This window comes from Dermochelys coriacea, chromosome 2 (assembly GCF_009764565.3).
Source record: "Dermochelys coriacea isolate rDerCor1 chromosome 2, rDerCor1.pri.v4, whole genome shotgun sequence".
Classification (NCBI taxonomy): Eukaryota; Metazoa; Chordata; order Testudines; family Dermochelyidae; genus Dermochelys; species Dermochelys coriacea.
The window spans coordinates 209,876,668-209,948,756 of NC_050069.1; the positions used below are offsets into that span (position 1 = coordinate 209,876,668).

The following is a 72,089-nucleotide window of genomic DNA, read 5'->3' on the forward strand; positions in this document are numbered from 1 at the left end:
TCCACAACCACAAGGGCTAGAAATTTCCTTTTTTGTTGTTGTTTAAATGAAAGCTGAGATTCCCACACACTCACATGGCTCCAGGAACTGGGTTATTAGAAAAACACCAACTATAACAAGACTCACAATGAAATCACAAATGTTCATAAATGCATATATTCATAGACTCTAACGCCAGAAGGGCCATAGTGATTTTCTAGTCTGACCTCCTGTATTAACACAGGCCATAGGATTTCTCCAAAATAATTCCTATGTGAACTAGAGCATAGCTTCTAGAAAAACATTAAATCTTCATTTAAAAGTTTCCAGTAATAGAGATCCTTGGTAACTTGTTCCAGTGGTTAGTCACCCTCACTGTTAAAAATGTACACTTTATTTCCAGTCTGAATTTATCTGGGTTCAACTTCCAGATATTCAGGGTGATGATAATCTATGATTTAAAAACAGATAATAAAAGGATTTTTAATTTAAATTGGATTGTTTTTATTTAAATTGGATTTTTAATTTTAGATTAAATGCAGGTTTATTTTTAAAATAAATCTATTTGAAATTATGGCAACCTAAGTAAAGGCCTAAATTTGTAATCTATTAAAACATTTAAATTAAATTTAAAAAATATTAAGCAGTATATATTATCTGCCAAGTTTTAAAGGAAGTCAAATCATTGAACTGGTGAAAGTCACTGGCTAAACACCTGCAACCAGAGTTTGTTGAATGGCTAAACGAACTTTTGACAGCAGTCGTCTCTTCTGCAGGTGCTGAGAGAATTATTTTCTTCATTTCAGTTTTATTCAACTAGTTCAGTTAAATGACCAGTTCATTCAAAGTTAAGAAACCAATTGGGATTTGAAAAAAGCAGGAAAGCTTGTTTTCTTCTTCCAATCTATGAATCAAAATTAGGTGAAAGAGGATGAGATCTACTAGTTCTATAATCTTGAAGGACATGGTGACCAGAAACAATCAGTCCAATTCACTAACAACACGTACTTCCTCAGTTTAACAAATAAATTAGTTTTAAATGTAAAACATGTTTTGATAAACCTTTATAATTTGATAAGCCTTTATAACTTTTCTCTTCTGTATCCAGCACATTTAGGGGTTTTGCATGGGCTTCTTCTCTCCTTCCTTTTCCATTCCTTCCCTTTCCCCAGCTTAGGTGCTTCCGGGCAATGATGAGCTCAGTAGCTGAGCTGCAGGGGGAAGCATTGGTTTCCTCTGAGGCTCCACTGCCCGTGCTCCTTCTGCTGCAATGCTTCTAGAGCAAACTAAGGCCTCCTCCTGCACCTCAGCAGCATCAGGAAGCTGCCAGCCTGCTTTTTAGTTAAGCACCACTATGTGGAAGGAGGGGAAGGCAGAAGAAGGAGAAACGTGGAGGGAGCCCTGGGGAAGGGGAAGTGGAGAAAGGAGAACTGTTAAGGGAGAAAGGGTAAGGGTTACACAGTTTTCAACTGCCCCCTTTTCCCATCATCCCAGATACTCTGCAGGCAGCTGTTGATAGTCCTGTGGCCACAGAGTTTTGTTTTCAGCAAATGAGTTGAAAATAGATTCTGGGCCATAGAGTCCTGCTGGCCATGCAGCCAGACTCAGAGGAGAAGGGATCCACGTCGCCCAGGTGGCTGAAAAGTGGTAAAGGATTAATATACTCTAAATAGTCAAGAAAGAGGGATGGTTAATAATCTTTGCTCATAGCCTTCTGCTAGGAACTGTTCTGCCCAGGGAAAGTTATTGCTGTATAAAACTCCCACAACTGGACTTTCAAAAGGCTTTTTCACATTAAATATAATATTAAAGATCCTGATTTTAATAGGACACAGCAGAGCATACATAAGCAGGCTACTGGTGCACTTCTTCAAGGGCTATGAGGTGCACACCTGTCACTGGGTAATACACTCCCTGTTTTCCACCGAATGCATCCGATGAAGTGAGCTGTAGCTCACGAAAGCTTATGCTCAAATAAATTTGTTAGTCTCTAAGGTGCCACAAGTACTCCTTTTCTTTTTGCGAATACAGACTAACACGGCTGCTACTCTGAAACACACTCTGTTGTGGCTTGTTGCTCTATTCCAAGCTTTTCCTACTAAAGACCATTCATTGGCAGGCTAAATGAATCTCTGGTTTACATTTCTTCTCACACCTCCAGTGTTTACCTCATTTGTTTCCACAGGCGCTGGAACAATTTGTATAGTGGAGGTGCTGAGAGCCCTTGAACCAAACTGTAAACCCTGTGTATGATGGAAACCACTTCAAGCCAGAGGGTGCGCATCACCCCTAGTTCCAGCACCTATGTTTATTTCTGTGGAATTTCTTCCCCCTCAATTTACACAAGTTAAAGCACATGAGTTCCCAGGAGATAAGAGGATGTCTCATGTCCCATGTTTCCTTGGGTTAATCTTTTAGGAGCACATATTGTGATGCTCTCTGACTTTTTATTAGCTCCGAAGTGCGTTTATTCCTTACCTCTACCTTAGTATACAGCTCGCCCCTCGAGGGTGAGCAGGAGTTAAAGATGGATAGTTGCCTGCAGCATTAGCCTATTGTGTTGTGTTAAAGCACTGAGTGGTTTTCCAGTCCTCTCTCTACAGTGTTTGCTCTGAGCTGTAGTGTAGCTAGCTACCTGCAGCTCCCAGTTATCAGGCCTGTTCACTTACTCTTGAACTCCAAATGGGGGAGGTTTGTAATTCTCACTAAGGCGATTAAGCCTAATGGAGCTGAACTTGCAGATACTAGAGAAGCCTCCCTGTGGATTTATGCTGCTGTGAAGTTCTGCCAAAAAGAAGGCTATATCCTATGCTAAATCCAGTAACTAGAATTACCTAAGTATTTGCTTTCTAAGTGGCTCTTTACCACGGTACCCAGTGGTCCCTTACAAGATGCTACTGCTTTTTGCACCTCATCCCTTCCTACAGCATTCAGCTCTTCACCTTACACTATGCCAACACCATACAGGAAGCCACCTCTAAGCCCCTTTTTAAAAACTTACCTTACACATTTGACACTCCAATACTTCCAAATGCCAAAAGCCTGCTCTGCATCATCAGACCAGTTCTGCTGTTGGGAAGCATCGTTAAAAAGGAAACTTTATTGAAAGAGACAATAGCAACATCACTGAAACAGAGACAAATACAATATTTCTAAACAGTTGACAACTCACAGATAAATCATTTCCTAAGGGTCAGAATCTCTCTTCCAGTCATCCCAGTAATTCAATGGGCAGGTTCTCAGTTGTGCCTCTTAGGGTATATCTGCACTTCAAGCTGGGTGTGTGTGTGTGAGAGAACCCAAACCCAAGGAGACATGCCCGGGCTAGCTCTATTTTTAGAGCATTAGCTGCAGTGGTGAGCTGGAGCCAGTTCGCACCAGTTCACTAGAACCGGTTGTTAAATTTAGAAGCCCTTTTAGAACCAGTTGTTCTGCAAGGGACAACCGGTTCTAAAAGGGCTTCTAAATTTAACCGGCCAAAAGTGGCGCCTTAGGCACTGACTTCACTGGTGCTCCAGCCCTGGAGTGCCCAAGGGGAAAATTTGGTGGGTGCAAAGCACCCACCGGCAGCTCCCCGGCCCACCCCTGGCCCCAGCTCACCTCCACTCCACCTCCGCCTCCTCCCCTGTACGCGCTGCCCCGCTCTGTTTCTCCGCGCCCCCAGGCTTCCCGTGAATCAGCTGTTGGCGTGGGAAGCCAGGGCAGGCTGAGAAGCAAGCGGTGGCTTCCAGTTCAGGCCCAGGGAGGCGGAGCAGAGGCGAGCTGGGGCGGGGGGTGGGGCGCGAGGAGGGCCACCCGCACCGCAGCAGGTAACCTGGGGGAGGCGCAGGGGAACCGCTCCCCGCCCCAGCTCACCTCCATCACCCTTGGCCTGAGTGTGAAGCCGCGGCCTGCTTCTCAGTCCTCCCCTGCTTCCTGCCGAACAGCTGATTCGCGGGAAGCCGGGGAACGGGGGGGGCGTGGAGAAGCAGAGTGGGGCAGTGCATTCAGGGAAGGAGGTGGAGGCAGAGCGGAGGTGAGCTGGGGCCGGGCGCGGGGTGGGGAGCTGCCGGTGGGTGCTCCAGCCCCGGAGGACCCAGGGAGGCAGCGCCTAAGGCACCACTTTTGATGCGATCAGAGGGGGAGCGGCCGTTCCCCCTGCTCCCCCAGCTACACTCCCCCAACCCTAGGAGCCAGTGGGACCTGTCTGATGCTTCCTGGGAGCTGCCGCAGGTAAGCGCCTCTGGGACTCCCCACCTCGCCCCCCGGCAGGAGCCTTTGGCTGTTAGGGGTGGGGTGGGTACCCACTACGGTGGCCCACGAGACCCTCCTGCCCAGTTCTGGGGGCAGTCAGGGGACAGGGGATGGGGGTGGAGGGGGCAGGGGTCCTTGGGGGGGCATCAAGGAATGCGGGGGGGTTGGATGGGGCAGGAGTTGGCAACGACCTCCTCGTGGGGTGAGGAGGGAACCAGTTGTTAAGATTTTGGCAGCTCATCACTGATTAGCTGGATCAAAGTGTAGCTACAACAGCGCAAGTGGTGGGAGGGGCTAGCCTCCTCAAGTACATACCTGTCCAAGACACTAGACATGTGCTCCGGCAGTTAGCCCCTCCCTCCACTCACCCCACCGTGACTACACACTATTTTCAGCATACTAACTCAATCAGAGCTAGCGCGGGTACAGCTCCTCAAGCTGGGAATCACACACATAGCTCAAAGTGTAGGCATGGCAGAGACCTTGCAGCCCTAAGCAATGGCATAGCTGAGGTGACTTTTAAGACACCTTTGTGCCCTCTTGATTCTGGGCTCTTCCCGGGGCTGGAGAGGCCCCCAGCATAATTCTGACAGCCCAGGCAACCTGCCTAAGTTACGGCTGTCTCCCAGAGCTGCCCTATGGGCCACAGCCCTGCCCAGAGTCTGTGCAGCTGTATGTGCTGCAGCCCTAGCCCTGACACAATCCTCCTGCCTCCAGCTCTGCCACCATCATGTCCCCGACACCAGGGATTATGATGGGGTCCTTGAAAGGCAACCTTACAGCCGTCTTCTGCAGTGCAGGCACCAAGGGAATTCTTTCCCAGCCAGATATGGGGCTTTTAGGGACCATTTATGCCACTCTGGCCATTTTATGTGATGTAAAGGAGCCAGAGCAGGGATGAGGATCACCCAGTGAGAAAACCAGGAGTAAGATACTGTTCAGCACGAGTAAGGGTGACAGAATTGGGCTATAAAGAAGCATGTATGCTGATATAGAAGACAGTTATCCATCTCTTTATCTATCTAAGACTTCGGTTCTCAACTATCCATGGAGCAATTGCTTGTGGTCTGTGAAGAGCTGACTGGTCAATTTACATGAATTCTCTTTCTTATTTTCATCTGCTAAATTACATCACAAGAAGATAAAAATACATAAAAATCCTTCCTAATATTAATTTCCATGCAAGCAATTGCTTTAGTTGCCACAGGGATGTTATGTATTCATTAACAGGAATCGAGGTGGTTTATGCAACTGCAAATTGGAGGGAAAGTGTCCCCAAGAAAATCTCTGTTAAGATATTAACCATACTATGAAAAAATAAGAGAACCTCTGATATAACCTTTTAAATTTTAAATTTATTTTCAAACATACCTCCATGAGTCAGGGCTTTTATTTTTTGCACAATGATGCTTTTAGTTGCTCAGATTCAGTGGTGCAGACATTTGTCCATGTGCATTGATCCATGGACTCCCATTTTATCTGTAAAAAGCTCTGAAGTTTGAAGCTGGGTCCCAGATTAAGTTATCTAAAACAGAAAATAAATTTTAGGCTCTAAGGAAAAAGAGAGAATCTATTTTAATTAAATGCCTAGGGTTTTCCTCTAAAACCCAGAAGAAAATGTGGGATACCTGATCAAAAAGAAATGCTTTTAAAGTATAATAGCACATTGTACCAAATTATTTCCTCCACACAGAATGAGGCTGAAACTTTTTTTATTGGGGTGGTTAATTTGGGGGAATTAAAAAGAAGCTTTTTATAAATCAGAACTATTAAATTAAATGAAAAACTATTCCTTCTCATTTAAATATAGCTCATTATGAATAATAATGCCTGTCTCATTGTACAGAAAATGCATTTCAGTTCATGCACGGCACTGTGACAATTACTATGAACACTGAATCACAAACATTCTGAGATCAGTGTAGCTGTAGCAGACAGAGGCACCTCCATTTGTATGTGAAGGAACGTACTTCTGGCTAAGACAGATAAGACAGTCAATTTAAGATGGGGTTTTAAGCAGCTCTAAATACGATTCATCTTTTAAATGTAGATTTATATTAAGCTCAAGATGCAGCAAACTCATAGCTTACACGTCAAAGTCATAGCAATTTTCTATCATTTCTCATTTTGCTTTGGAGGCAGCAAATGATGGTAAGTGAAAATCAAAATGCTTACATAGTTACACATTAAAAGGAAGTTATCATTTCTGATCTAATATCTAGGTTTGGCACAATTTGCTCTCTGAATGAAAGGGGCTCATCTTGTCAAGAGGGCTTTTAGCATCTGGTCTATTAATATTCAGTTGGTGATGTTTATTTTCTGTTTTAAATTGTGATTCAATTTTCACAACACAGTGGGGGGGGGAAATGGGTAATTGTGGATTCCCTCCTCTGAAAAAACAATCTGAGACACTAACTCTGAGGTAGGATTTATCAGAATTGCAAAAGGTGGTGGGGGAAAAAGGTGAAATCCCTGACTGAGTCTACCATGGTGATGCTTAAAAGCAATCTTTTTTTGTTAGGAATGTTTTTTAGGAAAATTTCAACATCTGGTTACAATCATAATGCAGAGATGATCATCATGGTAAAATACATATATGGATGATATCAAGTTACAATAACATTACATGTTATAACTGCATAATCTCAAAGTTACATTCCCCCCTTTTCCACATAAGGCAATCCAAACTAAACACAGCAATTAAAAAGATGTTTTTTAAATGGGAAGAACCACTTGTAAGGAGGAACACTTGCCACTTGAACAAAAAGACAACAACAAAATGTGTTTTGAGGTCTCTTAGACAGCCAGAAAGTCACACTAGAGAACACACTCAACAAATTTCATTACAGTCTCCTAATTAATACTAAGATATCCCTATGCCAAATAGGCTTTCCAATCACATAAACTGAGAGCGGCTGCCACAGTATATCCTAATTATGAGGTTTGAAGATCTGGTGAAAAACACTGATTACCTCAAGCATATTGTTATTCCAATGCATAATATTTGGCACCATAGGCTGTTTCCACAGTTAAAGTTTTCAGCAGAGATCATTGCTCTCACCAATGCCACTTTAGGGTATGTCTACACTGCAATTAAAAACAAACAGCTAGCCTGTGCCAGCTGATTTAGGCTTCCAGGGCTAGGGCTAAAAGGCTGTTTAATTGCAGTGTAGATGTTCAGGCTCAGGCTGGAGCCCAAGCTTCGGAACCCTGAGAGGTAGTAGGCCCAGATTTTCAAAGGTATGTAGTAGCCTAGAGAAGCAGACAGGTACCTTGTGACGTTTTCAAAAGTACCTAAGTAGAGATGATTGAATTTTTTTTTAATGACTTTCTGGTAAAAATGTCCCTTTCACAAAACCAAAAGCCCAGGCCCACAAATTTTCCCCATGCCAACCTTCACCTAGGCTCACAAGCCAGAACAATCCAGATTTTAGCCCAAACCTAGAATGGGACCCAACCCCACTGTGACACTACATCCCATATTCATCATGGTAATATTGATATGATATGAGTATGGCATAATTATGATGCATTTTGTACAAGATGGGTCACGTAAGATGTTATTGGAAAAGTTATGATTTGCTGAATATGATTATCCTATTTGTATGCATGTATCATTTGTGTATCTGAAGTTATAAATATCGACTATGTATCTGTATTTCAAATGTGGTTACACCTGGGTGACACCCACTAGGCAAAATGCTTCCAGGCTAGACAGCTGGTTGCGAAGGGCCTATTCAGGGTAATGGGCCATTCAGAAAAACAGTAGGCCTTAAGACAAGCTTATCCCCCACCTGGTGAGTCTTCCTGAGAATGCGCCAGACAGCCTATAAGTAATGGCTGTTATAATTCAGCAGGGCATGCAAGGACATATGACCAGAGCACATAACACTGATCTCCATTTTGAGTAGCTGTATTTTTCCACAAACTGGGCTGGGAACATTTTTGAAACAAAAGGTTCCGGCCCTATGGAAAACCTAAATAAAACAGGGAGTGCCGTCATCTGTAGTTCTTCACTCCCCCACAACTCAAAACCTTAGAGAAGCTCTGAAAGAAAAGGACTTGGAATGGGGGTGGGGAGCCCAAGCTGCAAAGCAAGTGCAGCTTGTGCCTTGAGAATCTGCAAGCCTGCTTGTATCATCAGTCAGGGTAAGAAATTGCTAATTCATATTCAATCTTTCTAGTATTTTAGGCTTAGATTGCAATTTTATTTATTTAAGAGGTAATCTGCTTCAAGCTGTTTGCTATCACTTATAATCACTTAAAATTTATCTTGTTGTAGTTAATAAACTTGGTTTTGTTTTATCTAAATCAGTGTACCTTTGAGCACAAAAGTGAAAGTAAGTCGAGTGACTTACCGGTATGCTGGGGCCAGCTCTGGCCCCTGGAAGGGGTGGGGCTGAGGGGGTCAGAGCCAGCCCCAGTCCACCCTGTAAGGTAAGTGTCCGCTCCCTTCCCCCCACCCCCACTGGGATAGCAGCAGCAGCCCAGGGCTCCGGGGGCTATTTAAAGGGCCCAGGGCCTCCCCTGCTTCTACTGCCCTGGTCCTTTAATTAGCTGCCGGAGCCCTGGGGAAGCGGCAGGGCTCTAGCACTATTTAAAGGACCTCCCTTCCCCCCACCCCCACTGGGATAGCAGCAGCAGCCCAGGGCTCCGGGGGCTATTTAAAGGGCCCAGGGCCTCCCCTGCTTCTACTGCCCTGGTCCTTTAATTAGCTGCCGGAGCCCTGGGGAAGCGGCAGGGCTCTAGCACTATTTAAAGGACCCGGGTGGTAGAAGCAGGGGAGCCGCAAGCCCTTTAAATAGCCCCCAGAGCCCTGTGATAGTGGGGGCTCTGGGTTCTATTTAAAGGGCCAGGACTCCAACTGCCTCTGCTGCCCTGGTCCTTTAAATAGCCCCTGGAGCCCTTGAGTAGCAGGGGAGTAGTAGAAGCAGGGGAGCCCCGTGCCCTTTAAATAGCTGCCGGAGCCCCGCCACCGCTACCCCAGGGCTCCAGCAGTGAGTCTCTGGAGGCAATTTAAAGGGCCTGGGGCTCCAGCCACTGCTGGGAATGCCAGGCCCTTTAAATTGCTCCCTGGGGAAGCCGGGCTGCCCCATTACGGTGCACCGGCTCTTGCTGGTATGCCATACCAGGGCGTACCGGCTTGCTTTCACCTCTGCCTTTGAGCGAAGTGTCGGGGGGGGAAAATCTCAGCTTGGTTAACACATGCGTATTGTGCATATCCTTCCCACATTGAGGGGAAGATGAATTTTATGAGCTTACATTCTACAGATCCTTGTGCAGTGCAAGATGCTACAATTTTGGGTTTATACCCAGCAAGGGTCCAGGGTGGCGGAGCTAGGAAATTGGCTGTTGTTGCCTGCCTGTCTTTGAGTAAGGCACTCTGGTACCTCAGTTTGGGTGTGTGGCGCCACCTGCTGTCATGTTGAATGACCACAGGACCTGAAGAGGCTGTGAGTCACCAACAGAGCAGTGGAGGAAAAGCCAGGCCAGCTGGGAGGTTAAAGGGGTGCAGTGGTTCCCATGGCTCCCAAACTGCACCCCAGGGGTGACAACCTGTCACACCCACCCTCACCTCTAGCCCTCAAAATGGTCCATATAGTAACATGATCGAATGAACTGTCACCAAAACTAACCCTAGTTTGATTTCACAACTCAGCCGCAACATTTACCTGAGTCCAACTCCACTAGCTGGTGCCAAACCTAATCCTAACCCCAGGTCACAAACTGGCACCAATACTATCTGTAACTTGAACCTCTGATCTACTATTAAACCTAACCCTTGAGCCTTGACTACGGTGAGTACTGGATTCAGCCTGTGGGCTCAAGCTCAGGCTGGCATAGGGTAAATTCAGTCTCGTGCTCAGATAGAAGCTGGTGTGAGTTCATAGACTCAGTTTAGGCTAAGGAATGGGCATGTGGTGGAACTGGATGTGAATCAGGTTAGGAATGGATACAGCTGCAAGTTTGGGCCAGGTATGGTATGGAGCAATTTCTTGGGCTGGTGTAGAGGTGATGGTTGTTGCACACTCCCAGGCTAGGGTTTGTTCCCGGAGTGGCTTGGGGGTTCTAGCTAGGAGCTGGCCTAGATGAGAAGCAACAACCTGCATCTGAAATAGTTTTAGCGACTGCATGTATGAGCAGGAAATACAAGATATATAATACTTGCCTCCATTTGGAACTTCATATTTTTAATTTCTTATATCAAAAATTATATAAAGCTTATGCAGGGAGTGTGCTGTGACCACTGCTTACCGCACTGATCATGACCATTTCATTGTTACCTTGTGCTTCCTCCACCACCATCTGGTTTTCTTAGATTGCAATGCTCTTCGGTACAAGGACCATCTTTTTGTTCTGTATTTCTACAGAGCTGAGCACAATAGACCCCTCTTCCATGACTGGGGGATACCATATATATATATATATATATATATATATATATATATATATATATATATATATATAAAAAAAATTAAATATTAGTCATGCAGCCCAGCAATAAAATACAGCTGACTAATATGTATTGCACTACTTTTTTGCATAAGCAAGTTCTATTCTATAACATTTTCACATACATTGTGTTCTGAACCAGTAGAACGTAAGGAATATTTATCATTTACATTAGTAACTTGTATTAATATATCTGTGCATTATTTATTAATACATAAAACATATTAAAACTGAGCAACCAGACTTGACATAGTTTGAATTATGGTGTAATAATTCAGAGTTTGTGAATTGCCATGTGTAATCCAGTCATTAGTTTCTGAACCCAAAGGCCTCAAAGGAGTATCACAAATCCAGGTGACATCCCTACATGATAGATTTTGCTGTTAGATTTCTAATTTAGATGAAAGCCATGTAAAAATTCATGTAGCAGACAGCTACCTGTTGGTATTCTATCTAATCAGCTTTACACACAACATATTCCAGCTACTGTAAAATTGACATCATTTTGGTTTACAAAATGGTCTTGAGATCAACATGTTTCAGATAAAAGAAAAGGAGTACTTGTGGCACCTTAGAGACTAACAAATTTATTTGAGCATAAGCTTTTGTGAGCTACAGATCACTTCATCAGATGCTCATGAAAGCTTATGCTCAAATAAATTTGTTAGTCCCTAAGGTGCCACAAGTACTCCTTTTTCTTTTTGCAGATACAGACTAACACAGCTGCTACTCTGAAAAATGTTTCAGATAATTGCATATGACTATTTTCAGAGTTTGGACTAAACCACTCACTTTGTGCCAAATCATGTCTCCTTTCGCGGATTTGCCATTGTACACATGGAAGGCATATATCAGAGATATGGACTGTGGCAGAATAATAGCCCTTATTACAGTGCTTAAATTGTTCCTATTTCTGGATATACATGTGCAGAACTGAAGACAGATTTGTCAAAGAGAATGAAATTGTAGAATTTGCACTGGGTTTAATTTTTAGAAATCACAGAAATTTAAAAAGACTTCCAGCATATCTCTGGAATACTATGATATTCAAGAACCAGTAAAAGTTATAATTTTGTCAAATGATTTAGTTATTCACAGATGAGAATTAATATATTTGCATCTCCTTTCTATCAGTAATTCCCATGTTAGAATTCATCGAGATGGATGCATTCAACAGTTCTGTTAAACATCCAAACTGATAGAAAGCCCAAAGAAGATTGATTTAAAAAAAGCAAACCAGTGCATTCTCAACAGAGGTATAATGGACAAATGTAATGTTTGAGATGTACTAAATCCCATAAATAGTTCCTAAGAGATAATAAATAGGTATTCCTAAAATCATAAGATTGTTGTATGCCACTGAGAGGATATCACTTTTACTATATATTTAGGTTTCAGAGTAGCAGCCATGTTAGTCTGTATTTGCAAAAAGAAAAGGAGTACTTGTGGCACCTTAGAGACTAACAAATTTATTTGAGCATAAGCTTTCATGAGCATCCGATGAAGTGAGCTGTAGCTCACAAAAGCTTATGCTCAAATAAATTTGTTAGTCTCTAAGGTGCTACAAGTACTCCTTTTCTTTTTACTATATATTTAGACACTGAGGGGCTAATTACTGCTTTAACCCTTTTAATACTTACACATCATAGCATTAAAACAAAGACCTTGATCAAATAAAATCAGCGCTTTCAACAATCTGCCCCACATAGCAGCAGCCCATAATCCAACCCATTTAGAACATAACATTGTCTGTGAAAATGGGGATATATAGGAACCCACCTTTCCTTTTGTTTGATGCCCCACATCACCTGTACCTCTGTTCACCAAGTGGTAGCTACAGCCCTTGATAAAATGCTGAGCAAATCAGAAAATTCAGAATTTATGGGAGATAAAACCAGGGATTTTCGCAGATGTTGTCACTTTTTAGTGGGTGTGTGGTTCTCTTTCTTCTCCCAGTTGTATCACTTCCTGGCCACCTAGAGGAATGAAGACGTATCCTGGCTGCTCTGGTCCATTTGTTTATGTTACCTGTGCTGTCTCACATGTATTAGGCATATGGCGAGAGCTCCTGTAACCAATTCTCCACAGGGCAAGAAGATCTTCATTCAAACTGATAGACTCCACCAGAACTTCACGTGGAGCCTCATAGAGATGGATGAAGCTAAAATCACAGGTTGAGCAACATAAATGTAATGGAGCCACTCATGGCTCTTTAGTGAGCCAATATAAACCAACTAATATCCCTTCCTAGTAAAAGAAAGAAGGAACTACTGAAGTTTTTATTAGTAATCTAAAAAAAGAGAGACAACAGATTTGCAGGATGATACCAGTACATCAAATTCTAGATATTTGGTTAATTTGGTTCCAATATTGGTCAATTGCCATCTTTTTTTTTTTTTGTTTTAATTGGGAGTTACAGTCTGAGGTCAAAAGTGGTTTAGAGGATAAGCTTACCTATATAGTTCAAATTGTTACCACCATAAATTTTCCCTTACATTTTAATATCTTTTTTGTTATCGTTGTTACAGTTTTGTTTCACTGGTATCAAGTCAGTTTGGGTATGGAACAGTATGCAAATTTTGCAGATGGTTTGCCATTAAGAGAGCAGTTGCTTGCAACAGAAAAGCCAATTCCAATTGCAATATTTAGTAATAATTTTAATACTGTTTAAGATGCCTACTTTTTTGCTAATGACTTGGTATTACAAATACATTTCCATTTCCAAATAAAATAATTTAAAAACCATTTTTTTCTCCTACATACCAAAATTTTAGCTAAAGATTACATAATCTCCTCTGTAATCACTGATGCTATTGCAAACACCTAAAACAGTACATGCAGTACATTCCCTGCAGCGTCATCTTTACTTATGTGATAGATGGGGCTAAGGTCCAAGGCAACAGTAAATGTGGGGCAACGTGCACTGGTCAACAGGGAGATACACCAAGGATATTTCATGAAATCTTTCCATTTTCATTTCAATTTGGCATAGATGTTTCATACAGCTCCCTAAATATGCTCTGATTAATGCAACACAGTGTCCAAAGCATTCTCTGTTGCTGATGTTTTGACCATTAGCCAAATGTAGTGCCAGTACCGCAGGCAGTCTTCAGTGGCTGTAGGCATCTTCTTTTTGGTTTTATTTTCTTCCCTTATAGGGATTGTGCCAAAAAAGTGATGGGTGAGTGTAACATCCTAAAACAAGGATTATAATTGGCTACCTGTTTTTAAAAAATAGGAGTAGTAAATGTTCAAGTTATTAAAGCCAGAATTAAAATCTATCAGGCTACATAACCTTAATCAGGGATTGTACAACAGTGTTTAAGATTTCTTTGTACAGTCATTACAAGCAAGAAACGCAGCAATGTAAGCGAGATCATTCACATCAACTCAGGGCTTTCTTATTTAATATCATTAACTTCCATTATGCAAATGCAAGACTTGTAACTGAAAGGCAATAATTTAATTGTAACAAAATAATTGATCGAGCTGCCTATTACATAAACACTGTTGATAACATAGATCAATGACATATTTCAAAATGAAAACAAATTTGAAATGATTAAGCCCATATTTACAGTAGTCAGTGAGACAGATATGTGACGACCCAAGATGCAATGCAGAAGAGAATCGGACCCACTAAAGGATTTAGGAGGGTGACTTCATCCAACCCTACCAGTAAATGAGGATCCTATAGTGACCCCATATAACTGAGGGGAAAGCAGGTGTGAACTGTGGTCCCAGAATGAAACAATGGAGGAAAACCTAAGGATCTTAGAAAATAAGCCCTTAGAAGGGGCCAGGCATGATTGTTTCAGGAGCTGCCACTTTATTGTGATGCAGGCACATTCTATCCCCACCTGACAGGAATGTCTATGGGATGAGCTCCCTTAACTCCGTCACAACCAACACTACTAACACAGCAGCAGCAGGACTGGGTCTAGCAGCTGCTGTTCCACAGCAGCTCTGGGCCACCCCGATTGTAACAAAGATGTGACTCATTAGAGAGCCTATTTTTTTTTAATTTCCTGTCCCTTGTCACATGACTGAGGTCAGTCCCCACTGATTCCTGTAGCTGCTGTTTCCTCCCACCCCTTTAAACCAAGTGTAAATAAAACATAGCAGCCAAAATCATCCCACATTAATAAAACACACAAATAGAGATGTGTAGGAGGGAGGCCAATGGAGATGACTCAACAGATTAGACAGAGTGGTGGCTTTTGGACATCACAAATTTAAAAAGAGAAATCAAGTATTACACTATAGCCAGACAGTCCAGTTCTGTAGCGGATGTCCACAATGCCTATTGTCCATATATACTAGATACGGAATTCATCATGTCCACAGACAACTGTGTCCTGCAGTGGCTTCTTAAGAATCACAAGCTCAAAGAATGCCTGTGGAGATGGATTCACAAACTGTTTGAATATACATTTTGACTATAAACCTGGTCCCAGCCCTTCAAGGTCTCCAAGATGCTGGGAGAACATGGGGGTTGAACGTGGCAGAAGACCAAGGTCCAGAACCTTGGAGCTGGGTCACCAAAACTCTCAGTGCAGGTGGGGTTGAGTACGGTGGAAAACATTGAGTTCATCCACCTAGGCTGCAAGCAGAATTCAAATGGTCTCGAGACCTGCTTGTCAAAGAATATCCAGATTGCCAATACTTCCTGCATGAAGACCATTTCTCTCTTATGGATACAAAAATCTTTTTGTTTTGGGACAAAATTCAGGATCTATCATACCTGTGTGGTGCCTGTATTGCTATATGGTCAGAAACCTGGACTCTCTTTCTTACAGGCTGATTTGGAGTGGCTAGATGCATTACCTTTGTGCTGTCAGTACCAAATTTTGATTATAAAGTGTTTTGACTTTGTACAAAATGTCACACTCTTTCAAGGATCTGGCCATCCTTCCAGTCACTCATTGCATTCAACAGCAGTGCTGCATGCTCTTCAGTCATGTTGCCAGGATGGACAAAAGCACACCGTGCTCACAACTCTCCATCCATGTGTGAAGGAGTACTCACACTGACTCTACATGGTGCCACCTCCAGGGCCACCCCAGATATACATGGAATTACAGGATTAAGTCAGATCTGGGAACTTCAGTACGTAATACCTGGCACAATGCCATCAACTCTGGCTGTTGCAACATTCCTTAGTGGACAGTGCATGGTTGATACATAAACCTAGAAAGCAAAATGTGTAGACCTTGCTGGCACATTCTAAAAGGTATCTGGTTCACACTGATGTACTCCCGTTTCAAAGAGAATGATGTTAATGCACACTAGGTACTGTTTAGAGCATGCCAGCAAGGTCTAAACACATGGCAGTTAGAGCACAACACATTAGAGCACTCTCAGAAATCACACACCTCTAGTCTGCACTGTGATGCCATGTAGACCAGTCCTTAGTATGTGGCAGGCTAGTGCTGGGTAGCTCTACACCCCAGTTTGCTGTGAACTAAGTGTTCATGTAGCTAAGTCCTAAGTCAGCGAAGACCAATAAGACTGGGATAGAGACATCTTTTGTCATTGTTGCATAAAGCACCAGCCAGCTTCCCACTATCCATTACTCTCCCTAGGAGATTATTTTTGGCTTTTACAAACCCATGATTCCCTATGACTTGATGATCAGGCAGCAAGAACCAGCAAGGCCCCCTGCATCTACACAGGTGGATGATGCAGCAGAATCTTATATCACTGACATGATGATGGATCCCAAAGGGAGAGGACTAGATGAGCTGGAAGCTAGCGTGCCAGGCTCAGGATGCAAGAAAAAAGGAAAAGGAGTACCCGTGGCACCTTAGAGACTAACAAATTTATTAGAGCATAAGCTTTCGTGAGCTACAGCTCACTTCATCGGATGCATTTGGTGGAAAAAGCAGGAGAGATTTATATACACACACACACACACACACACACACACACACACAGAGAGAGAGAACATGAAACAATGGGTTTATCATACACACTGTAAGGAGAGTGATCACTTAAGATAAGCCATCACCAGCAGCAGGGGGGGGAAAGGAGGAAAACCTTTCATGGTGACAAGCAAGGTAGGCTAATTCCAGCAGTTAACAAGAATATCAGAGGAACAGTGGGGGGTGGGGTGGGAGGGAGAAATACCATGGGGAAATAGTTTTACTTTGTGTAATGACTCATCCATTCCCAGTCTCTATTCAAGCCTAAGTTAATTGTATCCAGTTTGCAAATTAATTCCAATTCAGCAGTCTCTCGTTGGAGTCTGTTTTTGAAGCTTTTTTGTTGAAGTATAGCCACTCTTAGGTCTGTGATCGAGTGACCAGAGAGATTGAAGTGTTCTCCAACTGGTTTTTGAATGTTATAATTCTTGACGTCTGATTTGTGTCCATTCATTCTTTTACGTAGAGACTGTCCAGTTTGGCCAATGTACATGGCAGAGGGGCATTGCTGGCACATGATGGCATATATCACATTGGTAGATGCGCAGGTGAACGAGCCTCTGATAGTGTGGCTGATGTGATTAGGCCCTATGATGGCATCCCCTGAATAGATATGTGGACAGAGTTGGCAACGGGCTTTGTTGCAAGGATAGGTTCCTGGGTTAGTGGTTCTGTTGTGTGGTTGCTGGTGAGTATTTGCTTCAGATTGGGGGGCTGTCTGTAAGCAAGGTCTGGTCTGTCTCCCAAGATCTGTGAGAGTGATGGGTCGTCCTTCAGGATAGGTTGTAGATCCTTGATGATGCGTTGGAGAGGTTTTAGTTGGGGGCTGAAGGTGATGGCTAGTGGCGTTCTGTTGTTTTCTTTGTTGGGCCTGTCCTGTAGTAGGTGACTTCTGGGTACTCTTCTGGCTCTGTCAATCTGTTTCTTCACTTCAGCAGGTGGGTATTGTAGTTGTAGGAATGCATGATAGAGATCTTGTAGGTGTTTGTCTCTGTCTGAGGGGTTGGAGCAAATGCGGTTATATCGCAGCGCTTGGCTGTAGACAATGGATCGAGTGGTATGATCTGGATGAAAGCTAGAGGCATGTAGGTAGGAATAGCGGTCAGTAGGTTTCCGATATAGGGTGGTGTTTATGTGACCATCGCTTATTAGCACCGTAGTGTCCAGGAAGTGGATCTCTTGTGTGGACTGGTCCAGGCTGAGGTTGATGGTGGGATGGAAATTGTTGAAATCATGGTGGAATTCCTCAAGAGCTTCTTTTCCATGGGTCCAGATGATGAAGATGTCATCAATGTAGCGCAAGTAGAGTAGGGGCATTAGGGGACGAGAGCTGAGGAAGCGTTGTTCTAAGTCAGCCATAAAAATGTTGGCATACTGTGGGGCCATGCGGGTACCCATCGCAGTGCCGCTGATTTGAAGGTATACATTGTCACCAAATGTGAAATAGTTATGGGTCAGGACAAAGTCACAAAGTTCAGCCACCGGATTTGTCTGTGGATGAAGTGTCCCACAGCACAATTCAGACAGCCCAGGAAGCTGCTCTCAATTATGGTAGCTCTATGTGGGCTGCCTTGGAGCAGCTGCACAACTCAGAGTTCCCCAGAAAGGTCATAGAGGCCTCTCACCTGCACGCTCCCAAACCGCTTCCTATGCCAGGTGAGGCACTCTTATGCTGCCACAGCATGTATTGAGGCCTGGAAGGCAGGAGGATCAAACCCTGTATGTAAGGGGAATTAGGATTATTTTCTCTGCTTCCTAGCTCCCCCTAACACATTCTCCCAGCCCTGTTTCCTATGATTCCAGTGGGGGTGAGTCTTATGGGATTAGGGTGAAATAAACATCAGACTTTTCCCATACCCTACTTGAAGTAGAATCAGACTTCCAAATTCAGGGGTGGGCACAACGTCTGGAGGAAGGGCTTTCAGATAGCACGAAGTTGGAAGAGGCACCAGGAAGTCTCTCTGTATGCAGATGGCTAGGAAAGGTAAATGCCAGATGGAGCAGGTCTGCAAAAAATTGCTTTAATGAAGAGCCCATTTAGCTTAATAAGAATGGAGCCCTTTCATGTTATTTCCTAGCACATGGTATATGAAAGGAGAGAGGGTAAGGCAGAGGTGGACTTGAGTTGGGTGATGCCCTCCTATATAAATGAACGTGGGCGGGAATAGCTCCCTTTTATGGACACCCAGCCAGCCAGTTAGCTATAAAGTCCCTCTTGGTGGCTGCTTGCTTTATCTGTAAAGTGTTAAAAAGTCCCCAGGTAAACACCTGACCAAAAGACCCAATGGGAAGGCTAGAACTTTTTAAGCTGGGAAGCAAACTTTCCCTTTGTCTCTCTGTTGTTCTCTGTGGGCTGAAGAGATGGGGGCAGCTGGAATGCTGTGTAAAGCTTGAACCAAGTATGAAAATGCATCGTTTATACCTAGAAGGCTTCATTGGGATAGGGAATGTTTAGATAGACGTGATTAGGGTTATTTCTTTTATTTTCTGTAAGGCTTGTAAACTCCCCAGATGCTTTTGTTTGCTTGTAATCTTTAAGCTGAACCCCCAAGACAGCTATTTTGGGTGCTTAATTTTTGGAATTGCTTTTTTAAAATCTAGCAAAAGCCTAAATTCCAGATGTAGTTTCTTTTTTTATTTTTAATAAAATTTACCTTTTTTAAGAAACTGATGGGTTTTGTGTCTTAAAAGGTCTGTGCATATGTTTTTCAATTAGCTGGTGGCAACAGCTGGGTTTCCCTTTTTGTTTTTTTTTTTTTCCTCAGCTTCCCCAAGGGAGGGGAGGAAAAGCTGAGGGGCCTCAGGGAAAACTTCCCAAGTGAGTTTTTCCAGTATTTGCAAGAGGCAGGTTTTCACTTGGGTAGTGGCAGCGTTTATCAAGCCAAGGTCAGAGAAAAGCTGTAACCTTGGGAGTTTAATACAAGCCTGGAGTGGCCAAAATTTTTTTTTTAATCCTTGTGGGCCCCCACCTTCTGCACTCAAAGTGCCAGAATGGGGAATCAGCCTTGACACCTCCCATCTAGAAGAAAGATAAGAGAGCAGCACTGCCAATCCCAGAAGCTCAAAAATCTTGAGTCAGACCCCCTAAAACTCAAGACTGGTCCCCAAATTGTGAGGGTTTTTTTTAAAACATTGTTGTGCTTTTTTTGGTCTGTCCGTTGCTCCCCAGGCCCATCCCCAGTATGTCTCTGTGACAAGTAGTGTTGCCAAATCTTCCAAATTGATAGACAAAGGTGAATTTGGTCCCAGCTCTCGCTGGCTGCCTGATGGTGCAGAACTTCCAGCTTCTTCCCAGACGCCAAATTCTAGTTCATTAATTCTGTCTCCTCCTCATCCCCACATCAGTTTTGCCCCCAAATCAATTCTGCCCTCATCCCTTAATTATGCACCCTCACATCCATTATGCAACCCCCAGTCCCCTCATCTGCCTGTCTCCCCAGCTCACCTCTGCTCTTCCCGCAGCTCCAGAGGTCAGGGGTGGGTGGTTCTCCTCTGTCCTGGGGTGGCAAGGGTGGAGAAGCGAGGAGCAGAAAGCAGACTGAGCCATTTGCACAGGAGGGGAAGGAGCAGAGCTGCTCTTAGCTGTTGGACTCTTTTTGCTTCTGCCTTCCCTCCTGGGAGAATGATGTAGGCTACTCCCCCTCCCACCCAAAAACTCCTCCCTACTGATGAGGGGAAAGAGAGCTCAGCCTGCCTCCTACAGCAGCTCTGATTGGCTGCTCTACCTCAAGGAAGGGTGCCAATCAAAGCGAGTTGGTGGGAGGGCTGTTGCCCCAGGTAGGACTGAGATTTGAGAGAGTGCTGGAGTCATCACCATTAGCAGACTGGCTGCAGCACTGGTCAAAATCATGTTGCAACACAGAGAGGGTCAGAATTAGGGAGAAGGGGAGCTGCCTTTTTGGGGTGAAAGACTGGAGTGGGTGGAGGAATGAATTAATTATTGCACAGGAGACTCCTGGAGTCTGCAGAGAATGGGGTGGTGCGGGGGGGGGGTTGGGTTTTTAGTAGACTGTGTGTGTATAGTTTTCCTTTTACAGATAGGATCTACAGGATATATATGATCTACCTTATTTTGGAAACCCTCTCTTTGGATCAATCGGAGTTGGGCAGACGTATATTTTGGAGATTTTGCCTGTAGTAAGGGTAGACGTGCAATATAATAACTGGCCTGTCACTTGTATGGTTGTCTCTGCCGGGGTAGACAGAAGTTCACTGTGAAGGAGACAGAAGTGAAGCAAGGGAAGCTATTGAGATTCAATAAGGTAGGTAGGTTAGCCAACTAAGGCTAAGAAGGGGGCCCCAGCAGTTTCTGGTTGTTCCCTGGCCTGATCATGGATGCTGCATCATCCCCTCAAGCTGCCTCCACCCTCCCATCCTCCTGTGCATGCATAAATTTCTGCATAAATGCTCCCTATTTGTGCTGCTTCTGGTTCACCCCGTGTTTCTTATGAATCTAGAACTCTCAGTGAAAACAATACAATATTGCCAACTCTCATGATTTTATTGTGAGTTTCTCATTTTCTTAAAGCCTCAAACTTCTGGAGTCATGAAGCTCAGCTTTTTTTATAGAAAAAATTAGGTCTACCCCTCATGGTTGTGGAAAAGTTTGAAAACATAAATCCTAAAGGCTCAAAACCAGAAGGCGAATCAAAAGAACCCCAAATTTACTATTTAAGATCTCATTATTTTTAAGATAGTTTAATGATTTGGGGGGCCTGACTCATCAGTTTGAATGTTCGAGTTTCCTCAGTATTTGGAAGATGAGGTACACAAAGACTCCGTTCTCCAGAAGGCAAATTTCACTCAATACTATAAGAGCTTCATTTGCAACAGAGAGAACACAGGAAGATTTAGAAAGAAAATCCAAGAACTATATTAGTATATATAATATCATTTGGTACCATGTTGTTTGATTGCTTTGCCTCTATAGTCAATGCCTCATTAAAACAATAAGGTAAATAAAACTTAGAGCTCTCACTAGCTTTTGTACACAGGTGTGTGCTCCATAAGATGAAGAAAATTCACAGAATTAGGTAGGACTGCAGAGAGTGAGTAACTTGTGTATATGCTTCTTCTTTAACCATTCCTTTCTCCATTCTGGCATATATATTGAAGATAATGCTAGGCAACTCTAATTTAACAATTATGGGATCTACTAACATCCTCAATACCATCAAATCATAGTCCTGCAAGATCACTAATGTATTTATTATACACGATACCAGAAATCAGTGGTAAATACAATATATATCTCATTAAATTCAATTTTTGTAAAGAATGCACCAGAATAGACAAATATATAGTCTAAATCAATAAAGTGACAATGTGTTGAAAATAGATTTTCCTATTAAAATACCATCTGCATGTTTTCTTTAAATGAATGTTTTTAATGTTTCACTGAAGTAGGCGTGACATACAATAACTGGGAAATGTTGAACTGCAAAACGTAACAATACATCCAGTATGCATCTCTAACGCGCAGATTAAAAACCCACTTAAATTGTATAGATTTGTGTTTTAGTTATATAACAATATTTGGAAAACGGATATGAAATGTTTATACATCAAACTTCCAAGCAGATTTTTTTCTGACTTACAATTCTGGCTGTGTTCTTTCACACAATCCCTATGCACTCATCTCTGAAATATAAATAAGGGATAGCATGCTAAAATGTCAGGGATCAAGGACCAGAATCTGTACCACTCTATAGAAGAGGCCAAATGTAATACAAACAGGTACTGACAATATTCCACACTGAATCTCTGACAATGACAGAACCATATATAGAATGAGGGTAGAAAATGCTGTTATAACATTAAGTAGTTTTGAATGAAAATATTAAGGTTATTTTCAACTTAACAAGCATCAGTAGCTCTCCCACCAGGGTAATATGAATTTTATACATGGAACATTTGGAGAATAAACACCAAAGAAAATATGAATGAACCTGATCTAGGTACTCTCTGCTCATGGAAAGGGTGACTAGGACAGAAATTAGGAAAATTCTTTGTGTTGGATTCAGTTATTCAAAATTTTGTGTCGCAAAGGAAATATCAAACGTTCACTAGGTAGCTTTTCATATAATCAACTATTAACCCTCAAACACTTCCAAATTCCATATTCATAGTCCTAGGAATTATATTGTTTCCTGTCACTTTATATATTGCCAAAATGAAGATTCCATTTTTTAATTTGAATTCTTAATCAGTCTTGACGGTTTAGCAGAATTAAACCTCTTTGTATTTTGAAAATGCTATTAATTTTAATATATGGGTTAAAATAAGTAAAACAATTGTTCTGTATAATGATCACTTTATTTTCCTAAATTATGTAGGATATATTGGATGTTACGAAACATAATTCAATTTTTCTGTTTTGATTTATACAAATTTAAAGGCCCAGGTAAGTGTTGTAATTATTTCACTTTTCAAATTATTATTTTAATATTTGTGAAATGATCACTGTATATGCTACTTTAGACAGCAGGGAAGTTATAATTCAGTTTTAATAGTTTAAAACATCTTTACTGTGCCAATAATAGTGTTTTTCATTTAATATGTTACATTACGGAATGCACAAATAAATTTAAATGTATATACAAGTATGATGAAGGAAAAATGCTACAGAATTCAGTAAAATGGTTGCATGCACTGAGGAGTGATAAACTGTGATTGGTTTTATAGCAATAAGTATGGATTGAAAACTAGGAAAAGTTTGACGATGTGCTGAAATTTCCATCACCACAGAGAAGGGTCTTCAAACCTGTAACACACATTAAACATGTTATGAAATTTTCTCTGAAAGATTAGTGATAGAACCAAACAGATTTTAAGATAATTGATTTATCTTTTAACAGGCAAAAGTAATAAAAATTCTCACTTTAATACCACTAGTAGAGTATGGGATACATTTCCAATGTGACATATGAAGACTGAATTGCTCCACTTCCACGAAAATGAATGGAAATCAGGTGGCTAAATACCCACACATTATTATGTAATGGGACCCTAAATGTTACTGCATCAGTGCTGTGTCTTTACAGTACTAAGACCCATTGCAGAATAATTTTATGCCAGTGGCTAACACTTAGTGCATTTCTGCTACAAAATTATAGCACTTAGATATAAACATGTATAAACAGTACATTTGCATCTCTGACTGAAAAATGTCTGTTGTACTGCTTAGAGAGGACTTATTGAATTTAGCAAAATTCTATAATGCTGTTCACCCAGAACTTAGTTTTTTCAAAAACTCAATCTGAAGGTAGTAGCAGTGATTGCTAAAAACTTAAGTGGCATTATTGCTTAATATTTTAAATAAATGATTAAAATATTTGCTAAAGCAAATGCCACGGGCCCAAAGTATTTCTGTATCCTGGTATTGTACTATGTGCATACAGAAAGACAAAAAGAGGGAGAACATAACAGACACAGGATGATACACATACAGTATAAGGATTTCCTAATGACCACATGGGATCCACAAGATCAAAACCATGCATAAGAGAGCCATTTGTATTAAACTCAATGCTTTCCTTAGTTTCGCAGCACATTTATTTTTGATCTGTGTTCCCCAAGAATCTAGTAAAAATGTTCTGCTAAGGGAGAAACAGTTATGGAGTTTCTCTTTATTAGCTGGTAAGAATGCACATCAGAGGAGACTCGGTCACTCTGAATACTATTCAGGTTTTTCTTCATACTTCATCAATTTTGGGTTTAATGTCTAAGTTCACAGAAGTGAAATGTCATGAAATGTGACCTTCTGGTGATGATACAGTCATGGGAAACTAGATCTATTCTCTAGCTGCCCATGCATGCACCTATTTCTTAAATATAAATATATATACAATTACTTTATTTTAAGTTATGAATTAATTTTAAACGGCTTATTTTTTATTAATATTGGACCTTGTTTTAATCTTACTGTTGATTACAATACCCTGTTGAGGGCATGAAATTAAAATCTCTCTTATAATTTCTTCCATTTCACACGCACACTTGTTTATTCATTTATTTTTGTTCATAAGCTTTAAGTTAATTATAATTATTATTATTATTATTATTATTAATAATAGAATTTATGTATAAAGAATTAGATGGAGGAATTACATAAATTATAACACTACATGTGTGCTGCCCAAAGCGGACGACACAGATAGCATTCCTTGAAGAATTAGTGTTTTGCCTTGTCTTTATAAAGCATAGAGAACCTCCATAACATATTTCACTACAGTTTACTTTAATGTTTACATCAAATCGGCAAGATAAATTGAATCACGGCAGGCGCACTTAAAGTCATAACTGTAATGCTTTTTTTTAACTTTGTAGTAAAATTTCCTATACTTGGGCCCAATCTTGTAAGTCTACTGCACAGACAATTTCCATAGGCATCAATGAAAATTCTGGACATAAAGGGTTTGCAAGATTAGCCCCTTCAGTGCCAATGCTGCAATGATTTACATGTGTGCTTAATTTTAGGCACGAGAGTACTCCCATTGGGCTCATGCATATTGACTTATGAAACACAACAACTGGCTTGGGCATTATGACATAGCTACTGTGAAAATAGTTTACTTCTGCAGTAGACGTATAATAACCAGCCTTTTAAACATAACCGTCAAGGCTTAAAACTCTGCTTACCCACTTTTAACTACAATTAACATTAAAAATACTATTTTACATCTTCATTAAAAAAATTGACTCAATCCAGATGAGGTGGCAAGTAGAATTTTGCAAGACTGTGTTAATCTTAGTCATTATTATAGTATTTTAATCAGATATGCCATTACTTTAAATGGATATATACTTACAGGCTGAAATTCACCCCTGTGCAGAGATCCAACACCAGACCTATGCATCTTTGAGGTTCTGCTTTTTCCGCTCTACATCAAGTTTAAGTGGAATTTCAATGATGCATAGATCTTATACTGGCCCTCTGCATTGATTGTCATACTGTAGCAATTAAAATTATACTGATAGTCAATAACACATTTAATAAAATAAGCCACCTTGTTACAACGTTGTTTTATATAGTGTTGTTGTAAAATCAGACATCCAGATCATGGGCTTTCAGATATAGATATTGTGTATGCCAACCAAAATTTAACAACTTGTGACCTTTCCACTTTGTAAAATATTAGGGGCACAACTCATGCAAAATGTAATATTTTAAAGAAAGTCATTGTATATAATCTGTGTGTAGATTTAATATAGGCACAGATTTTCCCACCTAAAGCTATTTTAAAGGAACCCAGGATTTCAGAGAGAAAAATAAAACTAAGGAAATTAACAGTTAATGGGGAAACATGCCTCATGTTTCAGTATGTAGGTGGATCACCATCAAGGGTCAGGGTGGTATTCTGTGCAGCATTTCACAATAAGGGATGTGCATTATGAGGATTCTTTCCTTCCTTTAAACACCAGGTATCAGCTACTGCCAAAAGTAAGATACAGTACTCTACTTGAGCCAATGGTCTGATCTGGTATCATAACCCTTATGTTCCTAGGATGTTTGTGTTGTATAAATAAATTATATTTGTTTATTATATATACACACACACACACATCCAAATACAGTGTTCTAGTTTTTGATGCTTACATATTTTCTGCCTATGAAAATCATTTACTGAAATAGTTAAATTTAAAATAGAAATAAAAGCTATCACAAAACACTTCTGTACTTACCTAGATCTAGGAATATTCTCTGTGCTTTCTCTCAACAAAAGATCCGAGATCAGTGTCTCTGGGCTTGATCTCTTTCCATATCTATTAAATGGGGGGGAAAAATACCTATTTTTTCATACCTCCAACTTTAAAATTGAGACGAACTTTGGAATGTTCATATAAACCTGTATTGTAAAATTTTGTAGGGCAGAAGTAAAGGCAACTCTCCAGCAGGTGTTTAGTTGAACCCAGTTTGCTCATTTGAGAATGTGTCACTCTAATGTCACATTGGTTACAAATAGGTTAATAATTAGAGCATATAAAGACCCCTCAGAAATATTTTCCATAATCACCTGTTATGATATACATGATAGAAACCGGACATTTCTAACATTTTTGTTTGGTGGGTATTAGCAGATATCCTACATTCACACTTTTTGTGCAGGAGGATGTGCAAGGGAGGGAGGGAGGGAGAGAGAGAAGTTGAAATATAACAGCAGATCTGAGGTTTATGATCCTTTTCTACAAATTAAGGTTTTTTTTGTTCAATTCCAGCACAGTTTTAGATAGTGCTGCATCTTTCATCAGAAATTCATTGAGTGAGAAATCCACAAAAACTACCTGCACTATATAATGAATACAAAAAGACTCATACTGCATCAAGTTACCATACATACAGACCAAGATTTTCAAAACTGACTAGTAACATGAGATGAGATGCCTTAAAGGAGCCAGATTTTCAAAATGTGTTGAGTATAGGCCTGAGGAAAATCAGGCACTTTTAAGTTGTCTCAAGTGGGGGACCCAAAACTTGAGCTACCCAAACTCACTCGTTACTTTTAAAAATCTTGCCATTGTAGATCTTGTATTGCAAATCAGAGTTTTGTTAGTAACATGGTATGACAATTGTTGTCGGGTGTGATCTTTGTTCTTCGTTAACCTGACAACTGTGTTTCTATTCCTGCATTAAAAGGAATGACTGAAGGATCAGTCCAGGTGGCAAAGGACTAAGAAAGAAAGCAAATTCTTCTAATGTTAAATGTTCAAGGCTTGGCTGTGCCCCTTAGTTTTGCAGTCTCTCTCACTTAGGATAGCCCTTATGGTCACAATAGAACAATGACAAGAGAACTGAACTGAAAGCCAGGGCTGAACACAAGAGAATTAGTTGCCATTGGAGGAAATCCTTCATAAAGTCTTTACACCAGAGTAGATGGTACTTTCTCCATATCTATCTTGCACAATTCAGAGACTTTCCAATGACAGTATCCCAACCTACTGTTTGCTGTGTAGATGATGTTTGAACAGTCACTTCCACCAAATAGCATTAACATTTTAAAGATCAAGGACCAACTTTGCAAAAGGGGCCAGTAGTGTTTGGTGCCCAATCTGAAGCCTGGTCTACTCCTAAAACTTAGGTCAACCTAGCACAGAGCTGTGAAAAAAATCATGCCCTGTGCAACAGAGTTAGGTCAATCTAACCTTCACTGTAGATGCAGCTAGGTCAATGGAAACATTCTTCTATCAACCTAACTACCGCCTCTTGAGAGGGTGGATTTACTACAGCAACAGAAAAATCCCTTCCATCGCTGTAGTGTCCACAGTCGTGTTACAGCAGTGCAGCTGCAGCACTTGTAATGCAGACATCCCCTTAGACATCAAGGCCTGTTTTTCAGAGGTGCTGATAATCCACAACTCCAGTTGAACTCAAGGGGAGCTGTGAGCACTCAGCACTTGTGACAATCAGGCCCTTGGTGTCTCATGTTGGGCACCCAAAGCCATTTTTGAAAATTTGGGCCTGGGACTTCAAATCCTTTAAGGTGTTAAGCATCTCCAATAGGGGTTGAGGGTGCTCAGCAGCAAATTGTAGGAGGTGCTCAGAACCTTGCAAAGTCCTCAATATCAAAAGAATCTGAATGTAACAAAGGCTCTCTTTCACATTACATACCTGATATAGATGTGAAATGTGAAAAATCTAGTGTTTTCTGAAATCCAAGTCGTCAGAGATGGTTCAGACACATCCAGGGCCATCTGCAGAGCCCCTGGATTAGAGCCGCTTTCTACAGGAATGCCCCCTTCTTGTGGTCTTATAATTAAAACAATATGTTGCATGTTTGTTTATAACATAGAATGGCAATGCATGCAAAGCACAAGCTGGGGGAGGCAAGAGGTGACAATGACAAGCTGTGGGGGGAAGTGAAGAAAAGAGGGAAAGTTCAGGGATCTGAAGCTGCAGGCAACAAAGTGGCAGGGCAGTGCCAGTTGCAGGAAGGAAGCCATTGTACAGGGATAGAAGATGGTTTGAGGAGGGATAGAGTTCTGATTCAAGCAGCAGGAGAGGGATGAGGACCAGAGGAAGTTCCCAAGGGCACCACTGGGGAGGTGGGGGTACAGTGAAGAAGGGCCCTGTATGGGAATGGAGAACAGCCTCATGGGAGGTGAGGCAGAGGAAGTACAGTAAAATGTGCCTCAGGGACCACCTCTGACAAGATCACTTGTCATGAGTGACTACTGGCAGAGGCCATGGAATGTTTTTCCCCTATAATTTAACTGCAAAGAGTGACCACCTGTCATCAGAGACCAGCAACCACAATTTCTTACGGCCGTCCATAAAAACAAACTTGTAGGAGGAAACTGATCTTCCTTACTTCTACACTGCTGCTGGCAGCGGCACTTCCTTCAGAGCTGGGGGCCTCACCAGGAGCCCCTGCTCTCTCGTGTGGAAACCTTTGAAGAGAGGCCATTTCTTACAAGCAACCACTTTTGCTAGCTCCCATGAATGGTCATTCTTGGCAGCAGGTTTAACTGTAGTTGTGGGTAACAGTAGCCCATGGGAAAGGGACAGTAAGAGGTCTTGGTTAAAGCAGAAGCAATTGCCAGGAGGGATGGGGCAGAAAAATGCAAGCAGTAGCTACAGAAGCATCAGATGACAAAGCAGGAAGTGGAAACCCAAAAGGAAAGGGCACTTACCTCTGTCTCTCCCCCTTCAAACATACCCTTTCACGTGTTTCACTAATTGTGGGGTGAATTGGAGGCTCATGGTTGGGCCTACGGGGTTCAATATCCACAAGGTAAGGTAAGAGGCTCAGGGCTTGTCTACACTTGAAATGCTACAGTAGCACTACTACTGTAGCACTTCAGTGTAGACACTATCTACACTGACAGGATGGGTTCTCCCACTGGTGTAGATAATCCACCTCCCTGAGAAGTGGTAGTTGGTCGACAGAAGAATTTTTCCATTGACCTAGTGCTGTCTATACCAGGGGTTAGGTCGGCTTAACTGCATGGCCCACGGATGTGGATTGAGCGACATAGCTGGGTCATCCTAACTTTTTAGTACAGACAAAGCCTCAGGATCTTGCTCACACTCGGTGAGAAATGATGAGCATACCCAGAATTCTCTCTTCCCCCTGGCTGGAGCCTCTTTGGTTATATCTACACTTCACACTAAGCCCAGGCTCTAACTCGGGTTTGAACCCAAGCCCCCTTCCATCCACACACAAATCAGTCTGATTCAAGAACCTGGGTCCTCCTAGAACTCTGCTAAGGGTCAGAGCCTGCATCCTGCCATCACTCAGGTCCAAGCCCTGTCATTTGCAGTGTGGACGCAAATACGAACACATTAGCATGGCTGTGAGAGCTAGGTCCAGAAATTGTAAACCCAGGTTTACAATGCAGAGTAGACATTCAAGCATGGGCTTGAAAACGCTGAGTACACAAGCCCAGATCCCACAGACACAGGCTTACTTTGTTTTCAGCTTACCTATACCCTCTCATCACAGGTCTCCCTGCAATCACAGGTTCCATCAGGAGTGTTGGAACAATCTGTATGGGGGGGGGGATGCTGAAAGCCATTGAACCAAACTGTCAGCTTTGTATATAATGGAAACCACTTCAAGCCAGGGGGAATGGCAGCACCCTTAGTTCCAGCACCTATGGGTTCCATAGCCTGCCAGAACCAGTCCTGAAAACCATCATCCAGTACTAAGTAAAATGAAATAAAGTTCCCACTGCGGAACTTTGACTTTAGTTATGCTGTTCATCATGAGAAAAGGAAAACTGTAAAAGTATAAGCGGTGGAGAGAGAGAAATTTATTGACACTTCTGCTAGAACATATGGAATATTACCCAAGATCCTAGATCAGAACTGAAAGATGTTTATGCCACAACATTTTCTATTATTGCTGAAATAGGAAATGTGCAAGAGTTAAACTAAAACCAATTGCAAGCCTGTTGCCGTGGATTATTTCAGTGCAGTTAATGCACTGAACAAGAGAAACAGTGCTTCATGTTTTTCAATTAAGTCTTATTTGGGCCTCCATTCCTCTGATTACAGTGTGGTCCACCCTGGAAAGTGACATTGTGAAACTGGCTTTGTAGGGTTCTATATTTGTTGTCTCTCAACTCTCTAATTGACTCTCCAACTCAAATCTACTCCATTTAAAAGTAAAATGATTGTTCCCCCTACTTGGTAACTGGAATATAAAAATCAAACTTGATTCTTTTTTCCTTCATGCCTTATTATCAATAAAGACTTTGGTTCAACATTCTATTTATAACGTGCACACCAGAATGGAATCTAGCTCACTCATCCCTGCTATACTGACTTTGCAGAACTAAGAGGGGTAAGGGGGGAGTAAAATCTTGTTTTTGTCACTAAAGGAAGCAGATATGAATATGATATATATGCAAGCAGTGGATCTGTTAAGTAAGGTGATGTCATTTTTACACAGTCACTTTTCAAACTAGACCCACACTTGAAATACTGTCTAATGCAGTGGTTCTCAACCAGGGGTACCATGTACCTCTGGGGGTATGCAGACGTCTTCCAGGGGGTACATCAACTCGTCTAGATATTTGCCTAGTTTTACAACAGGTTACATAAAAAACACTAGCAAAGTCGATACAAACTAAAATTTCATTCAAACTATGACTTGTTTATACTGCTCTATATACTAGAAGTACAATTTATATTCCAACTGATCTATTTTAAAAATATATGGTAAAAATGAGAAAGTAGGCAATGTCAGTAAGTGTGCTGTGACACTTTTGTATTTTTATGTTTGATTTTGTAAGCAAGTAGTTTTTAAACGAGGTGAAACTTGGGGGTATGCAAGACAAATCAGACTCCCGAAAAGGGTACAGTAGTCTGTAAAGACTGAGAGCCACCGGTCTAATGAATAAATCAGCTGATATAAGAAATTGTATTGGGAAACGGGAAATGAGAGAAGAGGTAGGAAACCAATGTAGTGATTCAAGTGTGTGAAGGGAGGGAAAGATGATATGGGCAGAGCCATAGGGAGGAGAGAAAATTTTGGCATCTGCATTTTATAGGAACTAGAGGGAGGAAAGCAAAAGCACAGCAAAGAGGAGGTTCCACAAGCCTAGATGGGAAATTATCAGAGCATCAGCTTTTCTGGGTGACGCTTAGTTCAGAGGAAGCTTTCTCTTCTATTAGCCAGCTGAACAAAATTGGACTGATGCCTCCAAATAAAGAGATTTGACATTGTAATTTTACCTTTCATTTCAAACTGAGGTTTCACCACTCACAGCTGCAGTAACATGAGCAAGTCAGGGCCATTCCTAGATAACCATTCTAGGGAAGGGCAGACTTGCCTGCTGACACAATGCGCTCTTTAATTATTTGTTAAGTGACTGGTGTCCTAAGCAGCTGTCAAAACTAAAGATTTCTGAATTACTACAATTCTTTAGCAACACTAAGAACTGTCACTCGCTCCAAATAAACAGCATATGAGACACACCAGCAGCACTGGAAGTATGAAATTGTTCTGCTTTTTTCCCTGTCCGTCTCATACTTTCATGTTCCACGTTTATGTTTTATTTCCCTCTTTCCCTGTTTGCTTCCGCTGGTGCGCTCTCCATGAAAAACTTCTTATGACTTTTGTGTTCCTAGCAACCAAAGCTCTTTGTGTTAAAACCTGACAAGACTGGATGAGACCAGCCTCTAGAACCCATATTGGTACCACTCCCCCAATCTTTTATTACATGTTATTCATGTTGGAGGTCACATTTACCTCCACCTTACACAAAACTCATGTGGTGTATCCAGTTAGGAACCGCCCCATCATGAAGAGGTGGCTGTGGTTGCTACAGAAATGGAATCCACCCTTAACAGACTTTTTTCCTCTATTACTGTTTTTCTTGGGCACCTCATTTTGTGAATTCACAAGTGCTCAGAGCTCCGATTGCAGCATTTTAGCTTCCCTGCAGTTGTGCTTCCCTCACCACTTCGCCTCTCACTTTGCTGTTTCCATACCCCTCACTTGACCATGCTCAGCCTCCGGTGCCTGATCTCCGCCTTGACGGGACTGTCTTTCACATCTGCCCACCGGGCTGGTGTAGAAGGACCTATGAGCTAGAGATCCTAGAGGAGTTAACCCCCTACCCGGGCAGTGCTCACTAGTGGCTGCTGTGCGGAGGGAAAGCCCCTTCTGCAGAGCAGAGCCTGGGCGAGATCAGAACTTATTTCCCCAGTTTGTTTTCTGAGAAAGGAGGTGGAGATGAGCCTGGTGAGTACACAGGCTTCCCCCCCCCCCCACAGCTGGTCTGTGCTCGCCCTCCCTGCCCGCGCTAGGGTGCCCAGTACCTACCGCTGCCTCGTGATGAGGTTGATGTAGTGCCTCAGTGCCGAGTAGTATCTGGCCATGTCCTCCGCCGGCGCGTCCTCGCCGGGGTTGTCCGGTTTGGCTGGATACGCCTCCGCCAGCGTCCCCAGGCAGATCAGCAAGGACAGGGCGAAAGTCAGCACGGACGGCCACAACCGCATGGTCCCCTGCATCTGCGCGACACGCGGGCGGCGGAGGCGGGAGAAAGGAGCGGGAAAGGGCGGGCGTCCGGCCGCCGCTGAGCCCAGAAAGCAGCAGCAGCAGCAGCAGCCGCCGCCCCCTGCCCCCAGCCCCCGCGTCCCGGGGCGGGCCTGGGTCAGTTCCCGCCGCCCACGACTTGCAGCGTCTGCCCCCCCTCCCCCCCCTTTCTGGCGGGCGTCGGCCACGCGGGCGGCTCGCGCTGGATAAAGGCGCCGCGCGCGCTGAGCGTGTGCCGGGAAGTTGCACTTGTTGTCACGGGGGGAGGATTCTGGTTATAGCAGCCGCCGCCGCGGGATGGAGCTGCGCAGGTGGGACAGGGCACGCTGCGGGGGAACAGAGCGGATCGTCTAGGAGGATGCTAGGAAAAGACCCGCCGCCTCCAATGAACCGTGAGTGGGGACAGAGACCCACGCACCGGAAAACTTGCTTAAAAAAAAAAAAAAAAGCATGGGGGGGTGGGGGGTTGTTTATTACCCCCTGGGCTCCACGGGCTGCTGGGCTGTTCCCAGCCCAGGCAGGAGGCGGCACCCAAGCCGGGGCTCTCCCACAAAAGGGGCAGAGGCTTCGCACCTTCTCCGAAAAGCGGGAGAAACGAAGGTTTCTGAGCGCGAGCCCGGGGCTAACGCGGGGAGCAGAGTCGCTCCGCACCCGCTCGCGGCAGCGACGGGGCAGGCGAGCTGAGCCGGGCTCCCCCGCCCGCTTTGCAGGCGGGAGGGCGGCGGGCCGGCCGGCCGCGCCCGGGAGAGCGGGTCGGAGCCGCGTCCCCCGGCCCTCGGGGAACCCCGCGGTACTCACGGCCGGCTCTGTCGATGGGGCTTTTCCCGCGCTCAGGTCGGCGTCGCTCTCTTGCCGGGGGCTCGCCTCTCCGGTCTGTGGCTCGCCGAGCGAGGCCTTTTTATGGCCTTCCCAGCAGGCAGGAGGGGCCTCGGGCGGTCACGCTTGACGCTTCGGTGACTCCAATCCCCTCGCCGCCTGCGCCCTGCCCCGGGATTGGCACCAGAGGCTGCTGCTGCCTCTTGACACTGACATCCCCGGGGGGGGGGAGGGGGAGAGCGGGGTGGCTGCTGACGCCTCCGATGGCTGGGTCCCAAGCCAGCCCCCCCCCCCTCCATCTGCACCGCCTGGCACCTCCCCCGCGCAGCAGCCGGGTGAAGCTGGGGCTACCTGGCTCCGGATGGACCCTCCCCGTTTTCCGCTCCAGACTCCCACCCTGCGCTGTCAAAACTGCAGCTGCTCCTGCTGCACCAGAACGAAAAAGCCCTGCGCCCTGGCACAAACGTGTCTCAAAGACTCCGGTGCAAAACCGCCCTCTTGCTAGATCGACACACTCCCAGATTCCAAAGCCTAAATGAGGTGCAGCTGCTCCTACCGCACCAAAAAACACAGCACATGCTGGAGCAAGAGTAGTTCGGATGCCCTGGATCTTGCACCTGAATCCTGCCAGATACCGCCCTTGTTTTGCATAAATCCTCTAATTCTACAGCATAACTAGAGAACAGGTGTAGATACGCCTCTTACACCCAAAAAAACCGAATGCAAAACCACTTGATCCCCCATGCATCCTGGCACAACAGCACCACAGAAAACTTGCACTGCCAGATATAGTCAATTTTTCACCCTAATCCCAGAATGTCACTCCTTAAATATAGAACAAGATGAATTGCTCCTATTACACCAAAAGGCACCAGACTCTGATGTACAACTGCATCATAAAATCCAGATTTCGCATCTGGATCCTGCCAAAATTATAGCCAAAGACCCAGAAATTGTATCTGCCAAATAGAGAAGTCTTGGGGCTTACCTGTTCAGGGAAATGGATCAGCTATAGCTCTGCTAATATAACTCCCCATATGGACACTCTATTCTCAAGTAAAAATGACTTTTTTCAGTATAGCTTATGTCACTTCCACAGCAGAGGATGTTCAGTACCCCATGTAACCTATGATGCCAGCAACAGCGAGCCCCTCAAAGTTCCAGGAGACACCAACACTTCAGCTTTCTTAGACCATGGTAGTGCTCACTGAATCTGGAAAAGAGAAATTGCTTATGGTAGTGGATGTTGCATAGGTCTCTAATGCCGCTCAGAATTTGTTGGAAGGAGTTTTGTGAAACCATGGAGAGGTTTTATAAAGTAACATTCAGTAATCTAACAAAATATGGAAAATATATGTTACTAAATGAGGTGATGCCAGCCTTTAAAATCAAATCATTTAGCTCCCCCTTCACTTCAGCACTAACACAACTTTCTTTCAGTTATTTTTTTTCTTTAGATTTAAATAGTAGTAAAACATAAAATGCCTACATAAGAGCCCTAGGCCTCCTGACAATTAATCTTTCAACAATGTAATACACCAGGCAGAACTAAAAATCAAACATTCAGACGGGAACAAATTAACTCAGCCAGTAGGCCGTCTGAAAAAAATCTCCTTTCCACCTCCATCATTTCAAGAACATAGTCAAAACCTTCTCCAAAAACCCTATCAAACAAGTGCTTTGTGCAGCATGCCTGGAAGGTCACCCAATTCTGGCTATTTCAGACCAAGGCAGGGGAGCAAGTTCAAGAGATCCAGGGAGAGGAGTGAAATGGGAGGATAGTTGGAAGAGATGACTGTGATAATGTAGGGCTGGAGAGGAAGGACAGAAAAGGATGAGAGCAGTTTGGGAGTGTTAGATGATGGGAATGATCCAAGAGCTGTTCGGGAGGGAGATCAGAAAGATACAGACTCAGGAGTGTTAGCAGCTTAGTTACTTATATTTACTCTTTGCCAAATGATTAAATATCCCATCCATGTCCCCAGAAATGTAGCCGTCAGATGATAGCATCCTCACTCTGTTCACCACACTCCCTCTTTAAATGAGGTCCACTCACACACAATATCCTGTTAAAAATCAATACACTGAATAGTAGCATTACATATTCAGAGCAACTATTCACATCAAAGTATTACTTCATAAAGTGCATGATCACATAAAATGTGTTAATAAAACCAGTGCCAATCCACCATGTCATGATACTGTTTATTCACATCAGCAAGCAACCGGATGGATATTGATGTCTACAGAAGTAGATGTCTGAGCTCACTGGTACAGGCTAACTTCAGTGGCAGCATAAAAAGGCAGTCAAAGAGCCCGTGTGTATGTAACACTATGTACAGCATGGAACATGGGATTGTGTCAAAGTTGCTAGCAAATATCAGATCAAAATACAGCATTCAGAAAAAAGCCAAAAGGAACACAAAATTTCACATTACATACATTTTAATTTCAAGGTATTTAAAAGTTCAATAGAAGGCTATTTAGCTACAATTTCAGACTAAGATGAGAATGTGAATTCTTCCAGTATGCCAACTTGAAGATGACATTGTTTTGCAAATACCATAAATGTGAATGAAAAATTAAGCCATTTATTAAAGGCGATATACATGTTTGCACGAAATATGGGGCATGATTAAACTGAGATGTAGTGTGATTAAGTTGTAGTGTGGATAGACTATTACTCATAATATGTAGCCAGTGAATTACAGGGGTTTCTTATTAGTTAAAGAAACAAAATGTTAAATTTTCACTAAAATAAAATGAGGTGTCATGCATCAATGATCCCATTAACAGCACTTGTTATAAATGCAAGAACAAGATTAACACTTCCTTAGCACAAGTGAAGAACACAAGCTCCAGCCTAAGTCGTAGGAGATATGAAGCAACTGGCAAGGACAGATATTATCAGTCAGCTGATGATGGCTGTGCTCCCTTGTAAGTCACAGTGGTAATTTGAAGTTAACATGTTAAAAAAGAATTGAAATGACTCCCTAAGGGTTTCCTTACTTGAACAAACCTTCCAGAAATTTTGGATCTTTAAGATTGGAATTTTGGAAGTTCACTTTGATAAGAATAGTATAATTATTATTCAATAATTGCATGAATTTATCTGAACCTACACTGTAAGAAATTTGGACTGGTAATCTCACAAAATCAGGCTCTCACACAAAATACCTCATATTGCCGGTTTCGATTGTTTACAAATACTTCTAGAAAAAAGTCTCTTTCATGGCACTTTAAATACACCTTGCCAATACCCACTTTTTCACCCTTTTAAGCCAGGATTCTACTAAGGCCAAAGGAGTTGTCTTGGTTTTTTTACACATATTCAAATCCCCTTCTTGTTAATCATTTTACATATCAATAAGATTCAAACTTAGGAACTTCAGTCTTAAAGCATAGCACTTCTTTGTCTGCTAATATTAAAGGAGCAACTTCACTAACTCAGCAAGCAGTGAAAAGGCCCATGATATCCAAGAAGGTTTATGATATTCCACTAAAAGGCAGAGATATGCCTGTACCCCAGCTAACTCACCAGGCACTCTCTTTTTAATTTATCCTCACTCAAACAAGTGAGGAAAACAGGCAGAGCACAGCACAAGTCATTCAAGGAGCAACACAGTCAATTCATCCCTTATCAGGGACACTCAGAAGAGCATAAGAATGCAAGCCAAGTGCTGAGAGACTTGGAGAGCTCCCTCTTACGTATTTACTTTTGAGGATCTGGGCCATAGTATTATTTAGATGGCTAGTTCCCATTGATTTCAAGGAGAGTTAGCCATCCCAATACCTTTGAGAATCTGTGTCTATATTCCTATATGGCCCCCATCATCAAAGTATCTGAATATTCCAACACTTTCATACTGAAAAGACCAATTATATTCAATGACTAAGTCGGGGAATTGGAACCTCAAGCTCCACAGAATTTGAGTTTCTTTTGAAAGCTAAGGTGTAGAACTACAATGATCAACTAAAGAAAAATGATACAGCTAGGTTCCCACAGACACTCAGGACTCCATGCATCTCCATCTACCCCCTCTTCCTTTTAGGCAAAAGGAAAGGCAACATTCTTGAAAATAAAAAATTTTGGTAATGACTGAATGACTCTGTTTAAATTGCTTGGATTGGAACTGGAGTTTCAAGATTTAATATAGATAAATTCTACTTTATTTAAAGTTGTGCTGTTCACACCAGTGAAGACTCTGTACGCCTTTGCCTTATAAACCACAGAAATGTACAACTGAAAACGTGAATCTTTGCTTCAGTGGAACCTTGCAATAACTATAATTGGTTTTGTAAAAACACAGCAATAAACCCAAATGATTGTGATGCCAGTGGGGATCAGTAACAATTCTCAGGAGACATACAGAAATTCACAGTTTTAACAGGAACACAACCATACTAGCCAAAGCAACAAAAACATTATTATTGACAACAGGGAGTTTCCCCCAACACCCCCGCCCCTGAAGACAGCACAGAAACACAGACACATTCAAGAGGATGTAGAGAATAGAACAAAATCTCTGGCAACAGCTCAACTGCTGTCACCAAAAACAGTGAGTAACGACAAAATAAAACATGGGTTTCCTGGCAGAAATACCATCTCCCAGCTCTGGGGGAAAGTGATTTTGCAAGAGTATAAGACAAGAGAGATTGAGAAAACTGCTGTAGCTCAACAACAAATAGAATTACTAAAATGTACAATAATACAACTGTAGTGTAAAAGAAGGGAGAGAGAGAGAGAAGTCCAGGTAGGCCCCACAACAAGTCTGCTAAAATGAGGCATCTGAAAAAACTACAAAGGCTCGTCTGAAATGCAAAAGACTTCAAAGGCTAGTGGGAGTATGCCAAAGACAGAAGAAAACCAAACACATCCAGATAGAGGATTGTCAGACATCTTACCTGCAGGGAGTAAATTAAAGAGGGAGATACAAGGAATACATCTGCTGAAGCTTTTAAAAGAAATCTGAGAATATTCATTAGTAGAACATTATCATTAACTGAGTAGTTTCCAGAAATGAATTCATCTAGATCTAAGGCACTGAAGCTGAAAAAATATCCTTGTACTTAGAATGTGGTTATGGTTAGGAAATTAACTATATAAAAATGCCACCTTCTTTCCCAACAGAGCCACAATCCGGGTGTAATCAGAGTCATATTTGCTTATTTTACTGATAAAGATAGTTTTTACTTTTGATGGGACTTTTTTTTTCCTTACTCTTGTTAGCACTGTAAAGCCAATACAACTAAGAGAAAGTTCGTGGGAGTCAGTCTGGTTTAATAATTTTCTATGTATCATATACATTGTTGCAGGTAATGTCGAGTTACCCACAAAAGCCAGATTAACTTTCAAATCCAAAGTTGAATTTGCAGCACTGGCAGACATTTAAAAAGATTTTATGTTGGGGATAGCTGTGACTGATCAATTATAAGCCTCGGCTAACCTAGCGTGGGTGAAGTGTGCCCACTGGAAAAATACTACCCATGCTAACCCTGTGTAACTGTGTCTGCAATGGTATTGCATTAGCCAGTGTGCTGGGATGATTTCTAGTGAGATTTCCCATGGTTCTTAGTGGTGCATTAAACTGAGCAGCTTTATGTAACTATTCACAGCATATTGTGAGAGAACTTATCTGTAGTGCATGGGCTTGCCATTTCAGTAAAGCGAACAGCCAGTGTAAAGGCCTGGGTTCTATTCTGGAAGAGGACCTGTTCCAACTGCTATTAATGCAACCCACATTGAAAAGCAGAAAGGCAAAGGTGCAGGGCATGAGAGCAAGGGACATAAGGAATGCGTTATGTGCCCACACTCTTGCATTGCAGGGGAAATTTCTATAAGGATATTAAATGTTGTAAAATGTTGACAGAGAGAATTATGTGACCATAGGTTTGGACAGCTGTAGCAATATACCTGTGTGAATCAATATGGTATAAAATTGACCAGTGTTGTAATCAACTAGGTGTATGTTTAAACTGAGATTTTATTAAAAGCTTTTGCTTTAATTCACATGTCCATTGACCGCAAAACAATAACAAAAGGAGCTATTGATTGAGCAGCAAAGAATAATCAGTGGTGTGTCAAGGTACAATATAAACAATCATTGCAACAAACTGACTCCAACATACAAAAGCCACATGAGCAAGATAGCAGCAAAGGCCAAGACACGCAACAATCTTCTCAGCAAACTGGCAGGTTCTTCACAGGGAGGAGATGCTCCAACCCTAAGGACCTCAGGTCATGCCATCTCATACTCAATAGCATAGTATTGTGCACCAGTATGGAGTCAGTCAGCACACACCAAACTTGTTGACGTGTAACTCAACTCCACAATGAGTATCATCACAGGAACTCTCTGACCAACTAATCTTCCATGGCTTCCAGTTCTGAGCCGCCTTGCTCCCTTTTCCATCAGGAGGGAGATTGCAGCTGGCAAGCTGGTTGAGAAAGTACATTCCAACCCAAGCTTGCCCTTGTTCAATGACCTTTTTAGCCCACAAACTACATCTTTAATCACTACACCCATTGTGGTCAAGGCTACCATGCCAGGACATGACAGCAGAGTCCCTGTGGTAGGAAGACCAGTACTTAACACCAACCACCAATCAGTTGCTTGTCACAGACCCTACTGATTGTCCACTCAGCTTCGATCTGCTATGTCATCAGTGGACCCTTCTTAACTGATTCTGGACTGGGCAAGGCCTCTGTGCAGCCAAACAGCACTGTTGGGGTCTTTGAGACAATCCAAACTTCAGCTACAGTGCAGATCAAACAATGATACACATTGTTGAGGAATGCTCACTAAGCAAATTCAGCAGTGGGCTCTGAAAGCTCCACTTAGGCACTAAGAACGCTGTTGCTTGGCTCAGCGAATATGCAAGCACTAAATAAATTGCAACAAAAAGAAATAACTTCTTCCTCCCCCTTCTCTCCAAAAAATCACTGACTACAAGAGGTAATGGGTTTAATTGGCAGCAAGGGAGATTTAGATTAAAAATTAGGAACATCTTTCTAACTGTAAGGGTAGTTAAGCTCTGGAATAGGCTTCCAAGGAAGGTTGCGGAATCCCCATCACTGGAGGTTTTTAAGGACAGGTTGGTCATGGATGGTCTAGGTTTACTTGGTCCTGCCTCAGTGCAAGGGGATGGACTTGATGACTTCTAGAGGTCCCTTCCAGCCCTACATTTCTATGATTCTATGAAATGATGAGACTGGTCCTCAAGATCAAACTTGTTTTCCTTCCCGCTTTGCTGTGCTTGACTAGAATGAAATAGGTACCTCTGGCCATGTGCACTACGTACATTACGTGCATCTTTTCTGTGTACTGTATTGAGTGATTCATTCCCCACCTAAGCATGTCTTCTGAATGCATGGCAGCAGCTAACATCATGGCTGGCATTTTCTGCTACCTGCAGGACATTATACTAAGCAGCCAGTCCATCAGCTTATCTCCCTATGTTGATTTTGCTGTCACCTGGTGCAGCTCTCTATCTTCCTCCCTCACCTCACAGTTAAGGGCAATGTAGTCCACTACCAGTTTCTTCTCCTTTTCCATCATCTGCCTGTCATGTTCCAGGAGCCAGTCCACCTTGCTGGAAAATTTTCAGTGTATTTTTTGCAGCAGTTAATCTCTGGCCTTTTTTCTTTTCGCCCAATAGTTCCTGCACTCCTCGCTGACAGTCCGTAGCATCATGGTGCTGTGCCTATTAACAACTGGGGTCAATATGTCTCTGAAAAGCAATGAAACAGCATTTTATCTTCATGTCCCCCCCCAAAAAAAATTAAAGAGTGGAGAAAAAAATCAGCAAACATAAACAGGGTGCTGAATGAGGATGCAGCTGCTTAGAAGAATTACAGATGTATGGTTCCCACTCACCCCCCTTCCACCTGTATCAGCTATTTACCAAACCCACAAAAATTTTGCAAGTGCTCTGACTGGGCTTAATACCAATGAAGGTCATGCAGTGGACTTAATATGCAGATTGCCTCAACGAATGCTTTAATGCTAGAAAAATCAAACAGCAAAATATAATATATGCATATATTTTTGTTCTGCCCCATCCCTGTATTTGCAGGCAGTGCCTTGCTATGCTTTTACTAAATCCGTGCTTTGCATACTTGCAGCAACACATACCACAGTATATCGCTGTTTTCCTTTTTACATTCTTCTCACTAGGAATCCATCTTGAATCACACATGACTGCAGAAGGCAGGGGGAGGTAGAAGGAGTACCAGGGAAAATAGAGTCTTTTCCACCCTCAACTGAAGCTTTGCAGGCAAAGCCAGACCCCTTATGCTGTAATAGGTCCTATAACAATAACTAACCTGGCTACACACTATTCACCCTGATGCAGAGAGGCTGTTTCCACTTCATCCTGGGATCAGTCCGTTAAGAATTCCAGGGTCAACGTTAATTTGAGGTTATTGTCCAAAGCAGGGGCAGTGTATAGTATGGTGGGGATAGGGGTTGGGGTTGAGGGTCTGCTTCATGTCTTCTGGCCCCATTTCCTGCTGCAGCTGCTCTACGCCTTCTTCCCCCTGTACCCAAAGATCATCAGAAATTAAAGGGGGCATCCTGGCATCAGAAGTGCCCAGCACCTGGTCAAAGTCATTGTGGAATGGGCATGTTTCCAGCAATTTGCTAGACATAGTGTTGTGGTCCATGGCCTTCTTGTACGTGGTCTTAAGGAATTTGATTTTTTCCTTGTGCTGAAATCCTGTCCATTCAATCTCCTCCTTTGCCAGCTTTTTGGAGATATCATCATAGCACTGTTGATTTGGGTGCATTTCCCCAAAGTATGGGTCTTAATGATATCACACCATGGCTTTACCAGAAGGGTGATTGTCACATTTTAGAGCAACTGCACCTCTATTTCCTTTCAGTGACCCAAAAGGGCACCCACTTTCAGGCTTTCAGCTTTCCAACCATTGACTTCCTTGGGTGGAGACACGCATCCCTCTCCCTTGTGACCAGGGTAGTTCCAGTTCCTGCTTACATTGGGTTATTCCCAGCACAGACAGATTAGTTTAGCCAGTAATCCAATAACTCTGACACCAAGAAGAGGAGACCTGTTGTTCTGTTTCTTCCTCCAACTTGTAGTTTGGGGGCAGGTGCGGATGGGGAAGGAAAGCATGATAAATGTAATGATAAGAATATGTCTGCTTAGTGCATGATGGATATAACAGTGCACATAACAAAATTTACCTCTGAAATACTTTTCTTTAAAGTAGGTCTACACTATTAAATAGATTCCTGTAGAGTCTTGAATCTAGCTCACATTACCACTTTTATAGTTTTCCTCTCCACATACCCTCGAGACTTTCTATTAGATAATGAATCCACAAAGTCAAATCTAAAGACATCTTCAATTGACACGACCGAAAATGTGTTTAGCCCATTCTGATCCTCCTAACCTGCTTGATTTTGTTTATTAACATTATGATTACTACTAATAATGCAGGAATGTATATGATGCCCATCAACTCACTGTTATGTTGCCTCACTTATTTTCTGTTGCCTTTGTCCAGCCAGTTTATAGGTAAATATAGCACTGGCCGTTTGGTAGTCATGCTGATCAGTGGTATGTTAGATTTCTGTTGCTATAGAAGATATTTCAGAATCTCCTTCTCTTTTATGCTATGAGAGAAGAAAAGGTCTGAATTACTATGGGTTCCTCCTGTGCATTACTCTAAACTCCACGCAAAAGGGGAAACAATATAAGAATCTACTTAGTGGTAATATATGAATTCTGCAATTGGCATGGTGACTAGGATGAAGGAATTAGCTGCAGGCTGGAAGCCAAAGAAGGCACATCGCCAGATAGCTACAAGTATGATGATAGGATCCCATTACTAACTGGAATAACGGTCTATTGAGAAAATAGTAGCACAGAATAAGAACCCTGTTCTAATTTTCAATAGTTGAAATCAGTGGTCACATGAGTGTAGTTCAGGACAGAATTTGGCCTTTACTCTGCAAACTTCACTTGGTGGAGCATTTGTGTTATCCATTCTTTGAGTCTTGGAAGGATCTGACATAAGAAGGCCCTCTGCTAATTGAAGTTGTTGTTATATATTCTCGATACTACAATACATGTTTGTTATTCATGTGTTTTTGAAAAAACTGATGGGATTAAGCTATCTTTTGTCACATTGTCGCTTTGCACAATGAAGAATCACTCCTGTGCACTGGACACCAATGGAAGCTGTCACATCACTTCTAAACCGTCATGTTCAGTCCAAATGAACATTTCCCCTTTTTCTCCATCTCCTCACAAAAAGCAGACTTCCTGAACCAGTGATTAAAACCTGTTAGTCAAACAAATCCCAACAGAAGCCAATACGCGGCTTTGTACTTTGGAGATTCTTATTGAAACATGCTGTTTTCCAGCATACCCATCCAGATACAGAGTGGCAGGAAGGAAGAGTTTCTGGATACCTACTTTATGGTTTTGTATAGTACCCATCACCATAGTGGTTTAGTGCTTGAGATTATATAATGTAATTATATACACATTTAGATACACATTCACAATAACTCAGTCAAACTGCATCCATTGATATAGTATGCCTCTATAATATTTTAAAATAGAGTTAACATGACACATTGCTCTTGGAGAGCAAAACCTTGATTGTGCAGATACTCCACTTGCCCTTTAGTTTTCCGCTTTTTAGTAGTCTTGATATCTTTTATAAAGTCAGTCAATATTTTTCCCCTTACAAGATTTGGTATGATTTCTAAATCAATATTAAAGACTTTCTGGCATTTGTCTTGATGACTGTTATGCCCTGGACTGCTTAGAGAACATTAGCATTGCAATATTTTCCAAAATTTCCCAAACTATTTGTCCTTACTACAGGATAGAACAAAACCACCTTAGAAAAATGGAATTTATTATTTAAAGCTATTGGGCCAAACTAATCCCTGCGGTGTCTATCAGCTTCAATGGTGTTACGCTGAGGTTGAATTAACCCACTTATTTGTAGTTTAATTTGGTCGTCATTGTATTGCAGGGTTGGTTTATGTTTTTGTATTCTCAAGCATGTTAATCTAATTGAGCTGTCAATGTTTAATTTAAACATTTTATTGAAGATAATAATAATACATAGACTAAAAAAATTTAAAAAAAAACTTTCAAAAGACCAGGCAGGCAGACACAAAAAAGGGATTCCATAGTAAAAGCCCTCTATTAGATCAGAAATTCATTCACTGCACAATCCCTGCAGAATTCCCTGAAGTTCCCAAGGACAGAGTCAGTCCATTGTATTGAAGATTTCTGCAGAATTTTTCCAGAGCTGTAAATCCTCCCTTCCGGAAAAGACCATTTTAACATTCCCAACACAAATATTGGGAAATTGAACTGTCAGTGGAACTCATTTTAAATATGGTTAAAGCGTAGTACACAATTTAATTACAGCTTGTCTGGTCAGCCTAGCCCAGGCATTACTTCTCTAAGATATGTTTAAAAACCACTCTAGAATACATTTTTCAAATGCAAATTTAATACCAGTTCTGCTTGCATGTTTGTTTGGTTTTTTTGGCCAAATCTTAATTTGCCCTCCCTTTAATAGAAGGATAATGAAACCATTATTGTAACAAACAAACTAAATTGAGACTCCCTAATGAAGGGCACGCTCACGCAACCCTTACTCACACAAAACAACTCCCACTGACTGTCTAGTGCATATATTTTCTAAAGTGGCATAATTAAGAAGTGGGTTCCTGGACTTCTGGTGTGTCTGAAGAAGGACAAAGTAGGGTAATCAGCACCAAAATGCTCATGGGGGGCCTCATAGGAGGCAGAAGGAAATTTACACAAGTAGAAGTGTGTAAGGAGTGACACCATGCTATCTCTGGGGAGGATCTTTGTCCCATGCAACATTTAAGGCAAAATCATTATATTGATTGTATTTGACACTCCCTCATAAACTACATCCCTTGTATGCTGCCATGGTACAGCAATGATTCGTCCATGCAGACTTTCACTGGCCAAATTTATTCTTGGGGCAACTTCACTAAGTCACATTTATTTAGCAGTTTTTCTGTGGCACTCTTTATTCTAGTGGCTATTCTAGAATCTAGATACCCCATAAACACAAATGAATTCATCCTCACAATATGCCTGTTGGGTAGGGAAGTGTTAGCCTTCCATTTTACAGATGAGGAACTGAGGCACAGAGAGAGAGAGAGAGAGAGAGAGACTGAGTTATTTTGCCAAGGTTACACAGAAAGTCTGTGTCAAGCCTGGGAGTAAACCCAGACCTCTTGAGTCCTAGTTCACATAAATTTGTCCTCCTTTCTTATAAAAGAAAATTCCATAATAATAATGTGCAGTGGTTTTGTAAAACATTTTTTTACGGACTGAACCTTCTCTAACTATTTGATAAGAATACCATGTCACATTGAAATATTCCATACAGTAGATGCTCATCATGCAGTTTCTTAGATGCCTCCACCAACAACAAGCCTTGCCATAGACATCAGTACTAAACATTACCCAAATAAAAAGGACTATAACTACAGCTACATTACACTGGATGAAATCCTGGCCCCATTAAAGTCGATTGGAAAACTCCCATTGAACTTGAGGGGACAGGATTTTACGCGCACACTACAATGGAGTTTTACTCTGGTATAACAGAGAAGAAGTGGGTCCAAAGACTGCAAGATATTGGGAAAAAAAATCAGGAAAAGTACAGTATGTAAAATCTATGTGACTTAATGGATTAAAATCAGAGTGGTGGGTTGGGGTGGGTATTGGTGGTGGAGGAGCTAATACCATAAAAACACACTACATCTAAATTAAAAGCAATTAAAATGCGGAAAAGACATCCTTATACCATGTGGCAGGTTCTCTGCAATTTCACTAATTTCAGTTTTCTAGGTGACCATGTTTACATTCTGGCAACAGGAATATAATAGCTGTGTCTATCAGAAATTTTAGAATTCCACACAGCAAACTCTAGCATCACTGATCAAATGAAAAAAAAATGCATCAAAAATACATTTCTGTGTGGACGAAATTGTGTCTATTAAATGAAAAAACATCATTACTGAAGAGCATACTATGAACAAATCATCCCCACATAGAGGGCATGTAGATGTTAAAATCTTGCAGCATTTTATAGGAAATACACATTTTGTGAGTGTTTTTAAAGCACAATGTAGATTTGTAATGAGGTTTTTAAATGTTATGTATAGGGCACAGTTTGATTAAAGCTCTATATGATATAATGGGCCAAGATAATTTCCCTCTTATTGTACACAGGTTCTTTATTCATCGAGCTAAACCTGCAACATGATAGATAGCATCCCAGCTCATCCTTTTTTAACTATTGGACTTTGTATAACCACCAGCACCTAGTGCTGCTTGCACCATTGCTTTTGTTCAGTTTCTCTAGTCATTCTGGACACTTGTCTGAAATGCTGACCTTTTCTCATCATTCCAACACAGTTCGTTGTTTCATTTGTAAAACCAAGAGTATTCATTATTACGTAATTTATGTAATCATGTATTTCTAAAGTCAATTGTCAGTACAAGGGCTGGATCCAATGCCCATTGAAGTCAATGGGAGTCTTTCCATTAACTTCAGTAAGCTTTTGATCAGGTTCCCATTTAGATTTTATAAGTAAAATTAAAACTTCCGAAACGTCTCTCTTTGTGAGGCACTAATGACCATGGGTGGTGAAAAGAGGAAGGGATAGACAAAGACAGCCTGGCAAATAAACATTTCATGGGGAGGTCTTAAACATTGCTATGACATTATAATAATGTACCGCTGAGAAGTCAAAAGCCCCATTACAAATAAAACCTCAACTAATGTGGAACTTGTTTGCCCCTTTAGCCTCTCCCAATTTGCAAAGGCCAGGGTGGGTCACATGGCAGGGGATAAGTCCTGCCTCCCCTAGGTGCCCCAGATACAGCACAATTCTGCAGTGTATGTTAGTACCAAGATTTGAGTACTCTCCACTGGTTGTCCATGCCACCTAAGCACCACTGAACTCAGCTTTATGAGAGTGCTCTGCGCATTCCTGCACAGCAGGTTGGATGGGTAGCAAGGGTAGGCCAGTAGTGAGCCAATGGTAGAGCTGTATTTAGAGCTGAAATTCTGGCTCACTGACTGTGAGCCCACGTCTAGGGACTCAGCTCCTGGAGTCATATGATTACATCACAGTTCAAAAAAAAAAAAAAAAGCAAGTTTCTAGCCCTTATAGTTACGAAGGAAAGCTTGAAAACGTGAAATGAGTGTAACACATGGAAGTCTGCCTGCATCTGCAGAGAGCCTGAAACAATAGCTCTGAGAGGTAAGAACTATTTCAGGCCTCTCAATGGTGTAAACACCAAGATTCACTGCTCTGGAATAACAAGATCCCAGCAAAGGATTTTGTGTGCAGCAGGAAGGAAGAGTGCAGCAGGAGCACTCACCCCAGTGAGCTACACCTTGGCTACTGGGGTAAATGGTGTGGGAGAGGAGGGCCATGACACCACTGTTCCAAATCGGGGGCAGGGCCATAGTGGTGGAGTTCCAGGAGGTCCCTTGTCATGATGTGCCTGGAGCCCTAGACTGCCTTTATCCAGCCTTGGCTTGGACTGCTGTTACACAAATACACTGGCCATTGACCTCAATGGAGAGGGATCACAGGAATTATGGGTTCTAGAGGACGGTCCTTTCCTCACGTCCCTGCAGAACAGCTCTGTTCAAGCAGCACAGTGACGCAGGGGAAGTAGAGGGATATTAGCCCTACGGGGAAAAATGTGCAGCAGATAATCAAAGAGGATGCAACTAAAGCATTTCTACAAAACATTTTAAAATCTATTATCAAAAAGGCATTAACAGTAAAGAGCACAGGAGGGTGTTTGTAGGATAGGTGTGAATATGGGATTCCTGGGAAGAGAAGACGAGATGAAATGAGTAATTCTCAATAGCATCAAGTTTGTAATAAGGAAAAACACTAAACCTGCATCATATTGTACATAACTCAAAATACAATTTAAGTAGATAAATCTCCATCTGCAAAACAAATAGGTGATAGTCTCAATTATCAAATTAAATGGAAGAAATACATTATTTTCCACGCACTGTTCCTAGCCTTTCTATGGTTAAAACCTTTTTGTTTGCACACAGCTTTCAATCTGAGCCTTATGATTTCAGTTTATTTCAGATCAATCTCTTCATCTCGTAGAAATCTCCATAGGTCCATGGATGGAGTGTGAATAACATAGCCAATGACTTGCTGTTAACAATGGCAAGTGCAAAATAAGCATAAAAGAGAGAGACTCCCTACCAGACCTTGTAATTAAAGACCTGGCTCAGTTAATAGAATCATAGAATTGGAAGGGACCTTGAGTCCAGTACCCTGCACTCATGGCAGGACTAAATATTATTCCACAACCTTCCTGGGCAATTTATTCCAGTGCTTCACCACCCTGACAGTTAAGAAGTTTTTCCTAATGTCCAACCTAAGCGGCCCTGACTGCAATTTAAGTCCATTGCTTCTTGGCCTATCCTCAGAGGTTAAGAGCAACAATTTTTCCTCCCACCTCCTTGTAACAACCTTTTATGTACTTGAAAACTTATCATGTCTCCTCTCAGTCTTCTCTTCTCCAGACTAAACAAACTCATTTTTTTCAATCTTCCCTCATAGGTCATGTTTTCTAGGCCTTTAATCATTTTTGTTGCTGTTCTCTGGATTTTCTACAATTTGTCCACATCTTTCCTGAAATGTGGCAACCAGAACTGGACACAATACTACACTTGAGGCCTAATCAGTGCAGAGTAGAGCAGAAGAATTATTTCTCGTGTCTTGCTTACAACACATCCCAGAATGATGTTTGCTTTCTTTTTTGTTGTTGTTGCCAGTGTTCCACTGCTGACTCATATTTATCTTGTGATCCACTATGACCCCCAGATCCCTTTCCACAGTACTCCTTCCTAGGCAGTCATTTCCCATTTTGTATGTGTGAAACCAATTGTTCCTGCCTAAGTGGAGTACTTTGCATTTGTCTTTATTGAATTTCATCCTATTTTCTTCAGACCTTTTCTCCAGTTTGTCCAGATCATTTTGAATTTTAATCCTTTCCTCCAAAGCACTTACAACCCCTCCCAGCTTGGTATCATCCTGCAAACTTTATAAGTGTACTCTCTGTGCCACTGTCTAAATCACTGATGAAGATACTGAACAGAACTAGACCCAGAACCTCTCCCTGCAGGACCCCACTCAATATGCTCTTCCAGGATATTTTTTTTAAAAAACAGAGGGATCAAATCCAATAGAGATACTTCAATGGAATTACAACAGGGTGAATCTGGCCCAGGCTGTTGATTGGATGTATAATTTTCATTATGTGGATGTCCACTTTTGGTATACTATGCAGAAGATGAATGCACAAATTAAAATCCATCAACAAATGATATGTTTAATGGAGAGTCTTTGAAAATGTAGCCCATTTTGGGGAGCATCACACATGCGGAGCTATTATTCAGTCAATGTGTGGAGGCTTCTAGCTCTTCTGCAGTGATTCTAAAGCAGAGGTGGGCAAACTACGGCCCGCAGGCCATATCCGGCCGGAGGGACAGTCCTGCCTGGCCCTTGAACTCCCGGCCAGGGAGGCTAGCTCCCTGCTGTCCCCCCCCCGCCCTCCACAGCCTCAGCTCACCGCATCGCCAGCGCTCCAGAACCGCTGCTCCTGCTGGGCAGAAGTGGTGGCATGGCTGGCTCCGGCCAGGCAGCGGGGCTGTGAGCTCCTGCTGCTCTGAGCAGCATGATAAGGGGGTGGGGAGCAGAGGGGGGGGTTGGATAAGGGGCAGAGGGTCCTGGGGGGCAGTCAGGGGACAGGGGGTGGTTGGATGGGTGGAGGTTTGGGGGGGCGGTCAGTGGAGGAGGAGGAGGGGGGGTTGGATAGGCCTGGGAGTCCTGGGGGCCTGTCAAGGGATTGGGGTGTGGATAGGGGACGGAGCAGTCAGGGGACGGGAGGGGTTGGATAGGGGGTGGGGTCCCGGGTGGGGCGGTTAAGGATGGAGGGTCCCGGGAGAGGACAAGGAGACGGGGGGGGGGGATTGGATGGGTTGAGGGTTCTGAGGAGGGCAGCCAGGGGGCAGGACGTGGGAGGGAGTGGATAGGGAGCAGCGGCCAGGCTGTTTGGAGAGGCACAGCCTTCCCTACCTGGACCTCCGTACAGTTTTGCAACCCCAATGTGACCCTCGGGACAAAAAGTTTGCCCACCCATGTTTTAACAACTTCAGTGCTTGTGTCCATCTCATAGTTTAGTTTTGTTTTGGCTGAGGAATTCCTTTTACAGCCCCAGCAGATAGAAAACCCATTTCTTCACTGGAGCTATGCTCAGTGGGATGGTTTATAAGCAGAGAATATGCAAAACTGTTCAGACCGGGGCCGGGGGGCGCAGCCCAATTCAAAGGTTCTGGTAGTATGCAGTGGACAGCAGGGCATATAAACCTTGGCAGAAATCCGGGAGAATCCGTGACCCCACCTGACCCCCCGCATGCATCGCTTCTGCTTATATGATTAAGGTGATAACAACTTAGTTCTTCACATTCTCTGGACTAATCTGACCATTGCTCTATAAAATAGCTGGCGGATCCCTAGAGACTGTGATGTCACTTCCAAGAGGATCACAGGCTCCTAAAAAATATTGAAGAGAGGTCCAGCTTGTGATCTTTCTCCAATCTGGATACTGGTGCAGCAATAGCATATGGCTTCTTGTAAACTGAGATCTGTGCTGTGTTATGCTACAAATCCTTAATCACATGTGACAAAAAACAGTCAAAGTACAAAGCAAATGAAATACAATCCAGAGTAAAAGATACATTCTTATCTAACCAGTGTGTAAAGGTAAGGCCAGTTTTAGATACAGCAAAGCTGTCAAGATTACTTCTGGTTTTAATTGTTATGTGTGTGCCTTGAAACCAATAAAAACATTTAAAAATTATATCTGTCTTATGTATTTGTGCCTCGCATACGCAGGGTGGTTCCTTGGTAATAAAAACTTTTTTGATACATTTACCCTTCTTTATCCTGGAGCAAGAAGAGGGAACAATTTTTTAAAGGTTGTGTTTATTTTTTAAATGGTAGAAAGAAAACCACATATTTTGTCAGCCCAATCAGTACATAAATCATCTCCAGGCTGAAATGAAATACTGAGAAAATTTTACAGACTAAATGAATGAATGACTAATTACTTTTTGATTAATAGTGTTGTCTCTCAATTGCTCAAGGCAGGTTAAGGAGGGTGAGGCTTTCTTAAAAAGTGATCAGTTTCCACAGTGTTAGCTGGTAATTCATAGATGTGTTTTAGCTTCTACAAAATCTAGACAACTTCTGTGATCCTTCTGGCATGACAGATGGGTGGCCAGGCCAAATTTGAGTGGCACTGCAACCCAGTTCATGTGCTCCGGCTCCCAGTCCTGGGCTCCACCCAATCTGCTGGAGCATGTGTACATGGGGGAACAGCAGAGAGAAAACATTCAGAAGGATGTTTATTATTTTGATTGATTAACGCCCCTGCTCCTCTGAACTTTGAAAAAAAAGGTTAGTGAAAGATTTGTGTGTAAACTGTGGTGTGGGGGTGCTTTTGTTTTGTTTTTAAAGGTTGTGCTAAAAGGGGCTTTTATATTTAAGAACACTTCAGGTTTACACTGTTAATACACAGTTAATTGTATGTTATGCATGCTGTACTGTAGCAAACATTTCTGAGTTATGCAATATGTAGCCTCTTAAAAAAATGTAAGGCCCACCAAAGGGTTTTAGTGGGTTTTTTGGCCCTCTACTACCTTAAAGTTGCCATCCCTATTCTAGACTTGGATGAGTTGGAGTGAAAAGTAACAAACCATCCATGCTCTCTATACAGGCTAGAAGAATCACTACTCCTATAGCTCTCTCTACCTATCTTTTAGTTCCCCCTCTTGACTTTGGTCTGAGACTCCACATATGATGTAAAGTGGTCCTAAAGCAAGGTAAAATGTTGGGCCAAGGTCAACAGGCTGGTTGAATGTCAATAGGCTAATGAACGTGTGTGCAACTCCACTGCCAATATCATCATTATTAAGTACAGAACTGATCTTGGAGAAATCTGAAATCTCTTGATTAATATCTTAAAATTGCTGCTAAGCACACAGGCAAGAACTCAGAGTATGTATATACATGTCCAAACTATTAGATGTTTTTCCCTAGAGCTCAGAACTTAGCACAGGTAAGAAATAGCTTGGACAAGAGTACAGGAACTGGCATGCAAATAAGCCACCTGCTATAAGATATTGTGTATTTAAACTGGGCCAGTGTTTAATCAGACAAGGTGTTCTAACATTGAATTAATTAGCCAGGGGAGTGGAATTCAAGACTATCTGTCCCAAAGCAGAGGCAATTGTAAAGTACTAGCCTTGGCCCCAATCCTGCAGAGTCTTATATGCATTCTCAACTTTATACATTGAGTCACTTCCCTGAAATACCTTCAGTGTTTCATGCTATGCCTCAAACTATTTCTACAATGCCAAAAGAGTTGGGGGGGGGGGAATTCAGCGAGATAACTAGCACATGTTAGTTATCTCGCTGAAAAACTGCATTATTTTTAAATGAAGACATAGCCAGAGAGGAGTAGCACAAAATTTGCAGCTTGGGAGAATAGTGGCTAAGGCAGTTTTAAGACACCTTTGCACCATCCCAATTCTTGGCTGCTCCAGGGCAGAAATGGCCCCCGGTATAACATAGCCTTAGGGGCCTGTAAATTATAGCAGCCTCCCCATGCTGCCCAAAATCTCCACACTGCTGTGTGCAGCAGCCCTACCCTGATGCTCACCTCCTGCCCAATAGCCCCACCTGTGACATGCCCCTATGTCAGTGGTGGTAAGAGTTCATCTGAAGATAGCATTATGGTTGTTTTCTACAGCACCTATCCTGGGAGAATCATCTCATGGCCAGAACCAGAGCTTTTAGGGCCCCATTAGGCCATTCTGGCCTTTTTACCTGCAAAGGGGCCAAAGCAGTGGTGAGGATCTCATCCAAAATGGATAAAATTAAGGATTTGTAGGATCAGTGCCTTTGTGCATACATGTCTGTGCAGGCACTCAAATTTTCTCTACTGACAGGCCTACATAGAAATTATTACTTTTTCTATTAATGAATTGTCTGCAAACAATTTGTGATTTATTCATTATGCAAAATTATTTCCTGAATAATTTAATTCTGTAATTCTTGGCCTGTAAGTCATGAGTAAGACTGCGAGTCTTCTGCAGCCAGCAGGTGCGACTGACCCCAGGTCTGCCCGAGTAGTTCAGGCAGCACAGACAAACTGCTCCTCCCCCGCAACAGCGGCGGTCTTGGGCCATCCCCCACCAGCAGCAGCACGGTGGTCCCAGGCTGGTGGGGCTGCCTCTGCCAGCAGCAGCAGCTGCCGCAGTTTCCGTGCCATTCCCCAGCTGGCTCCTCAGAGGCCCCCAGCATCAGTGGGCACCCCAGCATGTGCCCCGAGTCCCCCACAGCATGTGCCCCAGAGCCCCCCCCCAAACCCCAGAGCAGCAGCTGCACCCCTGAACAGCCCAGAACACCAAAGATTTAGTCAGGGGTATATAGTACAAGTCATGGACAGGACACAGGGCCATGATTTTTTGTTTATTGCCTGTGACCCATCCATGACTTTTACTAAAAATGCCCATGACTAAATCTTAGCCATACTTATGAGCAGTTTATTGCAAGTATTTTGTATTCAAAATCTAAGGAATGTTGGTTAATTTTGCCTGGACTGATAGATCACATGCTATTTTTGAGTTTTTCTCATATTTGAATGAGTTACTCTTTAAATCAGCTTTCTAGTGCTAATATTTGGATTTCAGGATAGAAATTGGCTGTCTGTAAAATTTGCTGTTTGCATTAATGTATCTAGCCAGGAATATGTTTACTAGAATATTCATTTAAATGAGTATAACAATAGCAGAACTTAGTTGAGTTAATATTCACTAACAATTTGAGCTATAACTAAGCATACCTAAGTTATAACACCTGTAGCTAAGGGAGATGGGAAAGGGTGCTGGGCTTCAACAAGGACCACAGACTGAGGCTTTAGTGCCCAAATTCTTAGCATGAAGAAAGGGAAGAATGACAGAGTTTGTTCTGTAATCTAATCCTAATGGGCCATATTGTGCCCTTGTCTTACTTGTCCCCTACTTACTAGTCACTTACATACCTTGTCCGCTGCTAAGCTGGAGAGTAAGACCCTTCCACCTTGTTCAGCTGAAGAATACCTATGTGAATCTAAGTCTGGCATGAAGCGCAGTCCCTGCTCTTTGGGTACTCCCTCCTGTGTGCAAATGAATAGGATGGAGCTATATGGAGAAAGTTAGGTAATGTGTTCAGTTACTGTTATGTTGTGCATAGCACTGTAAAGGAAGTAAAGGCGGGAGTTGAACATGAGTCAGTAATGCAAATCTGAGGACTCTGTAGAGGCCCACTTGATTGCCAGGAGCCACCACGAAACATTTGTTCACACTCCAGCAGCTGGCCGAGCACCGCTGGAAGGGAAAGTTGACCCTGAGTGGCTGGAGGTGACTTGTTCCAGGACCTAGCTGAAGATGCCAGGAATGGACTTTAAATTAGTTCATTCATGGGTTTACTTGAAAGTAATAAAGAGTTCATTAATCAAATCTGGATGTAGCTGTGGTGAGTGGGTTTTTCCTGCAGTGGCCATTGAAGAGCTCCAATGATATCTACCAGTAATCATGCTGCTCCTTGGGAACAGCATCCTTGGAATGAGGGAGCAGAGCGAGGGGTGACACAGGATAAAATTTCCAAGTGCAAAGCTAGGCGGTGGTAGAAGTTACCTGAGTCCAGGCTGTAGAAAACCTCGGGCTGTGACAAGCTGAAAATGGGCAAAGCCTTGGCCCCATCCGCTGCCACTTGCTGGCCAGAGTAGCTGGTCAGGAGAACAGAGAAGAAAGCTTCACCCTTATGAGGTCTGAAGTAACCTACTCTTCTTGAAAAGAAACGGAGTACTTGTGGCACCTTAGAGACTAACAAATTTATTAGAGCATAAGCTTTCGTGAGCTACAGCTCACTTCATCGGATGCATGAAGTGAGCTCTAAGGTGCCACAAGTACTCCGTTTCTTTTTGCGAATACAGACTAACACGGCTGCTACTCTGAAACCTACTCTTCTTGCTAGCACAAAGAGCAAGAGAGGAGGAACTGTATCTCAGAGGGGAATCTCTGAAGCAAAATACCTCCATGGGCTGCTCCAGGGGTGATGCAGCTTATGTACTATCCTCTGCTGAGTACTGTGCAGAAAAGCACAATCTAGTTGGAGGCTGGTGGGTGTCTGGGTGTGTTGTAACTGGATTCCTTCCACCCACGTGGGCAGCTTGTAATTAAAGAGCTCTGCATTGAACAGGTAACATAAGCCAGGTAACATAAGTGGGGACACTTACGTTAAATGATTTGGTGAAGCAGCAGTCATTCATTAACCCTACCATCACCTGTGTGCAGTATGCGCTTCTTCCGCTACAGAATCTACCGCAAGAAAGAGGCTAAAAACATGCAAGAAAAATTCATTACTAGAGTAACTTATTTCAATTGCTACAAAACCTCTCACTGTGGATTTGGCTACACTGCAGAAAAGACTCATGGCAGGGAGTCTCAGAGTCCGGGTTAACTGACTTGAGTTCATGGGACTTGGGCTACGGAGATAAAAACAGCAGTATAGATGTTCCCGTTCAGCCTGGAACCTGGAATGTGAAACTCCATGAACGGAGAGGGACTCCGAGCCCAGGCTCCAATCCTAGCAGTAAAATCTACACTATTATCTCTAGTCCTGTAATGCGAGCCCAGGTCAATTGACCCAGGCTCTAATACTCACTGCCAGGGGCAGGAGGAAGAGGCTGTAGTGTAGACATTCTCTTACTTGATTTCCTATTTTTAACTGCAAATCCATTTTCTCATGTACTTTCAGCTATAAACATTTAAAAAGCTTCCTGTACCATTCAGTACAAATGTAGCATAGGGAACCCAAAGGAGAAACTGGATTCTTCCAAGAAACAATTGAATAAAACTAGTATTCTAATGCCCAGTATAAAAAAATGTTGAAATTATTAAATCAGTAATATTGTACCATACCAATATATTTTTGTTAATAACTTACAGGAAAAGTGGTAAATTTCTCAAGAAAGAAGTTTCCAGTAAATTACTAATAAAACTGTAATCACCGTAATGTAGTAATACTTGAATAATTTTCTTTAAAATTTGCACCAGAGTAAGTGAAATGTATTTGTTCCTGTAATCATATATACTCATATGCACACATTTATATATATTATAGATATATCTGACATTGTGTGTTTGTAGATACATATACACATGTATATTCTCTCAGAAGAATTCACTTATAGCTGCCTCCAAGACCTCTGCTGGGACATCCAACAACTAAATTATTTCACTCAGAACTATTAATGAACATATTCAAACAGGGGTTACAGAACTAAGGAATATGTATATTCTACCGGATTGATCAGGACATTTTATCTTCCAATACTAATATACTTCCTGGAATAGCTAATTGGCTTTTGAATCTCCGTGCATGGGTGAACTTGGTTAGCTGTGCATTAACAAAGAGTAACATGCTGACCCCAGCACAGTGAGACATCATTACTTTCAATCAGACCAGGCTGTTTCAAGGGTAAATTACAAATCCATTGAATATTTCTGTTTGTTGTGCCTTTTGGGTAGTTCATATATTTGACCCTAATGGAACCTCTCTCACTTTTTGTCATTACGAGATAAAAACTAAATTGAATTTCTTGTTTGTTTGGCGTTTTCTGTTAGACAAACTACCAGCTGCCTCTTTGTTTTCAGAAAACCATTAATTTATTTTCTGGCTTACTCTAGAAGGAAAATAGATCTTTAAAAATGGTTTTCAAATATCACTGCACAGCTCAAATACATTGCTGGAAAGGGCAAATAATATAGTGATTTTGACTAGATTATGCTTTCTTTTGAAGGTGTTCTTCTAATATCTCTTTGAGAATTAATCTCAAGAGAAATATCTAAGGGCTAGATTTGGACTTGGACTACGAATTCATTCAGGGTCAAAGAGAGGGAGTAAGAAGCCCATTCCCCCTACGTAGGCTACCATGAACTTGGTCCAAATACATAGGAGTAAGTGGGGTTACTCACCAGATTACTCCCTTTTCCAGCGCAAATAGGCAGGGACATAAGCACAGCCTTGTTTCTTCTCCCCCTACTCTATGGCCAGAGTAGGTAGTGCCAGGAGCAAATTGTTACTGCACCCTACCCTCTACAGCAAGAAAGAAGCTGAGGAGGAATTGTGACTCAGAGGCTGTCTGTGAAACAGTGCAGGGTCAGTGCCTTAAATTAATAATACTGATATTTAAATAAAGACAACTATTTAATTCGTTAATAATAAAATGCACTGCAGTTAATTTTTTCTAGCTCTTTTTTCAAATGTTTGAGCAGCATTTTCAACTACAGGTTGAAAATAATTGACATTTTCATTGAACATGTCTGCTAACCCTACAAAAAAAGCTATGTTAAAAACATGTAAAGATTGCACTGCTTAGCACTCAAAAGTCTGGAAATGTGTAAGATAAGGTTTCACATGCAGCCTTATGTCTGCCCCTTTAGGTGTATGCCTGATTACCTTGCCATCTTAAATTTCATGATCACATTATTTCTCAAATAATCTATCTAATATAATGCAGTCACTTGTAACAGGGTAACTGACAGACCTAATTAATTTCCATGTTAGTTATACTCACTTATGGAATGCCACCATCTTTCCCTTTAGAACACGGGGGGCTGGTACTTAACCAGCAGGGAAGAGGGAAGGGAAAGTGTTTCCAGTAGAGACACATTCCTTGTCCTCCTCCCCCTGTGTGTTTCTTCTCCCAGTTCCATACCACTAGTCCTCTATGAGCAGGACATATATTTCATTCTGCACCAGTCCCTTATGCCATAGCAGCCTCTACCAGCAGTGGAGAGGGCCAGGACTCTTTTAGCGCTGGTCTCCTTCTCTACTTGGGCCAAAAGGGGCTGCTTGTGTTAGTGCTGTGAAATGCTGTCTGTAAAGCTATAATAAAGCCCAGCTCGTAGAGAGGTTCTCATAGAGGAAGGATGGTCCAGTGGCTGGAACTTGGGAGCTATGGATTCAATTCCTTGCTCTGCTGCAGACTTCCTGTGTGCCCCCTGGTTAGCCTCCCTGTGCCTCATTTCCCCAGCAGTAAAATGGGGATAATAGCACCTCCGTACTTCACAGCAGTGTTATGAGGATAAATACATTAAAGATTGTGAGGCATTCAGATGCAAAGATGACAAGGTCGAGATAAAAATTGTATTAAAGCTAATGTTAATAATATCTAATACACAGACTAAGGAAAGAGTTTCTATATGTCTGCGTATACTGCTTAAATTATACAAAAGTACAAAGTTTGGTTTAAAAGTCATAAAATACATATAGTGTATATAATCTACAGGATGTATCAGACTAAAGATCGATAGCGTCCTACAGCCTGTTCAGCTCTTCCTGCACCCGCGCAGTCCTGCTTCAACACCCCTGTTTGGGAATAGGGATCACAACTAACCCCAAAAGTTTGACATCTACTATTATTATAAATGTTTCTGTGCTTCAAGTTTACCTAGGGAGGTGGTTGGAACTTAAACATTCATTCCCTCCAATATTTTCAGCTGAAGCAATGTATTATGGCGCTAGTGCAAGACAATCAGAAAGCAAAAATCACTAGAGACAAAAGTGAAACAACTGCTCTGATTATGTTACCCTAGCAAAAAATAGACAAAGGGTGGAAAATAGATTTTTTTAAATTATCTCAGTTATGATCTAAGTTATTATTAGAAAAAGAGGTATGTTAGTTTTAAATATAACTTTTTTACCGAACAGTGCTCCTTCAATCAATATTTTAAAACTGTCTGTATTTTTCAGTTGGATTTATTCTTTTGGGGCATTGTACTAATGTAAAGGGAAAAATATGTTTTTCACAGGTTTTGGAGCTTCAGGATACTTCTGTTCTTTGGCAGAATCATGTTTTCCAGCAATGTGATAGTATTGCTATACTTGCATTAAGTGAAATTATACTGATTTTCTAAAACCTATTTTAAACCCAGTTAGAGTTAGTTACTGTTGTGTTTGTGAAAATGTGACTACAAGGGCACATATCTTGAAAGAGGAGGAGGAAGGAAAAAACAGACTTGTTCAGGATAAAATTACAGCATATTAACTTCTGGTCCGCTTTTCTATTTCATGGGACATGTAGGATGCACTTGAAAGCTCCATGATTAGGTTAGCTCCATATTGGTAAAGCAGATGAACATTTTCAATGAGAGGCAGAAATGACAAATACACTGGAGAATTTACTTTACAATGGAGTCAAACATGAAAATTTGACTTACAGATTGATTTCTCCAACATGATGTTTTAATCCTGCAGAATCACATTTTAATAGCACATTTACAAAATGTTTATCTTCCTACTGAGCAGACTTGATTTTTAGATTAGATGTTTATTCTACATTTAAATGTAGATTGATCTGGCAAAATTAGGTAGCAAATTATATTGGAAAAGTGACAGAAAGGAAAGTTACACTGAACAGTCTTATTCTCTAAACACACTTTGAGCAAAATGTTCACTTAGGTTGGCACCTAAATCATATTTGAATAATTTGTAAAATTTGTAAGTGGGAGTGGATTCAAATTTTGTAGGTGCAGTTTAGACACCAACTTTTACACTTGAATACATAGGGCCAGAACCTCAGTTATTGGAAATCAGTTCCAAGTCAATAGAGACACACTAATCTAAACTACTGAGAATCTGTCTCTTATTATCCCAAAGATGCATCACCAGTAAGGCAGGTACCTGTTTTTATGGATACACAAGATCACGTTATTTACAAAGTGCCAATAACAAGTGCACGTAGGTAGTACTTGCCTAATCACATGCTACACGTTGCACTCTCACTGAGGTGCCCAGGGTCAACCTCAGGCATGCTATATCCACTTATTAACCCTATTGCATGGCAAAACCATCCCCACAGACACAACTCTGCCAACAGCAAGCACATTAGCTATGAGGCAGGTGACATTTCTAGAGTACAGCTACTTACATCCCAGCCATGCCCATTTTCATACAAGTAATGAGCCATCATCTGCAGGCACATTTACCACCCTTGCAGATTCTACTGTTTCCATTTCTCTCTAGCTATGTGTATAGTGTTCAAGATGCACTATTTTTTAAGGCCTGATTTTTAGCTGTAATTCTTCCCTCTCCATCCTCAGCCACACACACACTTTGTTACAGAAAGAAATGGACTAGGTGGCTTAATAGATCATCTCCATCCCTATGTTTTTATCATTCAATGACTTATTGACATTACTAATGAGAATAATAATTGGGTAGGCAAGTGGTAAGCTGAGAGTCCTATTTATCTGTTCATTCTCTGTTCATTTTGTTACCTCATCTTCTCACCCTCACCCACCTCTTGACAGTTCTGTCTGTCTGTGTTGTCTCTTACATGTAGATTGAAAGCTCTCTGGGGCAGGGATTGGCTGCTGTCATGATACTTATCCTTGTTTATGCAGCATCTATTACATTAGGGCCCTAATCCTCCTTGGGGTACTCATATGTTACTGTAAATTAAATAAAAGAAAACCTAAGAAAGCAGCAGAAGCATTCAGAGCAGCTTTGAGCGCAAACGATTCCATTGCCAGGAATAATAGAAAGCAACATATAGATGTCTCATAATTCTACACAATAAACAGATGCAACTGCCCATCCAATAAACAGACTACTGTACCAAGTAGCCATCTCAGTTAACAGCAGCAGCAAATTTAAAAGGTTGGGCAAGTTGAGCTATGGGCCCCAGCAGGCTGAAAAAGAGGCTTCTCCTACCCGGTGGCTATTTGTTTGACTATCCAAGAGATACCGAAGTCCAGTCCCAGCTCCCTCACTCAGAGCCAGCTCTACCATTTTTGTCACCCCAAGCAGCGCGCCGAATTGCCACCACCTCGAGCGGTTGAAGAGATAGAAGCTGCTACCGAAGTGGCTGAAGAGATGGGAGCTGCCCCAAGCACCTGCTTAGAATGCTGGTGCTTGGAGCCGGCCCTGCCCTTACCTTAACCCAGTCATTTGGAGTCCTGCCCCAGTCCAGCATGCCACATTATGGTAGTCCTATGGAACTCTCTGAAATTGCCCACCATGGGGTTCAATCCAAACCAGTCAATGTCAAAAACCATGAGCCAGGAGTCGGACTCTGGGGTATAGGTGTTAGCACAGTGCTCTCCCACAGCAAACTATTCATCTCACTTAAGGGAATTGGAACATAAGGGAACTGGAACTGCAGGTCATTGAGAAGGGTGGAAGGGAAGCAATAGGGGAGGGAGAAGGAAGGAACATTCTGAAAAGTGACAGCTGGCTCAGAAGGAGCAGCTTTTGGAACACAATATTGTTTTTTGACTTATGAGTCTGAAGATTATTTTTGCTCTGAATTAATAACCTGTATCTTCCAGCTTGCCTGCAGTGATAAATAAATCAGATTTCTGCGCCATTCGGAGAACTGGAATATTATATTTCCCATACACTTACATTCTGCTGGCTAGCAACTTTCCATTGAGAACAGGGAACAGGAAGTTCTGCGACAAGAATAGATATTTATAGTTTACAACCAGACTACTACATTGTTCTAATGACAAAAATCATGCAAAAGTTTCACCAATAGTCTAATCTAAGAAGATATTAATATCGGTGTCCGTGCAATGTAAGTCAAGTCCTGGCCCCATTGTAAACGATGGCAAAATTCCACTGGATATGAAGACTTATTATGTCACAAAATGTAAAGAACTAACAAAATAACTGGTTTCAGAGTGGTAGCCATGTTAGTCTGTATCAGCAAAAACAACAAGGAGTCCTTGTGGCACCTTAGAGACTAACACATTTATTTGGGCATAAGCTTTCATGGACTAAAACCCACTTCAGCAGATGCATGGAGTGGAAAATACAGTAGGCAGGTATAAATACACAGCACATGAAAAGATGGGAGTTGCCTTACCAAGTAGGGGGTCAGTGCTAATGAGCCAATTCAATTAAGGTGGAAGTGGGCTATTCTCAACAGTTGACAAGAAGAGGTGAATACCAAGGGAGGAAAAAAAAACATTTTTGTAGTGCTAATGAGGCCAGTGTAATCAAGGTGGCCAATTTCATACGGTTGACAAGAAGGACTGAGTATCAGCAGGGGAAAATTAGTTTTTTGTAGTAACCCATCCACTCCCAGTCTTTATTCAGGCCTAATTTGATGGTGTCCAGTTTGCAAATTAATTCCAGTTCTGCAGTTTCTCGTTGGAATCTGTTTTTGAAGTTTTTTTATTGAAGAATTTCCACTTTTAAGGCTGTTATTGAGTGTCCGGGGAGACTGAAGTGTTCTCCTACTGGTTTTTGATTGTTATAATTCTTGATGTCTGATTTGTGTCTTGAAATAGGAGCTGCCTGCAAACTGTGAGGCCCAATCCTGCAGTCCGTTTTCAGGTAATTAGATTCAAAGTCGATTAGAGTTTTGCCTGAATAAAGACTGCAGAATTTGGCCACACAATACATTTGTAACTGAGCACAAAGTATATGTTTTCTAAGTCCTATTTCATATAACTTTTGAACTTTAAATTCTCTCTTTTACCTAGTGAATTGCTAGTCAGAGGCCAGCTACTACACCTGTTGAAATAAATGGGAGTCTTGGTATGGACTGCAATAAGAAAGGCTCACAATCCTAAAACTATTAATCCTCCAGATCATGAAAGACATTCTTATCCACATGGTTAATTCACTTACTTGGTGTTAAGGATTTTAAACATGAAAGAATTTTGGAGAACAAGGACAAAGAACCTCGATCTTCTGAAGTTCTCATCATATTGGGTTAATTCAATAGGCCTTGATTCTGTTCTTCAACATTGTTGCAAGATGCATCATTAACCCAAAAATTACAGTGAATTATATTGATAGGTAGGATCAGTTTGCAAATATCATTTTGACATGTCTATATATATATATATCTATATCTATATATATCTATATATCTATATAGATATAGATATAGATATATATATATCACACACTTATTTTTCCCCAGACACTGGACTGTTCATTATACGATTCAGAAAACAGGGTCTAGTGTGACAATCTGCTGAAAAGTGCCTCTGTGATTATAACGAGAAATCAGTCACTTATTTTGCTGGATTGTTCATAAGACTGACGGATAAGCTCAGTATGAATCTGAGAAGCCTGCACCTGGTCAGGAAACTGCAAGATATGACAACAGTCTCTCTGTTGCTAATAATTATGCATCTAGTTTAATCACCAACCTCATGCTTAACAAAATGGAAGCATAAAACTGTGTCAATGATGAAGCTATAGGTATTTAAATCATGAAGCATTTTTCATTCAATTAGTATGGTGATGAGTTGTTCCATTTGTTTGAAATTCTAGCTGATGCTGACAGTATTTAAAATTAAGGTTAGAAAGTACAGCAGAATAATTTGACTAGTGACATGCTACATAAAATGTATCATTTTACTACCATCTGGATATAAATTTTTGATGGCTCAAATCATAGTTCAAAAAATGAAATGCAAATAAAATTAAATTATTATTATTTCCTATGTGAAATAGTCACTTTTTTGGTTCCGCTTGGTTTTTAAATTGTTTCAAGATCTTATCCACCACTAAAGTTGTGCTGGGCCAATTAAACCTTCTATGTTACTCATTAGAATGGATTAACAACAATAGTGGTGGGAGGGTAAATGGGTGTTTACAGCAATAAACCCAGTCCAACGGTGTTTGTTTATAGTAATGGTGTGTCAGGATTTTTTTAATTTTATTTTCAGCATATCACTGTGTCACACTGAAGTTTTTATATGAATATAGCATGTATTTGACAGTCTTTTGACACTGGAAATTAATCTTGAGGATCTAATTTCAATCCATAAATGAAAACTTTAACTATTCTACAAAAAGTTAAAGGAGAAGCAATGAGAAGAAGGTTAAGGTTAGCGTTAAGCCTGTTAGGAAACAATAACAATGCTGTAGAAATTACTAGAAGCCTAGAGGGGAAAGAGAGTGGGTAGAGTCAGTTGAGATTAGAGACACAGGCATGCCTAGTGGGCGGCATCAACTGTCACTGGATGTTGAAGACAGGGGAGTGGGTAGAGCTGTGAATTGTTAGAGGAGCTAGATTTGCTAGTATCTGGAAACTTCATGAAGATGAATATCTGATTAATATGGTCGGTTTAAAGCTAGCCGATGTCTACACTGGAAAAACACAGTGTGTTGGAACATGTGTTAATTAACACAATGTTAAAAACTCAGGATCTGTCTGTACTAGGATAAAAGGAACGTTTCAGGGTTTACCTTGACCCACTAATACCTGTTAAAATAAAATTTGTCCTGTTTATACTAGGGCTTTAGAATGTATTAGTTAAAATGTGATCAATAACTTGTTTTAAAATACACCTTATGACAAGAGTGTAATAGGTCTGTATCAAATTATGAACTCCATTTTGTATTATGTGCTGAACACACGTCTAAACTTGCCTGAGGGCAAGCTATTGAATTGCATTTCAGACAGCTATCCTGCTAAGGAAAGGGGACCTCTGTGACAGCCCTTCAATGAGGTGTCACAGCGAATAATCTGGAGTTATGGACTTTGAATGACTGTCAACTACCATCCCACTCCAACAGAACTATGGTCTTTCCACACAGATGGGGCATGCATGGCATTGGGAGGGAGCAGGAGTTTCCCAGTGAAGCACACAGCAGACAACAGAGGACTTCTTAAGAGCAGGGCTTTGTTCTGAGCAGTGGGGCTGACCACTGCCACATGTAAGAAGGCCAGTGAGGAGAGACAGGGGGCAGGATGGATTCTGCCCATCTTGAAATATGACAAACCTCAGACTCAGGCCCTGGTTCTCCTGGGGGATTTTAATCACCCTGACATCCGCTGGGAGAGTAATACAGCAGTACACAGACAATCCAGGAAGTTTTGGAGAGTGTTGGTGACAATTTCCTGGTGCAAGTGCTGGAAGAACCAACTTGGGGCCACGCTCCTCTGGACCTGCTGCTTACCAACAGGGAAGAATTGGTAGGTGAAGTAGAAGTGGGTGGCAATCTGAGCAGCAGTGACCATGAGATGGTCGAGTTCAGGATCCTGACAAAAGGAAGAAAGGGCAGCAGCAGTGTATGGTCCCTGGACTTCAGAAAAGCAGACTGACTCCCACAGGGAACTGATGGGCAGGATCCCTTGGGAAGCTAATATGAGGGGGAAAGGATTTCAGAAGAGCTGGCTGTATTTTAAAGAAGCCTTATTGAGGGCTCAGAAACAAACCATCACAGTGTGCAGAAAGAATAGCAAACATGGCAGATGACCAACTTGGCTTAACAGAGAAAACTTCGGTGAGCTTAAACACAAAAAGGAAGCTTACAAGAAGTGGAAACTTGGACAGATGATTATGGAGGAGTATAAATATATTGCTCAAGCATGCACAGGTGTAAACAGGAAGGCCAAAGCACAATTGGAGTTGCAACTAGCAAGGAATGTGAAGGGTAACAAGAAGGCTTTCTACAGGTATGTTAGCAACAAGGTAGTGGTCAGGGAAAGTGTGGGATTCTTACTGAATGGGGGAGGCAACCTAGTGACAGATGATGTGGAAAAAGCTGAAGTACTCAATGCTTTTTTTGCCTTGGTCTTCTGGGAACTGACTTTTTCTGTGATTGCTGCACTGGGCAGCACAGTATGGGGAGGAAGTGAGCAGCCCACCATGGTAAAAGAACAGGTTAAGGACTATTTAGAAAAGCTTGACATACACAAGTCCATGGGGCTGGATCTAATGCATCCGAGTGCTGAGGGAGTTGGCTGATGTGAATTCAGAGCCATTGGCCATTATCTTTGAAAATTCATGGTGATCGGAGGAGATCCCAGATGACTAGAAAAAGGCAAATATAGTACCCATCCTTAAAAAAAGGAAGAAGGAGAATCTAGAGAACTACAGACCAGTCAGCCTCATCTCAGTCCCTGGAAAAATCATAGAGCAGGATTCCTCAAGGAATCCATTTTGAAGAATTGGAGGAGAGGAAGGTGATCAGGAGCAGTCAACAGGGATCCACCAAGGGCAAGTCATGCCTGACCAACCTGATTGCCTTCTATGAGGAGATAACTGGCTCTGTGGATATGGGGTTAGTGGTGGATGTGATATACCTTGACTTTAGCAAAGTTTTTGATACGGTCTCACACAACATTCTTTCCAGCAAGTTAAAAAAGTATGGACTGGATGAATGGACTATAAGGTGGATAGAAAGCTGGCTAGATTGTTGGGCTCAACAGGTAGTGATCAACAGCTTGATATCTAGTTGGCAGCCGGTATCAAGCAGAGTGCCCCAGGGGTTGGTCCTGGGGCTGATTTTATTCAACATCTTCATTAATGATCTGGATGATGGGATGGATTGCACCCTCAGCAAGTTCATGGATGACACTAAACTGGAGGGAGAGGTAGATATGCTGGAGGGTAGGAATAGGGTCCAGAGTGACCTAGAAAAATTGGAGGATTGGGCCAAAAGAAATCTGATGAGGTTCAACAAGGACAAGTGCAGAGTCCTGCATTTAGGAAAGAAGAATCCTATGCACTGCTACAGGCTGGGGCCCAACTGGCTAAGCGGCAGTTCTGCAGAAAAGGACCAGAGGATTACAGTGGATGAAAAGCTGGATATAAGTCAATAGTGTGCCCTTGTTGCCAAGAAGGCTAATGGAATATTGGGCTGCATTATTAGGAGCATTGCCAGGAGACTGAGGGAAGTGATTATTCCCCTCTATTTGCACTGATGATGCCACATCTGGAGTACTGCGTCCAGTTTTGGGGCCCTGCTACAGAAAGGATGTGGACAAATTGGAGAGGGTCCAGAGGAGGACAACGAAAATGATTAGGGGGCTGGAGCACATGACTTATAAGGAGAGGCTGAGAGGAACTGGGCTTATTTAGTCTTCAGAAGAGAAGAGTGAGGGAGGATTTGATAGCAGCCTTCAACTATCAGAAGCAGGGATTCAAAGAGGATGGAGCTAGGCTGTTCTCAGTGGTGGCAGATGACAGAACAAGGAGCAATGGTTTCAAGTTGCAGTGGGGGAGGTCTAGGCTGGATATTAGGAAAAACTGTTTCACTAGGAGCGTGGCGAAACACTGGAATGGGTTACCTAGGAAGGCGGTGGATTCTCCATCCTTAGAGGTTTTTAAGGCCCAGCTTGACAAAGCCCTGGCTGGGATGATTTAATTGGGGTTGGTCCTGCTTTGAGCAGGGGGTTGGGCTCCTGAGGTCTCTTCCAACCCTAATCTTCTATGATTCTCACAAAAAGGGGAGCATAGACCAAGGGAGGATACATCTTAGGACTTTGTTGTTTTCAAGCAGCCATAACTCTTGAGGGCTTTAAGAGTAAAGTGACTGCAGTTAAGAAATTCCTTTTCTAAGCCTGTGTTCCTTGCTTTCCTGCCACGTTATCCCTAAAGAGATTCAACTAACAGCCAAGATTGCTCACAGCCTAAATGGAACCCTGAGGGAGTGTGTATAGGTGATTGGGTGTGCTCAGGATGTCTCAGACACTGTTTCTGAGGTCTAAGGTGGCTGGAGAGTAGCATCCCTCATCCCCAAGAAGGGTGTCACACAAGAAGTCTGAGCCTGGGCATTCACCTTAGAGCCCCAGAGACAGAAACAGTGAATAGACTCTGCCCAGATCCAACAGGCTTGGAAGCACATGGAACCCAGTGACTGGGTCAACTCACAAAAGACTAGTGAAGTACGCAGAAGTACTGGACCAGGTTGTTACACAATTCTTATCTCAGTGTAGCCAGGGCCACAATTGTTAACCTAGGTCCAAGTCATGTTTAATCACAACCAGCCGACATGATGTTAAACATGACAGTCCTTGTATACACAGAGTGTGCAGTCATCTTTCACTTTGTGTTAGCTAGCGTGATCTACAATGGTCCATTTTGTGTGTGTAGATAAACCTTTTAAAATATGAGGAGTAAATATGCTTCCACAGTGAATTATACAGTATGTGTTTTGTATTTCATTTCATAAAATCTTGATGGGTTTTGGGGAGAATCCTTCCATTTTTTTTTTCAGGTTGTGGAAAATCACAACAACCCTAACACTTGATAACACATTTGTAACTGATAATATCATTACAAGCTAAGAGATGGGCTTTCACAGCTTGATACAGTACCTTCATGACAAATTAACTCCCATTATTGCTAGTTTAGGGGGACTTTTTGTTTGGTTGGTGTTTTGTTTATGTTTTGTTTTTCTTCCCCAGTGAGGCTGCTTTTAGGTTTCTGCACTTTTATTTGGAAGTTTGCATGAAATGGACAAAATAAAATTAATCAGTTACTTTTAAAGGCTTTCTAATCCTGTTTAATTATATTGTGGTGTGTGACATTTCTGCACAGGGGCCTTCTAATAATTCATTACTTACAATTTCTTGAATTTTAATTATAAGGTGGCTCTTTCCTGATACATATAAAGAACAGAAAAGAAATTATATCAGTACTTCTTACACTTCCCACCACAAACCGGTACCTTAGAAAAGCAACAAAAAAGAATTCCAATTAATTAAACAATCACTAGCTACAGAGTTATTGTGTTTATTATCTGGCGAGGGCTGATAAAGAATGATGACAACAGAGCTGCTAGATGTGTGCGTGTAAGAAAATGTCATAGGCAGCGCTGCCCTAGATTATGTTGTTTTCAAATTATTTAGAGAAACTGTCTGAAAAAATGCAACGAGGTTTTATTGGGAATTTTAAATAAGAAAAAAATCTAGGATACAAAATCTGAATTGGTAACATCATGAAAATACATTGGAAGGATTCATTAAGTCTTGCAAAAGTCTCCAATAAAAGGATAATATAGGAGTAATCTTCACAAAGGAGTGTTTTCTCATTTAAGATGTTTAAGAAGGCTATACTTTATGGGAGAGAAACCTAAAAAGAATGGATCATAGTTTTCATTTCCCACCTGAAAGCACAATTATTTATATTACTAATGTTAATTGTATTATTTCTTTAATTACCTGCCTTCCTAAATATGCAAAGCACTATATATATCTGTGGTACTTTATAAATAAATGAATAATAATAGGCAGTGAGAATAGCATGCGGACACTTTTTAAACACTGATATTAATCACAGGTTTCAGAGTAGCAGCCGTGTTAGTCTGTATTCGCAAAAAGAAAAGGAGTACTTGTGGCACCTTAGAGACTAACAAATTTATTAGAGCATAAGCTTTCGTGAGCTACAGCTCACTTCATCGGATGCATTTGGTGGAAAAAACAGAGGAGAGATTTATATACACACACACAGAGAACATGAAACAATGGGTTTATCATACACACTGTAAGGAGAGTGATCACTTAAGATAAGCCATCACCAACAGCAGGGGGGGGAAGGAGGAAAACCTTTCATGGTGACAAGCAGGTAGGCTAATTCCAGCAGTGAACAAGAATATCAGAGGAACAGTGGGGGGTGGGGTGGGAGGGAGAAATACCATGGGGAAATAGTTTTACTTTGTGTAATGACTCATCCATTCCCAGTCTCTATTCAAGCCTAAATTAATTGTATCCAGTTTGCAAATTAATTCCAATTCAGCAGTCTCTCGTTGGAGTCTGTTTTTGAAGCTTTTTTGTTGAAGGATAGCCACTCTCAAGTCTGTGATCGAGTGACCAGAGAGATTGAAGTGTTCTCCAACTGGTTTTTGAATGTTATAATTCTTGACATCTGATTTGTGTCCATTCATTCTTTTACGTAGAGACTGTCCAGTTTGGCCAATGTACATGGCAGAGGGGCATTGCTGGCACATGATGGCATATATCACATTGGTAGATGCGCAGGTGAACGAGCCTCTGATAGTGTGGCTGATGTGATTAGGCCCTATGATGGTATCCCCTGAATAGATATGTGGACAGAGTTGGCAACGGGCTTTGTTGCAAGGATAGGTTCCTGGGTTAGTGGTTCTGTTGTGTGGTGTGTGGTTGCTGGTGAGTATTTGCTTCAGATTGGGGGGCTGTCTGTAAGCAAGGACTGGTCTGTCTCCCAAGATCTGAGAGAGCGATGGCTCGTCCTTCAGGATAGGTTGTAGATCCTTGATGATGCGTTGGAGGGGTTTTAGTTGGGGGCTGAAGGTGATGGCTAGTGGCGTTCTGTTGTTTTCTTTGTTGGGCCTGTCCTGTAGTAGGTGACTTCTGGGTACTCTTCTGGCTCTGTCAATCTGTTTCTTCACTTCAGCAGGTGGGTATTGTAGTTGTAGGAATGCATGATAGAGATCTTGTAGGTGTTTGTCTCTGTCTGAGGGGTTGGAGCAAATGCGGTTATATCGTAGCGCTTGGCTGTAGACAATGGATCGAGTGGTATGATCTGGATGAAAGCTAGAGGCATGTAGGTAGGAATAGCGGTCAGTAGGTTTCCGATATAGGGTGGTGTTTATGTGACCATCGCTTATTAGCACTGTAGTATCCAGGAAGTGGATCTCTTGTGTGGACTGGTCCAGGCTGAGGTTGATGGTGGGATGGAAATTGTTGAAATCATGGTGGAATTCCTCAAGAGCTTCTTTTCCATGGGTCCAGATGATGAAGATGTCATCAATGTAGCGCAAGTAGAGTAGGGGCATTAGGGGACGAGAGCTGAGGAAGCGTTGTTCTAAGTCAGCCATAAAAATGTTGGCATACTGTGGGGCCATGCGGGTACCCATCGCAGTGCCGCTGATTTGAAGGTATACATTGTCACCAAATGTGAAATAGTTATGGGTCAGGACAAAGTCACAAAGTTCTGCCACCAGGTTAGCCGTGACAGTATCGGGGATACTGTTCCTGACGGCTTGTAGTCCATCTTTGTGTGGAATGTTGGTGTAGAGGGCTTCTACATCCATAGTGGCTAGGATGGTGTTTTTAGGAAGATCACCAATGGACTGTAGTTTCCTCAGGAAATCGGTGGTGTCTCGAAGATAGCTGGGAGTGCTGACAGACAGACAGACCAGTCCTTGCTTACAGACAGCCCCCCAATCTGAAGCAAATACTCACCAGCAACCACACACCACACAACAGAACCACTAACCCAGGAACCTATCCTTGCAACAAAGCCCGTTGCCAACTCTGTCCA

General features: G+C 42.1%; 1 protein-coding gene and 1 long non-coding RNA gene across 2 annotated transcripts; both read right to left on the reverse strand.

Annotated features, from left to right (window-relative positions):
- Positions 1 to 561: 561 nt before the first annotated feature.
- On the reverse strand, positions 562 to 10,626 carry LOC122458976. The gene is made up of 4 exons (XR_006279359.1): positions 10,497 to 10,626; positions 5,584 to 5,737; positions 2,981 to 3,105; positions 562 to 883 (listed from the first exon to the last, which is right to left on the reverse strand). It is a non-coding gene; the product is annotated as an uncharacterized LOC122458976 (long non-coding RNA).
- A 12,541-nt stretch (positions 10,627 to 23,167) lies between these two features.
- NPY (neuropeptide Y) lies at positions 23,168 to 34,025 on the reverse strand. The gene is made up of 4 exons (XM_038393384.2): positions 33,872 to 34,025; positions 32,861 to 33,048; positions 26,274 to 26,354; positions 23,168 to 23,352 (listed from the first exon to the last, which is right to left on the reverse strand). The coding sequence occupies exons 2-4, from the start codon at positions 33,046 to 33,048 to the stop codon at positions 23,328 to 23,330; spliced, it is 294 nt and encodes a 97-aa protein (XP_038249312.1). The 5' UTR covers positions 33,872 to 34,025; the 3' UTR covers positions 23,168 to 23,327.
- Between the last annotated feature and the right edge of the window lie 38,064 nt (positions 34,026 to 72,089).

Coding starts and splice junctions, on each gene's coding strand:
- NPY (XM_038393384.2), bottom strand. CDS start 33,048: ATGCAGGGGACCATGCGGTTGTGGCCGTCCGTGCTGACTTTCGCCCTG. Junction 26,355..32,860: donor AACCTCATCACGAGGCAGCG/GTAGGTACTGGG, acceptor CCCATTTAATAG/ATATGGAAAGAGATCAAGCC. Junction 23,353..26,273: donor GAGAATATTCCTAGATCTAG/GTAAGTACAGAA, acceptor TGTGTGTTACAG/GTTTGAAGACCCTTCTCTGT.